Consider the following 72,089-nt stretch of genomic DNA (forward strand, 5'->3'; position numbering starts at 1 on the left):
GTTCCTCGATGAACTCAGACAACTGTGAGTTCATCACTTTTTCTACTACCTTTGCCAGGAATGGAAGGCTGGCTATCGGTCGGTAGTTTTTGAGGTCATCCTTATTGAGATGTGGCTTTTTTAAAAGAGGTTTGAGGAATGTTTTTTTCAGGATATACGGATAAATCCCGGATCTGAACATGTTGTTACAAATTTGAGTAATGGTAGGTAACAAAATATCCATAACTGGAAGGAGAGTTTTGACAGGGCAAGGATCTAGAGCTGAGCCAGATTTGATCGAAGAGATAGTGTGCCGTATTTGATCCTCTGTAATATCTTTAAATTGTGTGAATAAAGGGACAAATGGTGTAGAATAAGTGGTTGTTGAGGGGTTATTGGTGATAGCGGCAAAAGTGGTAGATATCATTAACCTTAGTAAAGAAAAAGGTTCCCAATGCATCACAGAAGGATTAAGAGGGAGAAGGAGTAAGGTCGGGGGAATAACCAGCTAGATACTTAGTGGTTGTAGAGCTGTTTGGTTGAGTTCTTGGCTTGTTCTATCTGTTCGCTAAAATACTTCCGTTTGGCATTGACAATCATAACTTTATATTTACCCAACATAATCTTATAACACGTTTTACTTTCATCGTTATATGATTTCCGCCAATGTCTTTCCCTATTCCTGCAAAGTTGTTTCTGGACCCTGAGGTCCTCAGTAAACCAGGGGAGCAGAGGGGGTGGATCTGTTTCTCATTACTTTTTTTAGGGGAACAAGAGGATCAGTGGCAAGACTCAGCCAGTCCTGAAATTGTTTAATAGCAGTGTTGGGATCGGAAGATAGTGTGGGCTTAGAGTCATTGAGACAAATTTTTAAAATAGCACTGTCTATATCTTTCCAGGCCTTAAAAGGTTTGTACTTGGAAGTGGGTGCATTGGCAGAAGTAGCTTCGTTGGGGGTGATTATGCCTATAATTGCATGATGGTCTGACCATGTCAGTGGGAGGCAATCCGTTATGCGAAAACCCTCAAAGTTGGAGAAGATACCATCCAAAGTATGCCCACCACTTTGCGTAGGCAAATTAACCAATTGAGGGAACCCTAAGGTGCTCTTACCAGATAGGAGGGAAGTAGTCTCCCTATCTTCAAATTTCTCTAAATGGAAGTTGAAGTCCCCTAATACCATTAGAGATTTTTCAATGGCTAAGGGCTCAAGCATGGTGCTAAAATCTGCGAGGAATTCGGCCCGTGCTCCTGGAGGCCTGTAGAGGAGTAATCCTTTAAGATTATCGGAGGGGGAGAATCTGATGGAAAATTGCCTGGCTTCACAAGTAGACGAGGGGATCTGGGAGGTTCTGACCACATAAGTGTCACGGGCGATAATTGCTAGGCCGCCTCCTTTTTTACGTTCCCTGTCTTGTCTATAAACCTTTAAGCCATTGGGGACGGCGACCTCTAAATCTGGGTCGGAAGCACTGTCCATCCATGTCTCAGTCAGGAACAATATATCTATGTTTCTGTCCATTACCAGATCAGCAATGTCTTGCCTGTGTTTTCCAAGAGAGGGTACATTGATGAGTGCAATCAGAGTACTCTTTGGGTGTTTCTTAATCGTAGGAGTAAGAGTTTTATTCATCAAAGGGATGATGGTCTTACAGTGGGGACAAGAATACAGAGGATGTAATGGGGCAAGGTCCGGGTCTAACGGACAGCAGTTGGTAGCAAGTGGTGGGCGCAGTTTGTGCAGCATGAAGTTAGTGTATTGGAGGGTGGGGGCGTTGCTGCAATTAATATCTTGACATGGGGTCATGGCCCTGGGCCCGGTCCCGGCGCGGACGGGCGCAGACGGGATTGCCTTTGGCGCGCCGCCGGCGTGCCCGCTGCACCCGCCCGCTGCGCGGACGGGAAAACATAATCCTTTTATACCAACTGGAGGAGAGTGGGAGGCGTCCAGCAGCTGGACCGCAACCCTTTCCTCCCAGGAAGATGGCGGCCGTATTCGTCAGAGTCACAGCGTCAGCACCTTACTCGTCTGTGCCGTGACAGGGAGATCGAGAGTGAGGAGCGTGTGTGTGATGTAATTCTTGCACACGAGGGTCCAAAATGCCAGGTAAATAAAATAGGCATTTTAAAATATTTACATTGGTTAAAAAGTATTTTACCAGCAAGGAATTGGGTACATACAGGTTATGCAGCAAGAATATGAAGATCCCCCGGCTTCCGCCTCAGGGGAGAAATGCAAAGCTGAAGCAGTCAGTAGATGAGCCCCTTAAGTATCCTGGGAGGGCGGGAGGCGTCCAGCAGCTGGACTGCAACCCTTTCCTCACAGGAAGATGGCGGCCGTATTCGTCAGAGTCACGGCGTCAGCACCTTACTCGGCTGCGCCGTGACAGGGAGATCGAGAGTGAGGAGCCTGTGTGTGATGTAAATCTCGCACACGAGGGTCCAAAATGGCAGGTAAATAAAATAGGCATTTTAAAATATTTACATTGGTTAAAAAGTATTTTACCAGCAAGGAATTGGGTACATACAGGTTATGCAGCAAGAATATGAAGATCCCCCGGCTTCCGCCTCAGGGGAGAAATGCAAAGCTGAAGCAGTCAGTAGATGAGCCCCTTAAGTATCCTGGGAGGGCGGGAGGTGTCCAGCAGCTGGACCGCAACCCTTTCCTCCCAGAAAGATGGCGGCCGTATTCGTCAGAGTCACGGTCCAGCACCTTACACGGCTGCGCCGGGACAGGGAGATCGAGAGTGAGGAGCCTGTGTGTGATGTAATTCTCGCACACTAGGGTCCAAAATGCCAGGTAAATAAAATAGGCGTTTTAAAATATTTACATTGGTTAAAAAGTATTTTACCAGCAAGGCATTGGGTACATACAGGTTATGCAGCAAGAATATGAAGATCCCCCGGCTTCCGCCTCAGGGGAGAAATGCAACGCAAATGCAAATAATAAACACAAATCCGATGGCGAGAGTCAGGGTAAACGGACAGGTATCAGAACCATTTCCAATTACAAGAGGGACGAGACAGGGCTGCCCCCTATGGCCATTACTATTCGCGATAGCCACTGAACCACTGGCAGTCAGATTACGACAACACCATACGCACAGGAGTATAGTCTTTACATCCAGAGGCCTTCTGATATCTTTGTACGCAGACGATATGACAATATACTTAGTGAACCCTAGAGATAATTTTGACGTAGTTATGAGGGAATTGATTTGATATGGTGGGCTTGCGGGAATACAGATCAATTGGGCGAAATCCATGATGTTACCGCTCACGGATAACACTACTAAGTTCGACATGGAATTTCAAATACAGTGGGCTGAGGGTGAAATACGTAATCAAGGTATTTGGGTCAGCAGGTCTGTACAGGAAATTTGGTTAGCCAACTATGGGAGAGTGATTGACTGGTTAGATAGCAAACTACAAAGATGGAAACAGCTGCTGTTATCCCTAACGGGACGTATATAGCAATTACAGAAATGGTGATATTACCCAAACTCCTGTACCTGTTTGTGAACATCCCAATGCCACTGAACAGCCAATTTTACAATAGACTCCATTCTATCATCCTTGAATTAGTCTGTGCAGGTAAATAACCTCGAGTTTCATGGAATTTATTGACACTGCCGTTCGTCCAGGGAGGTTTGGGAGCTCCAGATTTTGATCTCTACGCATACAACGCACAGGCACAATACCTGCACTTCTGGCAGCACCCGACTCCATTTCCGCCCCATGTGGCAATAGAAATTGATCGAGTTGTCTTTTCCCACTTAACATGGCGGTATATGAGCCTTATAAGAGACCTCACCTGGAAATTGACACTGTGGAAACAACACGTTGGGCATGGAGCAGAATTGCAAAAAGGGCGGGTCAAAAGGAATTATATCCTCCATCCATGCCAATAGGGGGAAATTCGCTTCTTGCGCCACTACTTGACAAGGCTACCACAATGAGGGCGAAGGCTCATGACTTGGAGAAAGGCAGTGACTTATACCCAGATGATACTTTCATGACACTTCAGCAGATGTGCAAATCGCATACACCCACAGCATCAGATATGCTACTGTTCTATCAGATTAGGGTGACATGCAGGGCTGGATACGTAGACTTCCCCCAAGCGCCTCCCATATTGCCAGCATTAGAAAATATATTGTCAAATCCATCTCCCTGCAAATTGATAACACGTAGTTATAGCATAACACAGGGCGACTCTTCTATTATCTCCAACACATCTTAAGCGGATTGGCAGAGAGAATCTGATCTATCTATCACAGACAAACAATGGCACTTCTGTTGTTCGCAACTGGAACACCTTTCACCAAATTACAAATTGAGGCTTATCCACTTCAACTTCCTGCACAGAGTGTATCGTACACCACCTCAATTACACCGCATGGGCCTACACCCAGACACACGATGCTGGAGATGTGGAGCTCAAGATGCCACGTTACGCACTTGGCATGGGATTGCAGGACAGTAGCACAATACTGGATGGAAGTATTTTGACATATTAGCCACATCACCAACACTCAATTACCGGTCACACCCTTTGTAGCACTGCTAGGTTTGTCTTAGATGTCCCAAGGGGTTCCCGCAAACTCACGGCAATGTTGCTGTTGTTAGCAAAGCGTCAGGTGGCAATGCACTGGAAGAAACAACATCCTCCTACGATAGCCGAGTGGCTACACGCTGCTAAATACTGCAGGGATCAACTATCCCATTACTGGGAACTAATGCCTAGTAGATCCAGACCTATAGATATCTGGGAACCCTTTGTGCACTGGCTGGAATCGGGTGGGGATGACCTCTGGGGCGATCATACCACATGAAGTGACATGTATGACTGCGGATTAGATGCCACTACCCTTAAAACGGGATATATGAATCATCTGTAATACTGTGGATGGCGGTCTGTTGAGGACAGGGTGGTTGGGATATAGTTGCTGGGTCCTACCTTGAAAACAAGCAAGTTGACATAAGATGTGAAAGACGTTAGTCTGGCGGTTTAGGTGGATGGCGGGAGGGGAGGGGAAGGGGGTGTTTATTTGTTCTAATTGTTGGTTTACAAGATCAAGTACATTAGTTCATAACTGGAGCCATACTCAAACTAAAACACTATGAGTACTAAGTGTTTTTAATCCCTTCTGGCCCTTTGGGATGTCGGCATAAAAGCTGTGTTCTTTCCGCTAATGTGGCTATGATAAGTGCTGCCGGCCCCAGGGTTGTAGACAAATGGCTGTGTACATTGTGTAATTTGCAATAACATTTTTTTTTTTTTTTAAGTATACCACAGAGAACATAATGCTACCAGCAATATGTCTGGATGGGGGATTATCGGAGTACATGTTCTAAAGGAAACGACTGACAAAGATATTAGTAATTAAATAATTGTCCAAAGTGAGTCTTTTGAATAAAATGAGGTACTCAAAAGCCCATCAGCTTTCCTTGTGTATTTAATTAGAGTCCGAAAGTCCATCAACTATCGTTGTGTGATTAATTAGAGTTTAAAAGGATGTTAAGAATAGCCAAACTGGCAAAGTTAGCCGACTGGCGAAATGCCAACAACAGAGTCCCAAACATCATGTAAAAGAGCACAACGAGTGTAATTGTTGCCCCTAACACAATATAAACGCACCTCAATTATGGATTATGAGCACAAAACACGAACCTAGCAAAGCGGTTCCAAAAAGTCACATCGGTCAGGAAGCACATTTGTCCCTGCACAGAAGAGACAAAAGGCTAATGCGCTCATATAAAACAAACGTATATTGAGGCATTAAAGCATTTATGCCCCGCATGGAGATGACAGAAAGTTGGTGCGTTACTTACAAACAATCGTACATTATGTGTTCAAGCACAATGAGCATGTACCCCTGCATCAAGAGATGCCAAGTTGCGCGTGAGACCTCACACCTCAGTGCAAAAAGTCTGACTAAACGTACTTGGAAGTGTTGAAAAATGAGTCATAACTGCCCCAGCATTGAGAAATGCGAAATAGAGCGTTAGCCCCAGCATCACACAGCCATGAGCATTTTTCAGTCTGGCACTTACTGGAAGTATCCGTGAGTTAGTCCTCCAAATGATCTCGTGTATAGCTGAATCCGTCGCTGTACTATTCAAAGAAGATCTCCTAAGTACTAGTCGGCATCCGTGTGGTCGCCAGCGTAACAAGCATGCACACTATTTCCTGTTGGGAATAGGCTAGACCGATAACTCTAATCGCATATCCAGCATGTGCACCACTTCCGGTGCTGGAAATGCTAGAGCGTTCGATTCTACAAAAAAGGTTCTGAGGCATCCCTATCTACAAAAAAAGGTACTGAGGCATTCCTATCATGTTTCATTGTGCACACCATATCCTGTTGCAGATAAACTCGGCCGCTAACTCTAATCGCATACCCAGCATGCCAACACTTCCGGTGCTGGGAATACTAGAGTGTTAGATTTTACAACACAGGTCCTGAGGCATTCCTATTGTGCTCACCAGTAAGGAAAAGGGCAAAGTGCTAAACCCACCCTGGCAGAATGGCTTTGGAAAAACTGCGAAATGTAAAAGGCTTGTATTAACGACCTGTGGGGTGCCTATCCTGTGTACCAGTCATAATAAGTTGATAGTGGGTGAATCCTACTAAGAGGTAGGGAAAAGGCACACCATTTGTCACATGCACTGTGATGAAATATACTTAAAGTGGCGAGCCAAAGAACAAATTTTCTCAACAGAAGTGTAAGTGGTCAGAACCAATCAGAACAAATTAAAAATCTAGTAAAAACCAAAACAGGGGAGCACCACCGAGCAAATAACTGGGATTGGTTAAGGCATACAACGGCTGTACATATTCATATAGGTAAGGTTACCGGAGTCATACTCTATAGTGCAAAGAGATTCAGGGAAGAGAGAAAAGTGAGTCATTTTCGTGGTAGTAAGCATAATGGAGAGAAGTCAATTAATCGTCACAGGAAAAGCAATGTCTCAGAAAACAAACAGAATGTAGGCGTCCATATTCTATCAAATCAACATATCCACAGATGTAAGGAGAAATAAATGTAATCAGCGCTATAAAAACAGTATATTCATTCACCCATAACTGCATCCTATCTAAGATAACATACTGTTTCATGGAATAATGGGGCAACAACCACAGATGTAAGGAGAAAGAAATGTAATAAGAATTATAAAAACAGTACACTGATGCACCCGTAACTGCATCTTGTCTAATGTTAACATAGGGTTTGATAAAATGAATGGGGCAACACCCACTCTCATATGAGGTAACAGTGTACATGATGAGGGCAATACAGTAACAGCATCCTTGCTGGACGATGGAATAACATAGAAACATGCCTCATAAAAATGAGGAAGTAGCAGTCCTGCCAAGTATCACGCATCATGTGTGACACTAACGCATTTCAGTGCGGTGTTCCGCATCACCGCACTGAAATGCGTTGTCACGCATTTTAATGCCACTGCCTTCGGTGCTAGCACGCCGCCCCTCTACTGCTCCCAGCAGTCACTTGCCGTCAGACCGCTGAGCGTTCTCCGGCTCATAAACAGTTAATGATCGCAGCTCGGGCTGGCAGTCAGAGTGCTGCAGTGCTGCTAACTACATTTGTTACAATTTGCGGCTTTAGCCGCGCCTGCCAGGCAGCCTTCATTAATATTCCCGGCCTCGCCCGCGGCTCCGTGCAGAAGGCTGTGAAACTGACTCACAGCTCACACTCACCACGGCGCCTGGTCTTGCCCATTATCCGGATGTGACCTCACGTGGTCCTCCTGCACACACACTGCGGGAAGTGAGGTGGTCGCTCCTCGCCAGAGAAGGCGCGTTCACCTGTAATTACAATTGCCATGGTTCAGGAGCAGCCTGGGACAAGTTCCGGTCGGTGCAGGTTGTGAACAACAAGTAAGAAACCCCCCACCCGGCCCTTCTGACAGTACACAACAGTGTCAGACTCGTGTTAAGTTTGGCAGCGCTACTTGCAGGTGGGGTGGGCGGATGCAGTGCTCACAAGACCTGACCATTGTTTGTGAGCATTCCGTATGTGACATTTGGGAATGTAAAAACAGATAGGGGTGGGGGGCGATAAACGGTCCCTTGTTCAAGGTGCAGCTTGGCAATGGGTGGGGTTCGGCTTTGCAACAAGCAGAATAAATGCATAGTCGGTATAATGCTTGCCAAGTGAGTTTACTAGATACACCAGGGTGTGATGAGCCGTTTCAGGACTAGGGACGCATCACTTACTGATAGGCTTCATTCCAATATTAAGACATTGCCGCTCCCCCGCTGTCTTTGTACTGCATCTACATCACTTGTTCAAAGTCCCTACACGCTATAAGGTCAGCAAAAACTTCAAGAAATAATGTTTACTTCATTTGTGTTTGAAATTGTTTATACCAATGACGTAATTATTTTCGTGATTTCGCACATGGGCGACGATATTCAGTTTGATTTAGCCGCGTTGACGTTGCAGCAGCCAGGTCTGGACCCATTCTCATGGCTTGCGGCCTCGCAACTTAGTGACTGCAGCCATGTGTGTTAATTAAATTAGCTTTTTAGTGGCAGCACGCGATCTGCTGCCTGCATTGCCGGTTGTATAATTAGGTGAAGTTTTTCTGCCCATGGCAGTTTTTACACTCTTGAACTGAGGCAAAACACAAACACATAGCTGCCAAGGTTTCAGATTGCCATGTGTGACATTTTCATAACATCAGTGTAATTATGAGTGACATTTCAAGAACTATGAGTGACACTTTCTCGTGCGCAAAATCAAGTAACGAAGACCAGGGAAATACATAATATATGAAATGTCACCCATTTGAGCAAGGTAGCTCTAAGATCTTGCCCCAAGAATACAATGTCCTACATAGAATATAGAAACCTCAGTGTTATAAGCGTGGTCGGTCTCCTCACTTATGAGTATTGTGTAATCTTTGTAAAATCAGCCAATCTTTATGTACTTCGCTCAGTTACCAACAAAATAGTATTGCATGGAAACGTGTGCGTATTAGATGCTGTCTAAAAAACAAACAGCCACCTTCGCTTAGTCATTATTATTAGTGAAACGGTCATATTCCTGGAACCGCATGAAAAAATTTCAATGGGGCTTTTGTGGGAAACTAGTTTTCTAAGTCTGGCTATTTCACCAGATGCCAAGATGTGTTGGTGAGCTATTTCATGACTGACCTGTGTTTGTGTTTTGCCTCAGTTCAAGAGTGTAAAAACTGCCATGGGCAGAAAAACTTCACCTAATTATACAACCGGCAATGCAGGCAGGAGATCGCGTGCTGCCACTAAAAAGCTAATTTAATTAACACACACGGCTGCACTCACTAAGTTGCGAGGCTGCAAGCCACGAGAATGGGTCCAGACCTGGCTGCTGCAAAGTCAACGCGGCAAAATCAAACTGAATATCGTCGCCCATGTGCGAAATCACGAAAATAATTACGTCATTGGTATAAACAATTTCAAACACAAATGAAGTAAACATTATTTCTTGAAGTTTTTGCTCACCTTATAGCGTGTAGGGACTTTGAACAAGTGATGTAAATGCAGTACAAAGACAGCGGGGGAGCGGCGATGTCTTAATATTGGAATGAAGCCTATCAGTAAGTGATCCGTCCCTAGTCCTGAAACGGCTCATCACACCCTGGTGTATCTAGTAAACTCACTTGGCAAGCATTATACCGACTATGCATTTATTCTGCTTGTTGCACAACCGAAACCCACCCATTGCCAAGCTGCACCTTGAACAAGGGACCGTTTATTGCCCGCCACCCTTATCTGTTTTTACTTTCCCAAATTTCACATACAGAATGCTCACAAACAATGGTCAGGTCTTGTGAGCACTGCATCCGCCCACCCCACCTGCAAGTAGCGCTGCCAAACTTAACACGAGTCTAACACTGTTGTGTACTGTCAGAAGGGCCGGGTGGGGGGTTTCTTACTTGTTGTTCACAACCTGCACCGACCGGAACTTGTCCCAGGCTGCTCCTGAACCATGGCAATTGTAATTACAGGTGAACCCGCCTTCTCTGGCGAGGAGCGACCACCTCACTTCCCGCAGTGTGTGTGCAGGAGGACCACGTGAGGTCACATCCGGATAATGGGCAGGACCAGGCGCCCTGGTGAGTGTGAGCTGTGTGTCAGTTTCACAGCCTTCTGCGTGGAGCCGCAGGCGAGGCCGGGAATATTAATGAAGGCTGCCTGGCAGGCGCGGCTAAAGCCGCAAATTGTAACAAATGTAGTTAGCAGCACTCTGACTGCCAGCCCGAGCTGCGATCATTATCTGTTTATGAGCCGGAGAGCGCTCAGCGGTCTGACGGCAAGTGACTGCTGGGAGCAGTAGAGGGGCGGCGTGCTAGCACCGAAGACAGTGCTATTAAAATGCATGACAAAGCATTTCAGTGCGGTGATGCGGAACACCCCACTGAAATGCGTTAGTGTCACACATGATGCGTGATACTTGGCAGGACTGCAAACAAAGGTCAGTCATGAAATAGCTCACCAACACATCTTGGCATCTGGTGAAATAGCCAGACGTAGAAAACTAGTTTCCCACAAAAGCCCCTTTGAATTTTTTTCATGCGGTTCTAGAAATATGAGCGTTTCACTAATAATAATGACTAAGCGAAGGTGGCTGTTTGTTTTTTAGACAGCATCTAATACGGACACACACACGTCTCCATGCAATACTATTTTGTTGGTAACTGAGCGGAGTACATAAAGATCGGCTGATTTGACAAAGATTACACAATACTCATAAGTGAGGAGACCGACCACGCTTATAACACTGAGGTTTCTATATTCTATGTAGGACATTGTATTCTTGGGGCAAGATCTTAGAGCTACCTTTCTTAAATGGGTGACATTTCATATATTATGTATTTCCCTAGTCTTCGTTACTTGATTTTGCGCACGAGAAAGTGTCACTCATAGTTCTTGAAATGTCACTCATAATTACACTGATGTTATGAAAATGTCACACATGGCAATCTGAAACCTTGGCAGCTATGAAGTAGTAGATGGACCATCCACTGGTATGTGACATCAGAGACATGAAATGCATTAGACACATACAGGAAGGTCTCAAAGAAAGTAATGCATCTCATTGTGAGCACTGAGACCTAGTGTGGTCGTGCGTAGGTTACAAATCCATCTGGCTTCCAGCTGTCTGAATGCCAGCTCCCTCTCACCCCCTCTCTTATTACCTTGAGCAACGTCAATGCCATGGAAGCAGAACGTTGTTCTGTCCACACCACCCTTACATTTATGTGATACCAAGGTTTATGCAGTATCTTCATTCAGGCATGCCATGCGGTGTTCTTAAATGCGTGTCTTAAGCTGGAGGGTTGTGCTGCTGATGTAGATCTTGTCACACCCACAGATCAGTACATAAATCACATTACTTGTTAGGCAATTTATGAAGTGGCGTATTCTGTATTGTTTCCCTGTGTTGTAACTGAAACTCACTGTTTTGTTGCAGCCCAAGTTGCATATGTTGCATGTGCCACAGGCATAGAAGCCCATAGGTTTATGGAGCCAACCTTGTACCCGAGGTGTTTTGCAAAGGGTGTAACTCAGACAGCGCATCCCTGATGTTTCTGCTTCTCTTAAATGCAATGGATGGCTTAGCTGAGATAAGGTTACTGACACCCGGTACACGCTTTAAAAGTGCCCAGTGTCTACCAAGAACCTTGAAGACCTTGTGATTGAGTGCAGAATATGCTGTTATGAATAACAGTCTTTGCTTATCCTCGTCCTTGTCTTTACTTTTCTTATTGACTAGTGGATCCTTTCTATTAGTGTTCCTAGCTCTTTTTTCTGCAGCAAGTAGGATGTGCAGGTTGTGCCCCAACTTTTTCAGTCTATCAGTCGCTAGTTTGGTTTGAGATGCAAAAATGGCCTCCTCGCTGCAATTTCTACGTATGTGTAGTTGTTTCCGATACAGGATGGACTTCTTAGTTGAGGGTGGATGTGCACTAGCGTAGTGTAGAATACTGATCACTACAGTCTCTTTTCTGCGTACTGTGCTCTGAATCCTGTTTTTGCTAACATACAGTTCTAGGTCAAGGAAGTGTATCCTAGTTTGTGACATATTGAGGGTGAATGTGACATTAAGTGTATTATCATTCAGGTAGCAAAAAGTATTCCTGTATTTGTGGTCTGGTCCCTGTCCATATGATAATTATGTCATCCATGTAGCGACACCAGAACTGTATGTGCTTCGTCCAGTCTGTGGCCGCAACTGACCATGAGTATGTGTGTTTGACCCACCCCATGAAGAGGTTTTTCATCTGCCATTGTACTTTCATAATCGATATCAGGTACCCACATTCTCGTCCCAAATCGGACCTCGTAAGGAGTGACACCCCCTAGAGAACTTCTTGGCATGTTATTAAGGGCTTGTTGGACCCCGTATGAGTGATAGACCCAAATGCCACCAGAACCTAATACCCTCGCAGTTAAAGATTGCTTTAAGTCTCGGTATTTCCTCTCCATGACCGAATTAGCCTCATGATGGTACAGAGAGGAGTACCGAAATGCTACACCCAAACTACCCATAGCTTCCTTGTGAGCCGTAGAGCTAAACGCGGGGCCATTGTCAGAATGCAATGTGGCTATTGCATATGTTCCTATAAAGAGTTGCAAATCTTTTAGAACAGTTTGAGTGTCAGCCGAGCACTGAGGCCATACCCATAGGAATCGGGAGCATGAATCCACTGCCACCAAGACGTAATTGTAAGTCCCATCTGATTGTAGTGGGCTGAAGTTGTCCAAATAGACACAATCGAGTGGTCTGTCTGATATTAGTAATAGTGTCTGTGCTAGACATGCCACTGTGGAACCCTTCATCTGCTGTTAGATGTCGCAATTTAGGACAAAATTCTTCACCTGTTTAGTTAAACCTGGCCTCAAATAGCATTGCTTCAGTAATGAAACTATCGCTGTAATCCCTGCATGTGCAGAACCTAGACCTTCATGTGCATCTGGTATTAAGCCTAATCAGCGATCCATGTTTGGTATTACTCTATCCCCCACTCCTGGAATCTGAGCATACAGTATGTTGTTTGCATCTAACTTGTAGGAGTATTTTGGTAAGGCTGTGCTGTTTTTGTGTGAAGCAATGACACCTACCATTATCTGTCCTTCTATTCTCATTTTGTGAATGAGTGACTGCAGCTACAGCAGCAGTACGTATTGCCCCCTTTGCGGCTTCATCGGCCAATGAATTCCCTTCAATGTGAACGCCATCATGTTGATGACTCAGCGTGTGTCATGTGTGCTCTTGGTAGTTCATTTTTCAACTCAGCTACCTGTTCCCATATCATTTTTTATGCTTAATTGGGCCACCTTTTGAGCCTTTAATCCCATTTTGACTCCAGTAGTGAAGATATTCGTTGTATGACTGGACACAATAAAAAGAATCGCTCACAATGAGTGTGAGGAATTCTCCATCAGTATTTATCAGTGCCAGTAATAGGGATTTTAGTTCTGCCAGCTTAGCCATGCAGTCTCCTAGAGACTGTGTCTTTGTATCGCTGGGATGGAACTTGCCATCCCACATCCACCTTTTGCGATCGCACAAGCTGCACTGTGTTGTTGTTTACTTCCTATCCCTGGCTGAGCAGATCATTCAGTGTAAATAATGTATTTGTACTGATCTAGAGGCATAACTTCATTTGGGAGAGGATATTCTTGTTCATATTGCAGGAATGCTTGAGTCTTTAGCTTAGGGCCATATTTGTATTCTACATCCGTTGCAGTAAGAGAATTAGCCCATTGTATCCATCTTAGATGTAGGCTTTAGCATCAGGAACGCTTGCCTTTGTAGCAGCCTCTAAGGCCAGTACTAGAGTTACGACAATTATTTGTTTTCCCTAAGCCAGTGCTCTTTCTCTTACTACAGCGGTCTGTACTGCTGCCAGGATTTTTTCTGTAGAAGCAAAGTGCATTATAACATTTGTGTACTTCTGGGATTTGTATGCTATGGGTACTGTTTCGCCTTCATTGAAGGTTAGGTAAGTGTACCCAGATTGACCCGCTATAACACGGATCACCAGATTGTGGACATTTACGCGCGTCTGCAAGTGTTTTGAAGGTCTCCTATCAGCTTGTAGGGAATGCAGGATATATGTGTGCTCCTGAGTCCAATACCAATCAGGTCTTATTAAATCATAGAAAGATTTTACATTTTTTGCATAATCTAAAATATATGTTCTGCCAAAATGTAAAAATCCCAATATGGATTTCTAAGTTTTTCAGCAACGCTTTTCTAAAAAGTTAGCTGCCTGTCTTTTTCCTTCACTTGATAACTCATAGCCCAAAAAAAGGTCATTGAGGTGGGCTATTTTAGATTTGTTAGAGTTAAATTTGTAGCCCTCAGAGGGGAACCCCAAAATTATGTTGCTCACCCTGGCCAAGTGATCCTTTAATTCATCATCCATCAGATAAATATCATCTACATAGGACAATAACTCTTCATCCAAATTCTGAAGTAACTCTGTTACCCTAGTGGAGAACAACCCAGGGCTATTCTTATAATCTTGGGGGAATCGACAACATTGACGCTGGGAATCTAGCACTGAAAATGCTGTTAAATGCCTGCTTTCAGGTGCTATATTTTGGCAGAAAAATCCATTTGCAATATCTAGTGTTGTTTTTTATTTTTCCCGCACAATTACATGCATTAATGCGGCACTATGTGCATTCTGTACTGTAAATGTTTTTGTGCATGTGTTCAGATGTTTGTAGTCTAAAACTAGATGGTATGAATTATCGGGTTTCATTATGGGAAACAAAGGATTATTCATTTGAGAGGTGCACGTTTCAATTACACCTTGGTATTTAAGTTGATCTAAGATCTCCCTGACCTTTTTCTCCACTTCTTGTTTTATTGGGTAAGACTGTCTCTGTGGAGTTGGGGTTGTTTTTAATGGGATTGTATGGTGAGGTGACTTTGCATCCCAGCAAACATGGTTGCGTTAAAGTGCTGGAGAAGGGCTTCCGACCATTCCTGCGTGAATGTGTGTTTTAAGTAAATTGGAACGAGTTTGGAAACGGACGGTAAAATTACTGTTTCTCCCTTTGGGCAATCCATAATTATTTCAGGCTGCCAATCTTTTTCAGCTCAAAGGATGTCATAGCCATAAGTCAGGTTCTCCCAAAAGAGACTTTTGATTTTTCTCGGTTTATCCCCCTCCATTTGGGGTGTTATCTCATGTAACCGATGTGGGACACTTACCCATGTATCAGGTGTTTCCACCTTGATATGCTCATTCAACGCAGCAGTCACCAGAAATTCCATCAGGTTCTAGCAAGATATTGTTACTTCTGCTGCACTGTCTAGCAGTGTCAGAGCCCATTCCTCATTTAGAAGTTCAGTCCTCGGAATTCAGGGCATGTCTAACTTTAAGACCTGCTACTTTCTTCTTTTTAAATTGAGGTTTTGATTTTGGTTTCTCTTCTTTCTTGGAAGTATAATCTGATGTGCGTGGCATGTCTCTGGACTTTGTACACTCTTCTTGGCAGTGTTCTGTTCATCCTTCTCTCTCTGAGTTTCTTGGTGAACCCTGAAAGGAACAAGAGGAACATGTATTAGTATCCTGATACTTGTCATGTTTTTTAATGTTATCACGGTTCCTAAGATTGTACCTCCTTTCAGAGGACTCCTGCTGAGGCGACCCACCTCTGGATTGTGATCTATTCGATCAAAATTTTTGTTTTTCATTGTTATTATCCCATTTCTTCTTGGAATAATTAGGTGCTCGCTTTGTGCTATCCTTTTCAGGACCACCTATGAGTTGAGTTTTTGTTGCTCTAGCTCCCAAACTATCCCTACCTAATTCAGCATAGGTGTCTTCAATAATTTTAGGTAATTCACGTTCCTGTTGTAAAGAAGTGAAATCCCTCAGACGTTGGCGTATTATCACTGCTGCTTCATCACTTTTAACATTAGATAGTATGATGGCTGTTACCTGGGCAAAATTACCTAATAATTCGACTCCTAAATTCAGAGCAAGTTCTGCTCCATTCTCAATCTGTATCTGTCTTAAAACATCTGGTATTACTGCTAATGACGGGATACCATGAGGTATATTATATATCAGCAAAAAGAGATTGTTAACATTCTGTGTTTTTCTTTAGGGCTTGTGTGTGGAAATACTGCCTCTAGCTGTGTTATTTTCTGAGCTATCCAGAATGGCATTTGCTCACGTTTAGTGTACATTTTACCTATAACTGCATGTAGCATTGGTGGTGTTATTTTAGTTGTAAATCCCTGAATTTGCCCTGTTTGGGTAGCTCTTGTTGGCTGTAATGTGAGTGTTCTCCTCATGAACTGTGTCAGGTTTCTGTAAAGTATTATTATTTCTTTATGAAGTTGATGTAAGTCTGCCACTGGCATTGAGTCAATGTCTGGATATGGTGTGTAAGCTGCTAGGACTGGCCAAGTGGCTCTATCTCTTCAGAGCGGACCAAGTCTTACTTTGTCTTTTGTGTGGAGGAGGGTGCCTTTAAACCAGTTTATGTGCTCCTGGTAGGTGAGTGAAACTTCAATGTCCCCATATGGACCGTAGTCATATGGTGTTTCATCTTCAGTGTAAGAATGAAATGTTTTTGGTTGTGCATCTGCTGGTTGGAATTTAAACCAATAATAGAATACCTCTCATCTATAGGATTTGTGAGACTCAATCACGAATGTGACTGTCCCACCCCTAGCTGAGATTCCGTGGTATGCTAGTTTTAAAATAAAGGTAATACTAACATTTTATGAAATGCTGATTTCCCCTTCTAGTTCTTCCTCAACTATAGCACTTTGTGCTCGCACAGCGGTGTCTTCGTCAGCCATTGTTGAAAAAGGTTTCTCAAGGAAACGTTTCAAGGAAACAGAGATTAGGTTTTATGCACAATAGGAACTGTTTGTTCTTCAAGCTTGATAAACCTACAGCCAATATGCAGGATATGCCAACTCAGCTGTGGCGGATTGTTCCCTTCCCACTCAACACGTCTCTGGGGAAATGCGAGTAGGGATCTCTGAGAATAGCACGACTGAACAACTCAGATTTTACTGTTAAATAAGTACCAAACCAATGTTGGTGGCGCCATGTCGTAAAGTTTCCCTAAATGTCAGATCGTTCTGTCCTCAGGATTGGTTTGTTGCTCAGAAAGGTCCACCTCTTGATATACCCAAGCCTTAATAGCCGTAATGGCACAGGTCAGTGGGAGCATCACGTGAGGGAAGGAAAGGATAGGAACAGCAAGGAAGAAGACAAGAAATAACAACAATAATAAATACAGTCTAAACATCCCCATATACTTCATATATATCAGATCAATGGATTAAAGGTGCAACCTGTAGTTCAAGATACTTCTATAAAGAATGTGACTTCTGTGCTGGTAATACCAATTGCTTCATTATGGCTGCAGAAGGGAAACCTAGTAGAAATAAATTTATGGAACATCCGGCACATGTGCTAATAGAAACAATCACTAGGGAATGCACAACCTAGATAATATGCAAGAGTAATTACTATAGGAACCTACCCTTTTTCAGACTCCACAATACGTCTCAGGGATAGAGTGTAGTCCCATACCACTCCTATTATCCCTCTTAAATAAAGCCAGAACAAATAGCATGTAAATCTTTACTCCAGAAATATTCAATGCTGTATATATTACAGTTCCTTGAGTCACAACCCACAGTTATGGTTAATTCACCAGCATATCCTTTAACACAATGTAAATGCAAACAATAATGGGGGGGTGTGAACAACCACCATGATATTCACAGCGTAAGGAGTTTTGGATGGATACCCAGGAAGTAGGTTTAACACAGTAGAAGCCCAAGTTATTTCACAGCCTGACAGGAGTAATGTCACTGCTGTGAGCAAGGAAGGCTGAATCCTACTGGCAAGAAAGGCTGAACAAGAATAAAGGAACCCAGAGGACCTTCCTCCGCACGAGCTCACCAATGGAGGATGGAAGGAAATCCCACAAGACAGTACTGATCCGGATAAGAGGGAGACGGTGCAGAGCATCCTTACCAGACCTCTTCAGGAACCAGGAGCTGCCGACTTCTAAGGCGTGGACGAAGAATTTCCAATACCTATGCGAGCACCGCAGCTTCCTTTATGGGCGGTTCCTTGCGGCGTCATGCATCTTGTCACAAGGTTGCATGGGCACTGTAATTTCTGGTGTCTACTTCCATATTGTCAACGCTAACACCTAAACGTGAGTCCTTAAAAGATCGTTATCGCTATGCTAGCACACTTGATACAACTGCGCACGTGACACTAAACCTATATAGGATCTGCACGTTTAGACAACATACACTGTAGGATTGGTGTCCCAACTGATTTTAGACACCCCCACCGGGTATGTTAGCCTGTATACCAGCTAGCTCACCGTGCCACTAGGAACTTCCCTTACCAAGGAGAGAATAGTTCTTGGCAACTATCGAACAAGACAACCCTGATCCCTCAGGATCATGGAAACAGTATATTACTTTTCGGTCAGTCACTCGTGCTCACTTCGTCTCAGAGAGATACACAGAATAAACGGTGGGGAGGTTTTTCAATAGGCATTTATTGAACCAGCGTCGTTCTAGTGTAAAATATGTGTGCTGATACAATCATTAGACGGAAACAGATATACATAATTTGAAGCACTAACAGAGTAGAATGCGTTTTCCTACAATGCGACCCTAACTAGATGTACATAAGTGTACCTAGCATTTATGTGAGTGTAAAAAAAAAGAATCCCTCTAGAATAATGCCAACCATATTACCTGAAGTGAGAGACTTGGTCTCGAGATGGGCACCCCGCAAGGGATGTCAGACCACTGCGAGCTGGAGTGTCTACGTGCAGGAACCTCATAGTCTCACGTCAGTGTGTCAGCATGGAAGTCCTTTTCTCCTCTGACTACCTAAGAAAGATATGGTGATTATATACCCAAAGTGGTGCCCTCAGGGGTTCTACCTTGCTGTGTCACGTCGGACCTAGGATGACAGAAGGAATGACCCTTGTACATAGTTATTATGCAGGAGATGGTAGTCCTGCTGAGTTTCCAAGAATCTTCATGCATAATGGAAGAGGCTATTTTTTATGGAAAACCCCATGTCCTGTATTGAGTACCGTAGCTAGGTATAAGGTCAGTCCCAAGAACCATTATGTAGTGTAATGGTAGGGGAAAATATAGGTGAAAGGTTAAGTTGCTACCTGAGCCTATTTCAGGGTACCTATATGAAATATAACAGAGCCTGTCTTGAACCCTCAGTGACCTGTCTTGGTGTGTGGAGCCTCAATTGAACCCAGGACTACCAGAGTGACACCAAGTGCTAGTTTGCTGGCTTACTATTCAGAGCAGGGGAGAAGTGCGACCCATAAAGGTATGGGAGCACTCAGTGTTTGATAAAATACCCCTCACACACCAAAAGGCCCCTTGGTGTCATGCTTCATCATCGGGGTCTTCGCACCCCTCTAACGGGATGCGGCGTGCTGGTCAATGACTATGTGTGGTGTGTGTGGTGTAAGTGATAAGGATAATAATGTGAATGGTGGTGGGTAGTGAAGAGTTAAAAAGTACCTGGCTCGTAGGTGAAAATTTTTTTTTAATCAAGACCTCGGGCTGGCACTAATAAAAACATTGATCTTTAGACATAATGAGCAGCCCAAGTAACTCCACTATGCTGTACTTTTAGAACTCTGCCTGTCAGTAATTGTAGGATGTAGGTCACACAAACTGAAGAAAAAAGATGATAAACCAATTACAAGCTTTTCCCTTGAACTCTAAAAAAGATACTATCGACAACAGAAGCGAAGACAGTTACAAAATCAATTTCACAGAGAATGGAAGGGATCAAATTGTTTTCGAATGTACAATATTTAATTCTGTTTTATTTGTATTAACCACTGTAAACCTGTTTTTCTCACTTTTAGTATTTCTTGTGCATTACACATGAAAGTCTGCCACTGTCTCCAGAACCATGGTAGTGTTTAAAACACTCCACCTATTGGCATGAATAAATTTGAAAGGCGTGCAGGGTACCCTTTGTATATAGACCTGTTTTAATCGTTCTACAGATCTGTTAGGTTGCAGTCACCAGGACTTTTCCTTTGCAGGCCTCCTTTCATCTAGTGAGTATTCTTTGTTCCTTCACAGCAGCAAGAGTCTTCATTTCCTGTAACCTAGGGCCTGCTCATGGCCTAGTGTTTTATATTCTAGTTCAAGCCCTAATGGCCTAGTTCTTTCAATTCCAGTTCAGGGATAACCCGGCCTAGCAGTTTGGGCTGCAGGGGTCCCATTGGAGTATGGTCAAAACTGATATGCATACAGATCGGTCAAAATTTAGGTAGCATGGTGTGCACAATAATGATGAACTGGCATGCGTCCTGAGTAATTACCAATGGCTAAGATTAAGTCAAGCATTCCACACCTTTTTGATAAAGTTCAGAGTGATGCCCTATGTCCGACAGGTATGCCCAGACGTGAATCCCGAGCACACTGTGCAACTGGAACCAAGCTATAGGAGCCGATGAGCCCTCATAGGAGCAAAACTGGCCCTGTGTTGCTTGTGTCCTGGTTTAGGGAGTACCTGGCATAGCAGTTAGGTTTGGACTGTTCCCACTGGAGAAGGGTTAACTATAATTTGCATACAGATGGGTACAACCAGATACAAACCAGTGCTTAATTCGAGCCAGTAATTTCCGGTGCTCCACACCAGCACTTAATTGTCAACATCCTGCTTGTGACCATCAGCCATGAGGTGGCGATGTCTGACTAATTTAGAGGTGACCACAACAAAAGTTCATTATTAATTTAATAATATACATTAAAAATTACTATCGCCTACCGTCCAAGTCGTTCTTATTTCTTTGACAGCCTGAAATATAGCGGCTGCTACTGGACGGGGCTGGTGGGCAGAAATAAAGGACTTACCTGGAACATTGTGATTGGTCTGAGCACTGTGGATTGGCGCTCAGATGGGGACAGGGAGCCTGTGCATGTTCCTCACCAGGCTGTGTAATGCAGCCTGGTAGGGGACATGCAAAGTGCGCATGCATGTTTAGCCGGCCCAAAAGCCATGCGCGCTTAGGGAGTGAAAGCCACTCCTTCCCCACTCTGGCAGGCCCGCCCACCCTCTGACTGCAATATGAAAAAAATGATAATAACGATACATTATTATCATTTTATTTTTCATTTTGAGCAGGTGGGTGATGCTCCCCGCCGCCAATGCTGAAATAGTCTAAATGTTCTCACATATAGGAGTGTGAGAGTTAATAGTTGTGTTGTTAATATCACTGGCAGCATCAATGTGTTGTGCAAGCTACATCGGCCTCTTGCCGAGAGCCCTGACAACTATTTTTTTTTTATACAAATGAAGCACTGGTACAAACAGAAGTGGCACGAAGTTCAAAATAACAATGGCCTAGGAAGTAGCCCAGAAAAATTACCGTTGGATGATACCAATTCAAGCTTTCCCTCCATCACTTTTTTGTATACCTCATGCCCTAGTGTGTGGCAGGGTCAGACAAGGAGCCGCAGCTGTGTTTTAAATCGTTTTACACAATCTAGTGCTGCTTCTCCGATTACCTGGCATTGAGATGGGGAGCATCCTAGTGAACATGCGTGCTGCGGTCATACTACATTGGGCGAAGACCTAGTGAGTCACTGCATTGCTGTCTCTCCTCCGTACCGAGCATGTCCTGCCCTGAACCTCCAGTGTCATTAGAATGTAGGCAGAGTAGCTTGGTGCAAGAGGCATTCAGGCGCACTTTTACAGTTTGCTCCCTGAAATAATTTAAATGCACTTTAAAACAGTCCTGCTCCTACAAACTAATGACTAAAGTAAAACCTGCAAAAGTGCTGGTGCTAACCCCAAAGCCTGGCGTCACAGGCACCTGTTAGACGAGGAAGAGCAGGGCTGAAAACAACACAGAGACTTCTCACGCCGATTACCGTGAAGGGTGCACATTTGCAAAATAAAAATCCATCCCTTCTTATTCTGCAACGTGAGAGTCTACTTATGTACAGTAATATCTGCATATGATATGATTTATTTTACAAAATAATTTCATATATTTAATAACATCACGAACATCATATACATAACCCGTGCTTCCATCGAACATGACTAAATATGACCTTTGCATTGGGATAGAGACTATGCACTACGAAAGTTCAGCAAGTATGTTCTAGTCCGTCGTCTGTGCTTACTTTAAATTAGACCAGCACATACCAAACTAAGAAATATGGCATTCAGACCTACAGAGTCCTGTCAGTCCATTCTCGGGGTGTACAGACTGCACATTTAAAATTACATTAGGCACACTTGCATTTCTCTAAATAAATCAACCGGCAGCTATATTTAGATGTGTTTAAATGAACAGCAAGGTTAACATTTACTTCTGGTATATAGTGAGTAGTTAACTGGCACTTTCTGTATTCACAAGGATGGATGTGAGGTACTAGTCTCACCACAGGAGGAGCATAGATGCTCACATAGCTGTAATCACGTGTGTGGTGACGTTTATGTTTGTGTACGAAAGTTTGTATCTATGTTACTTCTGCATTCACCTTGCAACTTCTCTTGCAACTTCTCTTGCTCTTTTGACTTTAGTTTCTCTCCTTAACATAGTTGTCTACTATTTTAAACTGGTAGCCTCTGTGGTTCTGCTATGCTCAATAGCAGTGATTCTCCAATGCCTCCTGCACTCTGTTGCAATTTCACTCTTGTGTCTTGGCCCTTGTTTGGAAAGTTCCCTTTCTATTTCCACTTCAAGAATAGCGAGCTGGCTTGCACGGTGAAGCGTTTTTAGGAGGTCTATTTTGCCATGCTCATTCTCTGACTGGAATAACCCGACAGGATTCAAAATCTATGAAAACACATTTTAATATTATTTTCTACTTTTGTTGTTAGTTAAGTTTCACCTTGATAGTTTCAAAGTAATAATCAGTCAATTGTCACATTGCTATAGTGGCTTCATGTATGCATGTTGAGGCGATGTGTAAATTACGCAATAAGTGTCAGAGGGAACAGGGCCGGACTGGGAACCAAAACCGCCCCTCCCCCCTGGGGGTTTGTGGGTGCTGCCGAGCTCCTTGCCAGGGCCGGTTTTCGGACGATTTTGTTACAAGGGACGATTTTGCAATTATGCTGCAAAAACGGCCCCCAGGGGCCCAAAACCGGCCCCCACCCGTGCGGCGCACCGGGGGATTGCCCGGTGCCCGCTACGGCCAGTCCGGCTCTGAGAGGGAATGTCAGCGAAATACAATGAAAACGAGGTGCGTGAACAGTCCCAAAGCTGTGAGCATTACCATTTTGCAGTGCTTTTACTTGAGAGTGATCCAGGAGTACGTGCTTCAAAACATGGATAAGAGTCAATCAAATATGCCCCTTCTCACAGGGTGCACACAAGAAGAAAAGTCATTTACAAGTCATGTTTAGGAAGAAAAAGACTTTAAAAATAGTACATCTAATTTTCCAACGATTTCTTAACAGAATCAAAACAGACATTAAATCGACGTTATTTGTACATTATGTTTAATCTACGCTGGGCCTCATGTAGAGAAGGGCGGCCTATTGACATCCTCCAAAAGCGGCCTGATGTCCTGTTCTCCCTCATCAAGGAAGGGGGGTTTTAGAATCTCTAGTTGGCAGAGGTAGGTACCACTGTCCAAATAGGGACCCTTGCTTCTAGTCAGGGTAAGGAGGAAACCCTCTGAGATAACCCCTGCTCACCCCCTTGGTAGCTTGGCACGAGCAGTCAAGGCTTATCAAAGGCAATGTGTCAAGTATTTGTACCAACACTCACAGTAACACAGTTAAAACACCACAAACTGACTCCACAACAGTTTAGAAAAATAAAGGTATTTAATCTAAACTACACAAGACCAAAACGACAAAAATCCTACATACACAGTTCAAGAATATGGTTGCAAAAGAGTTCTTAAGGTTAGCGTTGAAATAATCCACAGTTGCGTAAAAAGTTCACAGTTGCGTCACATTTGGCCACAGTACCTTTGTTAGCGTTAAAAAGTTCCAAGCACAGAAGCTGTGCGGTGGAAAACAAGCGATGCGTTGCTCCTGAGACCCTGGGGAGGCGTTAGCGACAGCCCCACTGCAGCAGCGGATATGTTGCGACAAATCCGGTCTGTATGGGGAGGAAGGCGATGACGTGTACGGTTTCCGGTGCGTAGGTTCCATAGGAAGTTTTCTCCCACAAAGGCATGATTCAATGATTCTCAGGGGCTGCGACGATGCGCAGTCCAGCAAAGATCTTCCTTTCGCAGCTCCTCGATGCGATGGCTCTGCGAGGATTCTCGCAGCGACGTGATGCGTTGATCTCATCCTGCGATGACAGGCTCTGCGACAATGCTCACAGTGATGGTGATCTTCCGGCAAACAAAGGATGCGGCATCTCCGGCAGCGGCAACAGGCGCTGCAACGATCTCGGCCTTCGTAGCGGCGGGAATTTCCTTGCGCTGTCGGGGATGCGTAAGCAAGTGAGTGATGCGATAACTTTTCCATAGCAAAGTTTCTCAAATCTTGGTTTCCAGCTTCCCAGCACAGGTACAACTTCCAGAGGCACCACAACTGGCCCAAGCACTCTAGGAGGGACAGAGCTATCTCAGCAGAGCTCAGAGAAGCTGGGGGTGAAGTCCTTTTGTTCCTGGGACTTCAAAACAGGGAGCCAGCTCACAACAGGCCCTTGGAGATTCCTTCAAGTAAGGGGACAAACCAACAACAAAGTCCTTCCCCTTTCCTAGGCAGCCAAGCAACTGCAGGTCAGTCCAGCATCACACAGCAGGGCAGTCCTTCTTCTTCAGTCTTCCAGCTTTCCCCTTGGCAGAGGTTCCTTCTTGTTTCCAGGATGATCTAATTTTCTGTAGTCAGGGAACCTGTACTTATACCCCTAAAAGTATTTTTTCCCTTTGTGTAGGAGGGCTCTCAGCCGGTCTGAACCAGTTTTGGGTGTTCCTTGAGCACTTTGTTTTCCTGGCCTCTCCTTTCCTTTCAGACAGAGGGGCAGGGTCATCAGCCGCCCAGCAGGAGGTGGAGCCGGCATTGTGGAGGGAAAGCAGAGCCCTGGAGCACTTTGTTGACATGATTCCTTCTACCTTTCACAGTGCAGGGCAGAGACATCAGAAGCACCACAGGGGGTGAGGCCAGCACTGTGGGTGGCGGGCACAGCCCTATTCAGGCCCAGGTGCTATCCCCTCCCACCACTCAAGATGCAGATGCAGTCATTCAGCCTAGGGCTGACTCAGCCAGCCTCCTGGGGGCTCCACCAGCCCCTGTCACTCTCAAATCAGACAGTCAATTCACAAACAGACCAAGGCACTCAGAAAGGTCAGACAAGAGAACAGCAACTTTCTAAAAGTGCTATTCTCAAACACAGGATTTAAAAACCACCTTTCCTAAAAGATGTGTTATTTGCTGAGTTCAGGGATACCAGACTTTTATGTCCTACCTTGCTCCTATGGGAAGATATGCTGGTAGCCACTGTAGCCTGCATTCCCCATGATAGCCTATGGGCAAGGTAGCCGTACAATAGTGAAAAACGAAAATGGCTACCTTTCACTACCATAGCATGTTACCTGCACTAGTACATGCTCTACCTTTCACATTCACTGCACCCTGCCCAAGGGGGTATCTTGGGCCTTCCATAGGGGTGTCCAATGTGTACAGAAAGGGAAGGGTTAGGCCTGGTCAGTGGGGACACTGGCCAGGTTGACATGGCAGTTCACAGACTGCACACTGGCACTGCTGTGGCAGGCCTGAGACACCATTTTAGGGCTACTTGTGTGGGTGGCACAACCCGTGCTGCAGGCCCACTAGTAACATTTGAATCACCTGCCCTGGCACTCTTAGTGCACTTTACAAGGGACTTCCTGGTAACACAAAAATGCCAATTATGGATAACCAATTACACTTACAATTTGCACAGAGAGCATATGCACTTTAGCACTGATCAGCAGAGGTAAAGTGCCCTGAGTCCTATTGCCAACAACCACAGGTCAGGAAAAACAAGGGAGGAAGAAGCAAAAAGTTTGGGGATAACCCTGCAAAAAGGGCCATTTCCAACAGGGGGTTAGGACTAGCCACCACAGACCCTCTGCATGAATGTCATTCAAAGGCTTTCAATATTTAAGACAGACCTTCCTCCGTTTTTAGGTCGAGCTGGAGTGCATCCGATAGGATGCTCCAGTTCGACAACTTTAGTCAGCCGTTTTGGGGGAATGAGGGACAGGAGGGTGTTACGCGCCTCTGTTGCCGATTTGGCTGGATTTGGGTGCGTGAACGCGCACACTTTCGCGTTGGTGAACGCAGGCACACACACGCGCGCACATGCACGCAGGCACACACACATGCGCACATGCACGCAGGCACACATGCGCGCAGGCAGGCACGCACACACACGCAGGCACACAGACACACACATACAGGCAAACTCCCCACCCCCCCCCCACTTACCAGGCTCGCACCACTGTGGCCAGCGTGTCCAGGGCTTCCAGCCGGGACTGCGGCGGCTCCTCTGAAAGCGGCGGAGGCGGCTCCTGCACAGAGGTAGGTGGGCACCAGGCTGACTCCTCTCCTTGCTGTTTGCCAGTGCTGCTCGCCGGGCCGCCCGGTGCTCTAGCCGCCCCAGCCTCCATCGGCAGGGACCCGCCCTCACAGCCGCTGTCCTGGCCACAGAGTCCCCCGTCGGACGCTGCCCCGCAGGCCGGAACACAGCACTAGGAGCCCGGGGCTTCCGCGCCACATTACCTCGGCTCACAGGGAAGGCATGTGGATCTCGCCGGGGGACAGAAGCTCCAAACGGAGACAGCGCACCTACAGCCGGCAGCGGCGCCCAGCTACACACAGAGCGGCGCGGAACACACAGCCCCGCCCACTCAACAACTAGTAGCCAATACCAAACGCCCTAGGTCTCAGTACAGGCTCTATTGGCTGCGGCACGTTCCCACTCCTCCCAGCCCGGACACCACACTCGTGTTTTTTTTTTTCTTCATTCGAGGCCGCCAATGCTTTTTTTTTTTGCTGCCTGTTCCAGTCAGCCCTCTACTGCCGCATACTTTCGGTGCCACCTGAACCTCGGCCTAGTGTACCTGTTACCATCGCCTTCTTTCAAGAGCTCCAGCAATAAACATTGCGCTGGATGCCTGCGCCCTGACTTACCTGTGTATATGTCCGCCCCATCCATGAAATGCCCTACAGTGGAGAAACTCCCAAACCCCTGGGGAACAACTGGCACATTGTGTAACTTAGATCGCACAACTTACAGCTCAGGTTGGGCGGCTGGCATTGTTTACCCTACAGGAAACCCGCGTGGAAAAGCAGCGCTGTAATCACGTGGCGCGTGTGTTGTGTATGTATAGCTGCACGGACTTTGGCTGCTGCAGTGTTACTAGTAAACATTGCATCTGGCTTACAGGGCATGGCGTGGGGTGTGTCTGAAAGTAGCAGGCCTGGAGCCGCCGTGGGGTCGCGCTCAGCGCACCATGCCCGCTTTCACTTTCAAAGCAGGGACAATTGCGGCCAGCCGTGGACTCTGCACCACCCCTCGCACTCGTTCCTATGTAATTCCCCTTCTTCTTTTTGAAACTGCTTTGCCGCCCCGTGCCTTTCACGCCCACAAGATGCCATGCCCGCTTTCAATTTCAAAGCGGCCCTCGTCATGACTCTTTGTTTATAAAAGTGCTTCCCTCATGAAGGTCCTGTGTGGCAGGCTGCTAGTGCATGTGTATTGTGATGCAGATTCTTTCAAATAGTGTTCAGTGTTAGTGAACGTCTATCATTTATGTTGGTAAATGTGAATGAGAGCGAGTATGAAGTTTTATAATGTGTACGTTTGTATGTTGGCGGTAGAGACTGCATCGGTGTGAGTCACTGGGTGTGTGAATCTCCGAGTATTGACGGTCTCCTCACTACTTTGACTGTGACGCCCTCACTGCTCCCAACCTCAGGGGCGCGAGCACAAAATACACCTCAAGAGACCGGTATAGTGAAGACCTCACGAGCATGGAGACACGGGCACGTGAAAATTGCAGTGCCAGTTCATTGAGTTCTTTATCCGCGCACAGCCTGCTCACTGCTTACTCAGTGAGTGAACCTTTTGTTAAAAGCCTGTCCTCTTTGCCAAGCGAATGTAGCGCCCGCGAAGCGCAGTGTCTCCTTGGTGAGTGCAGTGCACGCTCAGAGTAGCATCTGCTCATCCAGTGTAGTGTGTGCTGGGCATGCACACTGCATTCTCAGTGAATAAAACCACGGCGGGTGGATGGCTTGCTCGATGAGTTCAGTGCAGTGCTTGTTCAACAAATGCAGTGCCCGCTCATTTGAGTGCAGTGTTTTCTCAGAGCAACATCTGCTCAGTGAGCACAGTGCCTACTGGGGGAGGGAGGGCAGTACTTGTGCAATGAGCACAGTGCCTGCTCAGCCAGAACAGTATGTACTCACCGAGTTGAACATCTGCACAATTCACACCGAGTGCAGTGTCTGCTCCACGCCTGCACCAAAGGTACAGTGTATGCTTAGTAGGCGCAGTGCAGTGCCTTCTCAGTAAGAACAATGCCTGCCCAGTGAGTGCACTGACTGCTCGGTGCAATGCATGATTATCAACTACAATGCCTGCGTATTGCAGTACCACGGCAGTGAGTGCAGTATCGTGCTAACACAGCACCTGCCCTAAGGGTGCTGTACATGCTTGCGGACAGCAGTACTGGCCCACTAAGTACAGCGCCCGCCTTAGAGGCACAGTGCGTTGTTTCTGCACATTCTACTTTCAATGAAAACACGGAAATTCCCAAGATGTAAGCGGCCGAAGAGATCCTGAGAGGAGGGCTGTAACGGGGAGGGGGCTACGAGAGGGATCGAGATGTTTTTACCCATTACAGCTTTTTAAAACAACTCTGACTTCTTAAATAAAGAAAATAAAAGCCAATGTCTGCTGCATGATCGAGCTCATTGAACCCCCCTCTCCCACAAGCGCCGCCACCTGAAACAACATTTACAGAAGAGCCCCTCTGCAGACACACGATCAGGACCCCAGCCCCAAAGCAAACACCTGCCTTCAATGGGGCACAGATTGAAAGACTTCCTCGGGCTTGGGAGAGGGTCTGCAGCGAGCTCCCCCTCAACCACGAGCTTCTCCTCATTCTCACCCTCAAACTGACCCTACAGCTCTTCATCCCTACACCCTCACCTCCCTTCCCTGCCCCAAGACAAGCAACATACACCCTCAATGGGGCAAATATAGAAATACTTCGGCCTGGGAGAGGGTCTGTACCAAACTCTCCCTCAGTCATGAGGTACTTCATTGTCTCTCACCCCCCAGCCCCACAGTCTGTGTCACTCACCCTACCAGCTCTTCATCCACAGACCTTCCCTCCTCACACTCCCAGTCCCTCCCCACCCCAAACCTAGCACCCGCCATCAATGGGGCACAGGTGGAAAGACTGCCTTGGGCCTGGGAGAGAGTCTGCAGCGAGCTCCCCCTCAGCTACCAACCTTTACGCAGTCTCACCCCAAACTCACCCTACGAGCTCTTCTTCCCCACACTCTCTCTTACAAATGCTTGCTACAAGTGTAAAGTGCAAGTGGTGTGTTTTACCTGAGTGAACAGCTACAAACGTGCGTTGTTTATGAATATGTATGGTTTTCTTTTGTCTTTTTGTAACCAAAAACGTAAATTCTACTTTTATAAAGTACATTAAAGAGGGCGTTTGTGTCTACTGGGGGGAGACACACAGATGTCTCTCAGGGACTCCCGGTGACACAGCTCAATGCCTACTGTGTTTCAGTGCCTGCTGGAGGACAGACACTCCTCTGAGTTGACTGTGTATCTGCGCCTACTGAGGGACACACATAGCTCTGAGCAAGACTGTATTTTTGTGCCTGCTGGAGAGACACTGCTCTCGACAGGATGGGCTCCGGCCTGGTATCTTGTGTGGGGCACACAGAGCACTGGGTAGACTGTGACACACCTAGCCCTGAATAGATAGTGTTTTAGTGCCTTCTGGGGGACACACACTCCTCTGCGTAGATAGACTGTGTATTGCCCTGCAAAAGAATAACGTCTTAAGTCCGATTTCCTAGCCCTGGCCTTTGAATACCTCTAGGACAATGAAAGGATTCATCCTTTTCTTTAACCCTACATTGTTTGCGCCGCGCGCGCTGCAGTGTTTAAGATACAGCAGCTGCACTACAGTGCCTCCGCGTGCACATTCAGGGCGCTCTATGCGTCACGTTGTCCTCATTTCAGACCACTGGGTCTCCCACAGCCCAGTCTCCAGAGAAGATGCCAAAAGGGACTGATGTGTGTCAACAGTTCTTGCGATAGGAAGTCACTCTAACTACATCAACTGTATTTAACCATAAGGAGTGAGTCAAATTCATATCACCCTCTTCAGCTCTGCCAGGGTATCTTTCCTTTTTAATATAACAACTTTTGTTTTGTAGCGCTTAAACCAACGGGTCTGTGTTTTTAAGCGCTGTAAATGCAACACATCTCAATTTCCCAACGCCGAATAGACGAAGACTGTCAGCCTTGCCGGAATCCACAGACCCTCTACAGACCACCTCACTTTCCGGGAACTTGCGTTCAACTCGCTGAGCCATCCTGCCGTCCAGGATGAAAGCATTTCCCCTGAGTGTAGTGGAATGGCGGAGACACATTCTGGGAAGATAACTAACCTGTGGTTTACATAGCGCTTTACCGGCACATCTGACACAGGCAGGCAAGATCACCGTGTCATAAAGGGGGGTTGGGGGGGGGGACAGAAAAACAGACACAAAACAACAATCTGCCTCAGCGCCAGACAGGCACTCACAGTCATAAAAGAGACAGAAAGCTTGAACATCAGACACACTACAACAGTCAGAGGCAGGAAAAATCAGACAGTCATGGACACAAGAACAATGTGACTCCATGACACAGGCGGGCAGGGTCACAATGTCATAGAAGAGGCAGGAAGAAAGTTATGGTTTCTCCAAAAAATCAGTTCAGCCTTTTATGTTTACAGGAGTCAGTAAATTGAGCGCCATTACAGCTAATAAGCATAACTATCACCAGATATTTAATATGCAGAAAAATGCTCCAAAGTGTTGTATTAAAAAAGGCACTATAGTTACTGTTTGTATTCCTCTCAGATCCCACTTCACCCACAACGTATTGATAATTTAGTGCTTAATTTGTAAATAAAAAAAGTGGCAGGGCCCAAGGCATTGCTTACTAGGCCACTGCAGGGGACGCCTTTCCTTTCCGTTGTGCCATATAAGTGTGTTTGTGTTTAGGCTGAGTCTCCAGAAACTGTACTGTAGGAACCTTTGAAGCCTCCTGGGCAGGTTGGGGATATCAAAGGGCCATAGCAATGTGAATGTAATTGTTTTACAACTCGATACAAAAGGGGACAACTCGCCAGAAATCAGACTCCCTTGTGTTGATAGCTTCCAAAATGGCTGGTGTTCGACAATTTGTTGCTGTTTATGCCCTGCTGTAACAAGCATTTGCAACGCAGCAGGTCTCGCATTTACGCGAGTTTGAGCTAATGGCATTGTAAATGACAATGCCTTTTATTTAGGTTTTGGTTTTTGAAACATAAATAAAACGCATTGTTATTTGCAATGTAAGTAGCTCAAACTCGTGTAAATATGAGACCTATTGCATAATGCAATAGGTCTCGCATTTGCGAGAGAGTAAGCTATTGGCATTGTAAATGACAATGCCATTTGTTTATCTGTTTTCAAAACCAACACATAAATAAAAGGTTTGTCATTTACAATGCCAATAGCTCTAAATTTTGCAAACGCGAGACCTATTGCATTGTAAATGCTTGTTTATCCTGCCCCCGCACTGCTATACACAGAAAAGCAATTTTGAGCAAAAATCAAGAATAACCATAATGCAGTGGGTAGGATTCCCTCCCAGCGCACCAGGGGCCATATCACAGAAAGAGCCCTGGGGGCTTAAAGGGTATGTGCACCAGCTTTGTGTGCACCAATGGCACTTTGGCGTGAACATTGAATCACTGCGTCTTTGAAGCAGATGCTTCAAGTTAACTTAAATGTGCTTCCCCCAGGTCAGCAAATGTTTGTGGTTGCACATTCACTGTAAAAAGTTGCACTTTCTCTATTTGCGCACAGTGCACCTTTTCAAAGGTGCGCTATGACTCAAACAGGAAAAGTGTGCTCTATGTGTAATAGGACTCCTGTGGCCTTATTAGCGCAGTGCAGTGGTTGTGTGCACCCGCTGTGTGTGCCCCAAGGTACAATGATTTTACAGAAGGGGCTGCGGATGCTTGTTTGTCCCCTCCTGTTTTACTGATAGAGCTGGTGCACATTTAGTGATTACTCATGACATGGGGGTGTAGCCCCATGTAAATAATTGAATCACTTTGCCTCTGCGCCCAGGCCATATTATTAACGTGAGCGCAGAGGTTAACATGCCATTATCAAGCGCACTGGAAGTGAGCCACAAAAAAGTGGCACTCTTTCAGCGTGCCTCTTTGAGGCAGTCCTCTGGGGTGGAGAACAGGGGTCCCATGGACCCACCAGACATCCCATGCAGGCGTGTGCAGTCCCTTACTGCACCCGCCTGCAAAAGCATCTCTAATCCCACTTTAAAGTGCAGGCGGGTTGCCGCCTCCATGATGAAACACAGACCGGCTATGAAGCTGCTCCATATTTCTCTTGAATGCACTGCCCCCGGTGCAGAACGAGTTAGTAGCTGGCTGAAGAGCAGTGCATTCTTTAATAGCAGGTACTTTCCTTGTTTGCACACTGTGCACAGTGCTGCAGAAAGAAAACGTGCACCCAATGTATAGAATACATGTGCACCCGGTTTGTGCATCCTCGAGGAACAATGGTATTACGGAAGGGATCGCAGACGCTTGTGCTTCTTCTTCTGTAATACTGATAAAACTGATGCACATGTAGCATTAGCTCTGTCATGTCAGAGTGTACCCTCAGTGGCATGTGGGTGTGGCCCCATGCAACTGAAACTGTGCCACAAAAGGTGCTCTTAAAGGCAGCCCTCTGGGTGTAAAGGGGCGTGGCCTCATTACACCTCCCTGCAACGCAGCCCCCTGGCGCATACTGGAGGTTCCTGGTGGGCTAGTTGGCCCTCAAGGACCCCCAGTATTCAAGGGGAATTAGTCCCCCCTCTGCAAATGCTCCAGGGGGCTGCATTGCAGAGAGGTGTAATGAGGCCACAACCCTTTTTACACCTCTCTGCAATGCAGCCCCCTGGCACATACGGGAAGTTCCTGCTGGGCTAGTTGGCCCCCACAAACCCCCAGTATTCAAGGGGAATTAGTTCCCCCTCTGCAAATGCGCCAGGGGGCTGCGTTGCAGAGAGGTGTAATGAGACCATGCTCCTTTTTACACCTCTCTGCAACGCAGCGTCCTGGTGCATACTGGAGGTTCCAGGTGGGCTAGTTGGCCCCCAGGGACCCCCATTATTGAAGGGGAAATAGTTCCGCCTCTGCAAACGTGCCAGGGGGCTGTGTTGCAGAGAGGTGTAATGAGGCCTCACCACTTTTTACATCTCTCTGTAACGCAGCCCCCTGGCACATACTGGAGGTTCCTGGTGGGCTAGTTGGCCCCCAGGGACCCACAGTATTGAAGGGGAATTAGTTCCCCCTCTGCAAACGTGCCAGGGGGCTGCGTTGCAGAGACGGCCATGCCCCTTTTTACACCTCTCTGCAACCCAGCCCCTGGCACATATTGGAGCTTCCTGGTGGGCTAGTTGGCCGCCAGGGACCCCCAGTATTCAAGGGGACTTAATCCCCCATCTTAGAACGCGCCACGGGCGCGTTTGCACAGTGGTTAAGGTAGGGGAAGGAGCTTGAGGTGATGTGTGTGCAAACACGCCCTGTGGCGCGTTTTAAGTAGGGGAATTAATTCCTCTTCAATCCAGAGGTCCCCTACGAGCCAACTAGCCCACCAGGTACCTCCAGTAAGGGCCACGGAGCTGTGTTGCAGAGTGTTGTAAAAGGGGGCGTGGCCTCTGAACACCTCTCTGCAAAGCAGCTCCCTGGCGCATACTGGAGGTACCTGGTGGGCTAGTTGGCACACAGGGGACCTCAGGAATGAAGAGGAATTAATTCCCCACCTTAAAATGCGACAAAGGGCGTGTTTGCACATATGTCACCTCAGGCACCGCCCCCTTCCTTCAGCATTGTGCAAATATTCCTCTAAAATCAGCCTAACTACGAATTAGGATTTACTCACCTGTTATCAGGAGTGATCTCAGTGCTGCAACTTTAAGCCGAGTACTGTTCCTGAAAAGTAATTTTAACCGTACTTACCAGTTATTTGAATTTCCTTCCATAGGAATACATTGTGTGGTTTTCATCAGAAAAGTTTTTAAGTGATTGTGTGGTTTTCACCAGAAAAGTTTCTATGTGTGGAGTTTTGGAAATTAAAAAAAATCCTATAAAATCAACCAAACTACGAATTCTAATTTACTCACCTGTTATCAGGAGAGAAAACAGTGCTGCATCTTTTAGCACAGCATTGACCCTGAAAAGAAATTCTTACCGTACTTACCAGTAACTTGTTTTTCCTTCCATAGGAGTCCATTGTGTGGTTTTCACCAGAAAAGTTTCTAAGTGTGGAGTTTCAGAACTTTAAAATATTCCTATAAAATCAGCAGAACTACGAATACCCATTTACTCATGTGTTATCAGGAGTGACCTCAGTGCTGCAACTTTAAGCCGAGTACTGTTCCTGAAAAGTAATTTTAACCGTACTTACCAGTTATTTGAATTTCCTTCCATAGGAATACATTGTGTGGTTTTTATCAGAAAAGTTTCTAAGTGTGGAGTTCTGGAACTTACAAATATTCTTATCAAATCAGCGGAACTACGAATTCCGATTTACTCACCTGCTATCAGGAGTGACCTCAGTGCTGCTTTTTCTAGCCCAGCACTGACCCATAAAAGTAATTCTAACTGTACTTACCAGTAACTTGTATTTCCTTCCATAGGAGCCCACTGTGTGGTTTTCACCAGAAAAGTTTTTAAGTGTGGAGTTTCAGAACATTAAAATATTCCTATAAAATCAGCAGAACTACGAATTCCAATTTACTCACCTGTTATCAGGAGAGAAACCAGTGCTGCATCTTTTAGCACAGCACTGACCCTGAAAAGAAATTTTAACCGTACTTACCAGTTACCTGAATTTCCTTCCATAGGAATCCACTGTGTGGTTTTGACCAGAAAAGTTTCTAAGTGTGGAGTTTTGGAACTTTAAAATATTCCCATAAAGTCAGCAGAACTACCAATTCCGATTTACTCACCTGTTATCAGGAGTGACCTCAGTGCTGCAACTTTAAGCCAAGTACGGATCCTGAAAAGTAATTTTAACCGTACTTACCAGTTACTTGAATTTTCTTCCATAGGAATCCATTGTGTGGTTTTCACCGGAAAAGTTTGTGTTGATTTTTGAGACGTACAAATATTCCTCTAAAATCAGCCAAACTACAAATTCCGATTTACTCACCTGTTTTCAGGAGTGACCTCAGTGCTGCTTCTTTTAGCCCAGCACTGACCCTGAAAAGGAATTCTAAACATACTTACCAGTAACTTGTTTTTCCTTCCATAGGAATCCATTGTGTGGTTTTCAGCAGAAAAGTTTCTAAGTATTGATTTTTGAAATGTACAAATTTTCCTCTAAAATCAGCCGAACTACGAATTCCGATTTACTCACCTGTTATCAGGAGTGACCTCTGTGCTGCTTCTTTTAACCCAGCACTGACCCTGAAAAGTAATTCTAACCATACTCACCAGTAACTTTAATTTCCTTCCATAGGATTTCATTGCCTGCTATATAAAATATATATAAATTAAAAAAATATATACAATAAAAAAAAATATATTACAATTTAAATATTATTAAACACGTTTTTTTCAATTTATATTAAAAATATGTAATGTAATTTAAATAATAAACTATATAAAAATAAATAGTTTAAAACAATGTAGTAAATCAGTATAAAAAATATAACAATTAATACATTTAAAAATTAGCATTTACAAAACCTTTGAAGTCCACTGAAAAAACCACAAGTTTCAGCCACGTTATAGTTAGGAATTAGCATTTAAAAAACTTTAGAAATTCACTGAAAAAAACATAGGTTTCATACATGTTATAGTTAGCTGGACATTTCACTCATACAAAACCATTGAAATTTTCCCGTTATAGTTAGTTCAGCTAACTCTAACTGGCGCGCCCGCAATGCACTGCTGATGACGTTACATATTACATCACTCATGACATGGTCAGTGACGTCACCGATATCATCACTGATGACATCTCAAATGACATCACTGATGACATCACTGATGACATCATCCTTGTGAATGAGTGGCTGACCTCCTCTCACCGTAATATAACCTTTGATACACACATTCAAAAATAGAAACTAAAATTTCCAAATAAATGGAGATACCAATACCAGTTACAACATCCTATTCAGTAATTCCAACATCTACATACACATTCACTCATTCACCAACAGTTCTATATAGTCAATCATACATGTACTCACTCATCATATGTACTCATACACCTATACATCAAGTTACACACCGACACTCATCCATAGAGTTACTCACACACATACTCACACATGCAAATAAACTATCAAACATCCATTTACTTGCATATACATCTATACACACGCCACTACACTTACTTCTACAGAAACGTACACATACTTACTCTCTTAAACAATCACTTATAGAAACACAAACTTATTTATACAGGAACTCTTCCAATCTCTCACTCTCACATATATACACTTATATACATCAATAATCAAATATATTAGTTTAAAACATATGTAGTTACTCATAAAGATACCATTAAGACAGTCATCCATTCACTTACACACCCATACACACTCTCATCCACCCATACAGTCCTGCACACATGCTGTCTTCAAAACACATACAAACAGTGAGTCACTCATGCATGCATCTATGCGCTAAGTAATACCCCCACCAAACCATACAGACACTCATACTGATACTTAAAAAAACAACTAATAACCGATATAGACACCCATGTAGCTACTCTCCAACCTATGCAGCCATTTATAGAAAAAGTGAGACACTGATACAGATATTTACATATTTAAACATTACCGGCTAATACATGTATTCACTAAGATACACTTAATAAGTCAGTTATGCAAACATTTTTACAAAAAAATCATCCATTTAGATACTTATTTAACCATTTATTCTTCCATTGACCTTTAGATATACATAGATAAAAATGATTTATTTTTCAGAAAGACACATATTCATTGGATGATGTCATCAGTGATGTCATTTGAGATGTCATGAGTGATGTCAATGACCATGTCATGAGTGATGTAATATGTGACATCATCAGCAGGGCATTGCAGGCACGCGAGTTATAGTTAGCTGAACTAACTGTGACGGGGACATTTCAATGGTTTTGTATGAGTGAAATGTCCAGCTAACTATAACATGTGTGAAACCTATGTTTTTTTCTGTGAATTTCCAAGGTTTTTTAAATGCTAATTCCTAACTATAACCTGGCTGAAACCCATGGTTTTTTCAGTGAATTTCTAAAGTTTTTTAAATGTTAATTCCTAACTATTACGTGGCTGACACCTATGGTTTTTTCAGTGAATATATAAATGCATAAGGAAGGTAGTATATGTAGATTAAAGATGCATTTAATAAACTCTGGCTTTCAAGTGTTATTGTATTAACATTTAAGAAAATTGTTTTGTACTAGAATAGGAAAAGCAACTTTAAATAAATAGCTATGATGAAAGCTTTACTCATTTATGCACACTTATATACATGTTAAAAACAGAATAATGTAACAATCAGTAATATGTACATTTATTAAGCAGAACTAAGAAATATCTATATTTTAAAAAAACATAATTATTATACACATTTATACACAGCAATACACATATATAGGTACATATCATAGTGCAAATAAATGCTTATATACAGAGGTATATGCTGTATTTTCATGTGTGCTTATGGTGGTTATGTGGGCACCAGTATATTCTTTGAGTAGTTTTCTGAAGAAAAGGTGGATATTTGTTTGGGGGTAAAGAGTTCCATAGTTTGGCTGCTTGAACAGAGAAGAATGCGCCACTCATGGTTTTGTTCTTGTATGTTGGGATTTTGAGGTGAGGTGGCACTCAGAGCGGAGGTTCCTTTGTTGAATGTGCTTTGTGATTTCATTCCTGATGAAGAGCAATCTCATTCCATGATAAAAAGCAGCTTCAACGTGGATCTTCTGGCAACCGGTAATCAATGAACGGCTTTCAGGGCAGGGGAGATGTGGTCTTGCGGCTTTATATATAAAAGTAGTCTGGCAGCTGAGTTCTGAATCTGTTGTAGTATTTTCATAGTCGTTAAAGATGATCCGAGTTAGAGGCTATTGGCATAGTTGAGTTTGGACTGAACAAAAGAGATGGTAGCTTTGACTTTGTGTGGAAATACCAAATGGGGCAAGAATCGTCTCTGAGTTTTTATACTAACAAAGATTGATCTTGCTAGTGTGTCTACTTAGGCATTCATTGATAGCTTGGAGTCCTTGGTCCCTGCAAGGTTTCTTACACTGTTTGATACTTTAGGCGGTGTTCCCAGATCATCAGTTAAGGTGGCGAGCGGGTCACAATTTTTCCATTCGCCACACATGAGTATTTTCATTTTGAAGCATTCAATTTGAGATGGCTCAACGTCATCCATTAATCCACAGCTCTGAGACAGCTGAAAATAGGTGACTTTCCAAGGTCTTTGGGGTATTCCAGTTAAGAGTATTAACATGGCATCTGCATAGGTATAGCATGTGAGGTAAAACTGATTGCTCAGTGCCAGTACTGACTACATATAGATGTTGAAAAGCATGGGTGAGATGACAGAGCCTTGAGGGACCCCAGCTTTTGTGAAGTACGGTTCAGATAAGAAGGGGGTATGGGTGACATTACTTCTGTTGCAAAGGTAGAATGTGATCCAGTCTTCAGCAGTCCCCTCCAAGCCGGCTTCCTAGATTCTTTGTATCAGAGTTTCATGGACAACCGTGTCAAAGGCAGCGGAAAGGTTCAAGAGAAGTAGTGCAGCAACCCTGTTGCGGTCAACTGCATGCTTCAGGTCATCCCAGATGGCAACAAGGACAGATTTTGTGCCTCTTCCTGGATGGAATCCTGTTTGGAAGTCTGTAAGTGTGGCATTATCTTTAATAAATTGTGACATCTGAGTGAATGCTGCTCTTTCTATCAGGTTGCCCAGGAAAGGTCCATTTGTAATGGGTGTGCAGTTGTCAGGGTTCTTCGGGTCAAAGTTATTTTTTTCAGTAATGGGAGTATGTATGACTTTGAGTTATTCTGGAACTTTTTCGGTAGTTAAGGAATTGTTGATGATTCTTCTTACTAGTGTGGCAGTAGAGGTTGTTAGATGAATTGTCTTGAAGGTTTGCATTGGGGCAGGCCTGCTTGCTTTGATCAGGTCCATAAATTCATCGTGTGAAATGTGTTTGGAAGGAACCGAGAGGCTGGGTTAGAATATTCTTGGATTGTTCTTTACGAAAAGGTGCTGGTGATTTGTCTTTGTTTTAAATATACGTCCAATGTGCCTGCTTTGATCGTATCATGATTTGTGAAATCTTGAGTAACGGGATGGACTCATTCGAGGCAATTTGGTTTATGAAATTCATTTAGAGTTTTATAGAATTCTTTATTTGCACATTTAGCATTTTGAATTCTGTCTGGATAGTACATTTTCTCAGTTTTTTGGATAGCTGACTTGCACAATCTGGTAATTTTCTGTAGGCAAAATGTGTCTTGATTGGTGTTTGTTTTGAGCCAGGCACTTTGCAGCTTTCTAAGTTGTTGTTTTATCTCCTTTATCTCTGTATTTCTCCAAGGCGCTTGTTTTCTTTTGTTCTGTATTGTTGTTTTTAGTGCTATTAGGATATCAAAAGCTTCTTGTAGCCAATCATATAGTTTTTTAACAGAATTTATTGTTTCTAGGTCTGTTTTGATGTTATTTGTGCTTCTAAGTGGTCCAAATTGAGTTTGTTCCATGGTGATAGGAGGATGCACGTAAGGTGGTCTTAGGTGTGTTGCTTAGTGTTATTTTATGTTTGAAAGCAAGACAATGGTGGTCTGACCATGTGACTGGAGACATTGTTTGAAAAGTAATTAGTTCTGTATTTGTAAAAATGACATCTAGGTTGTGTCCAGCAATTTGTGTGGGTTTGTGGATGATCTGATGCAGGTTCAGTGTGTTTAGGCCAGTAATGACTGTTTTCGGATGTAGCATATTGGGTTTGTCAAACCAAACATTGAGGTCACCCAGAACGCATAGGTCCGAGTGTAGTGTTATCAGGATGAAACTGTGTCAAGAAGTATGTCTGGGAATGTAGTATTGTTGGGTGGAGGTCTGTAAAGGAACAAGAAGTTACAGGAGGAAGATGGTGTAGGATTGCATCTGGTGAAAAGGACCTCTCAATCTTGTATGGTGACATTGTTAGATTTAGTAATATGGAATGTTTGCCTGAACACAACAGGTAGGCCACTTCCTCTTTTGCCTGCAAGATTTCGGGTGATCGTTAGGTAACCTAGAGGAACAGCTTCATGCAGGACTGGAGGTATATCTTCTCCCACCCATGATTCAGTTATGACTAGTATGTCAGGTTTTGCGTCACTGAGAAGGTAGTAGATGTGATATTTCTTTTTAGAGAGTGATCAAGCATTTATTAGTAGACAGTTTGGAGAACGTGCTTTGCCGATAGTATGACTTTGTTTTGTAAAAGAGTCAGCGGTTTTGTGGGCTTGTAGCAGGGGTGACTTTTGTGTTGTTATTAGCTGCATTAGGATAACAATTGTGTAGGTGTTGGGTATCATGTTCCTCTCTCAGCATGCTAAGAAGACATTTTGATGGATCTGTATGTGTAGGTGGTGGAGACAGTGTTTGAGAGTGAGTTGGTGTGTTGTGTTTGTAGTGTAACCTTGTTGTGCAGTAGGCACAGAGAAGCAAAGTGAGGTGTGGCATGTAGCTTATTTTGTTTGCATTTGTTTAGCGCGGAAGGGTGCAGAATAAGAATAACGATGTAAAAATATCGACTTGCACAAATATCGAGGTAAATATATTGTGGTCAGAAATATTGTCACACAAAATGCCATGGTCAAGAATATCGATTTTGGGTATGTGATATCAATGTGAAAAATAAAAAAATGTGTTTCATGTCATTTGTAAAACTGTAGTTGTTAAAGTTTTCAATTTTTTATTAATGTTTGTATAAGAATTGTTTGTATTTGTATTATGTGTTAACATTTTAGTAGTTATAAAAAACAATTTAATTGAATTTAGCGTTTTTAATTCCGTAGCGGGTTGTGGGTTTATAGGGGAATAGGGTGGGAAGTAATGTAATCATATAAAATGTATTGATTATTCATAGTAGTTTTTAAAAAAAAAAAATTATTTGCCTTTTTAGTTCCATAGTGGGTTGTGGGTTTATAGGGGAATACGGTGGGAAGTAATTTAATTATATAACATGTATTGAATAATCTTTATTTATTAATATTTGTTTAATGTATTAATAATTAGTTAATAATTAGTTGTGAACTAATTTAAATTAATTAATTAGTAATTAATTATGGTAATTGTGTAATTAATGTTAGGTGTGGGTTGTGGTGTTTCTAGGTGTAAATGGTGTGAAGGGTGGGAACTCATTTCTTTTTTATTGATGAATTATGAATTATTTGTTAATTTAAATTAATTAATTATGGTAATTATATAATTAATTTTAGTTGTGAGTTGTGGTGTTTATAGGTGTAAATGGTGTACAAGGTGGGAAGTAATTTATTTTTTATTGATTAATTATTTGTTATTTGTAAATTAATTTAAATTAATTAATTCATAATTAACTATGGTAATTGTGTATTTAATTTTAGGTGTGTGTTGTGGATATTATAGTGTCAAAGAATGTGCACATGATTAATGTTTATTATCTTTTTATTAATAATATATTTTATATACAGTATTAATTATGTTAATTATGGAAATAATTTTAAATAAAAACGTTGATGTCTTTTTTTATTGGTGTGATGTTATAGAGTAGTAGGTAAAATAAATACATTTATATTTTAAATAATTTGTGAATAAATGCTTCATTTAAATAAATATTGTTTATCAATGTATTTATTAACCTTTTTTAATAAAATGTGTAACTTTTAGTTATATGTAATTAACATTGTAACATGCATTATTTGTATATGTTTAATATATTTAATTGTATATTTTCAAAATCATGGTTATTTTTTTATTTTTTTTATTGTTTAAATGTTAATTGTAATTTTTGTTTCTCTGCTATCCAATACTTTCCCTACTGTTGCACTTATTGGAGTGGCAATAGTTAATTGTACCCCTCCGCTATCCGAAATGTTCCCTACTGTTGCACTCATTGGAGCAGGAATAGTAATTTGTACCTCTCCGCTATCCAATACTTTCCCTACTGTTGCACTCACTGGAGAGGGACTAGTAATGTTTACCCTTTCGCTATCCAGCACTTTCCTTACTGTTGCACTCACTGGAGTGGGATTAGTAATTTTTACCCTTTAGCTATCCAGTACTTTCCCTACTGTTGCCCTCACTGGAGTGGGAATAGTAATTTTTACTCCCCCGCTATCCAATACTTTCCCTACTGTTGTACTCACTGGATTGGAAATAGTACATTTTACCCCTCTGCTATCCAACACTTTCCCTACTGTTGCACTCTTTGGAGTGGGACTAGTAAATTTTACCCCTCCACGATCCAACAATGTCCCTACTGTTGCACTCATTGCAGTTGGAATAGTAAATTTTATTATTTCGCTAACCAACATTTTCCATACTGTTGTAGTTATTGTATTTTGAAATGTACATTTTTAATGAATTATAGAATATTCTTTTCATTTTAAATTATTGATATATGTATATATATTTTATTTTGATATAATTTAAACGTTTAAAAATTAAATGAAGTTAATAGTTAATAAATTATTTTAAAGTACATTTATGTATATGTATATGCATTATTATGTTTGCTTGTTTATATTTTTCCAAATTAAGTTAAATTTTTATATTTAGTTGAAATGTATATTAAATGTAATTCACTTTTTAAGGATAATATTAATATTTTATATATTTACTATGTATTACTGTATTTTATTTATATTTTTTAATCAATATTTTTTACATCAATATTTTTGATTCAATATTATTGTACTTACCTGTTTGAGTATAGGGCGTCAATATTTTTACTATTTATATATTTTTTTCGATATTTTTACTATCAATGTTTTTACCATTGATATTCTATCAGTGAACCGTGTGGAAGTTTATAAGTTAGAGGTGGTGGTGCAGCATGTGGGTCATGTAGTAAGGTTCTAAAATGTACAATGGATGAGAAGAGTTACAAGAGAGTGTGTTGCTGTATATGTGTTAGGTGTGGTGAAACAGAGAAAGCTTGGCATAGGAGTTTGATTATTTGTGTAGACTGAAAGGCGGTGTATGTTTCTAGTTTGTGATGGAAGGTATTATGAGGGGTTGCGCTTGCGAGATTTTGTTGAGCTGGTGTGCGTGTCATGTTTTGTTTTTGAGGAGTTGTGAAATGAGGTGCTGATTTATTTGTTTTATGAGATGTACTTGTTTGTATAGTATTGTTTGTGAGTGGATGTTGTAAGGGGTGGTGATGTGTTTGTGAGTAGAGTGCATGTTGTGTGTAAGTGGGGATGAACAACTTTGCCTTAAAAACATGCTCCCCCTGGGCAGACCCAGACTCTCAAGTATTTGATGGGCAGATGATCTCACAGCCCTGAGAACTGTGAGGTCATCAGCTCGGTAAAGACATAGCCTTGAGGACCAGTCTTCACCCCTAGCTGACGTGAGAGTATAATTAGCCCCGGGCGGCTTGGACAGAAGCTTGATAGTGCTGAGGTTTCACATCAATCAGGGAGGTGAAAGCATGGTCACTCCACCTTTTCTCAACTCGTCACATTGTCCCTGCAGCGAGTTGGGAAGGGGTGGCTTAGAGGCTGCAGGCAGGCAGAAAGCAAACTAATTGAGTCGGTGCAGTCTGTCATCAACACTTTTGAAGACACACTGTGCAGATTTGAAGTGTCTGATTCCCATGTTACAGTTATGCAGGACATCATTTCCATCTGTAGTCAGACTCAGGGTTTGGGGAGAAGCGGCACACTGCTGATGGAGTGTGCAGTCCAAAGGTCAAAAGGAGGAGTCACCTAGCTAAAAGGCTTGATGCTTTCCCCAGTCCAGATGATGTCCCACAGCTACAGCGAGCATGTATGAAATAAACTTAGCAGCTTCCTCGGACACGACTGGTAGGAGCAGTGACTTTTTAGCGTGAACTTATTTACTGTTGCTCCAACCCTACAAGACGGACTTTAAAATTAATAACACCTGTTCTTTCTTCCATTGGAGATAGCAACTAATATATTTACCCTTTATGTTTTTACATAACTCTCTCAGTCTCCCAAATGCATATTTTCGTTCATTTCCCAGAACTCCTCGTTTTCCTTACAGACGCTTGTGTCAAGTCAAAAGAGTTGTGTCCTTTGCAGATGGAGGCCTTTGCAGTGCTTTTGCAGATGATGGCATCTGCAGTGCTCAGTATTCAATGCAGGCCCTAATTCTCATGCAATATTGTTGCAGATACTGTCGTATCGTCATTGCCTGACCTCTGTCCAGGGACAGGGCAGGCAAGGCAGGAAGGGGCGTGGGCAGAGGGCGGAAGGAAAGGGTACAAGTTAGTTACGAGTATGGCATGGTAGAATAAAGACGTGCCTGCAACCTACTCTTGGTTCCTGTGTTTTATTGGGGCCAAAGGCGACACTGGTGACGAGGGTGGGATTTCTGAACACCCATTCCATGCTGTGACAGCCCCAGCCCTCCGTGTACGACCCAACAACAGAGAGCCTGCAGCCTGCTACCGGCGACGTGAAAGAGCGCAAAAAGTGAAAGACGCTCTACACATCGCGTCGGATGCTGCCTGGGAGCGCGACGGCTCCGAAACTGTGGATTTGCCTGCATGCAGCGTCAGTGACGCACCAAGACTGCCCGACCCAACAAACCACAAAGTCTGGCGCCCGAGTCGGAAACGGCGCGAAAATGCGGGAGGTACCAGCGAGTGTTCCTGACCCTGCCAACTGGGAGCGGAGGGCGTGAGGGTGAGTCCCGAGCGCTGGAATAACCGGCAAAACCCGAATCTTTCAAATAAAAGGGCATGAAAGCAAGAAAAGAAACGGTGGTTTAAAGGCAATACAGTGTGTCCCGAGTGGCGGCCATTTTGAAGTCAGGCACCGGCCATGGACTCCCCTTGACTTTCAGAGGTCGGCCATCTTGGAGTCAGACAATACCGAATTTAATACACTCAAACTACTAAGCAAGCACTGTTGAAGCCAAGCAATATTAAATTAAACGACAGCCAGCTGAGTGCACTCATCAAGTGGAAATGTCTGTTACTTGCTCGACAGGTGCTTCAGGGTACCCGGAGCAGCAGCTCCAGGTACTCCGCCACCGCTGGCACCATCCCCCCAGGTACTTATGGTGGTACCATATCTGCGGCCACCTGATCCTCTAGAGTTGACGTCCGGCAATAGTATGGGACCTAAGTGGAAGAGCTGGGCTGAAGACTTTGAGGACTATATGACCGGGTCACAGGTACAAGACCCCAAGCAAAAATTAATAGCCCTGCGAAATTTGGTGGGGAAAGACATCGTGCAGATCATCAAAGAACTGCCTAATGCGACTACTGCCTCCTATGATGACGTAAAGGGAGCTCTTGACCAGAGGTTTCTACACAAACGCAACCTAGATCACGAACGCTACACGTTCAATCTAGCCGCCCAAGAAAAAGACGAACACATGTGCGACTTCATTATGCGCATCAGGCGATTAGCTCGACACTGCGAGTTCGACGCTTTCACCACTGAAGACGCGTTGCGACTACGCATAATTGAAGGTTGCCAATCCGAATCATTGCGCCGGCGACTGTTGAAGAAGCACTACACTCTCGAAGAAATCGAAGAATTGACACGAATCAACGACCAAGCAGAAGATCACGCAAGGAAAATGGAGACCAACAAGACTGAAAAAAAGGAACAAGCATTCAGAATGCATGCACACAAGGAAAAGAAACACCGGACAGACCATCATAAGCCAAGCAAGCCGACATGCTTCGCACCTTCCCGGAGGACGTCATCACGGCAGGAGTCGCAACACACCAAGTCCAGCAAAACGGCACCAGCGTGCTACAGGTGCGGCCAGAACTATCCCCATTCAGGACAGTGTCCGGTTATCGGTCAGCAATGTCATCGCTGCGGCAGGGAGAATTACTTCCAAGTGGTCTGTCAAACTCAATGATCGGGGCGAAGATCATCCACGCCTCGGTCATTCACGCAACATCACGCTCGTGCAGTGAAAGGAAGAGAAGAACGCTCCTCCAGTTCATCCCGGTCGAGTGTACGTTCTGCAAGCTCATATCGATCACGGACATCAACATCCAGTGAGTCATCACCCACGCCTGTGTCACAAGACAGTGACGAATATATCTGTATGATGTCAAAAGAAATACCCAAAACTAGACATCCGAATAGGTTTGTCCTAGACTCGGGAGCCTCTCTAAATTACATCTGTGCGCTTGAATACTAAAGTATGAATCCACGGCCTAAATTAGAACCTGCAGCTGTCCGAATACTTACCTGGATGTCCAGAAAGCCACTGCCATGCCTAGGCCGTTTCAGCACGACTTTATCATACAAGGATCAACAAATTCCAGCTTATATTCATGTCGTCGAAGGCCCGGACCTGGCTGACTGCCTGCTCAGTCTGCCAACAGCTGAAAGATTGAAGCTCGTGGAACTCCTTTACATGACCGAGAATGCCCCACACATTGTCGCTAAGTTTCCTAACTTCTTCAAAGGGCTAGGAAAGCTCAATCAATTCAAGGTAAAACTACACATCGATAAGCGTGTGACTCCAGTGGCGCAACACCACAGGAAAGTGCCTTTCCACCTACAGCAAGCTGTAGATGATGAACTCCAAGATCTACTAAAGACAGACATCATTGAGCGCACATCGGGGCCAACCCCCTGGGTGTAAGAAAGGGCAAGACAACAAAGTGCGTCTGTGTGTGGACATGCGCGCGCCCAACATGGCTATCGAGCGAGAACGCCACCCAGGACCAAACATTAGCGATATGATCGCCCGTCTTAACGGAGCCACTGTATTCTCGAAACTCGATCTTAATAAGGGATACCACCAGCAGGAACTACATGACAAGTCACATTACATCACGACCTTCAAAACCCACCAACGACTCTTCCGCTACAAGCGATTGAACTTTGGCATCTCTTCGGCTGCCGAGATTTTCCAAGAAGCTATTCGGCGAGTAATCCAAGGGATCCCCAATGCTTTCAATTACAGCGATGATCTCCTAGTGTTCGGGAAAGACCAGACCGAACATGACACCACTCTAGACAGAGTATGCCACGCACTACTGAATGGCAACCTAACTCTGAACGCAGACAAATGCGAGTTCCACAGGACGACCCTGAAATTTTATGGTCACATCTTCTCCAAAGATGGTATGAAACCAGACCCAGAGAAAGTGTCTGACTTTGCAGACACTCCAACACCACGAGACATCAGTGACCTCCGTTCATTTCTTAGAATGGCAAGCCATTGTGCACGCTACATTCGGGATTACGCTACCATCAGCTATCCCCTCAGGGAGCTCACCCGACAAGGCCAGCCATTTGCATGGACAGCTGCCTGTGAACACTCCTTCAACAAAATCAAACACACTGTCAGTTCTGCCATCAACCTAGCATACTTAGACACTAAGAAAAGAACCAAAATTACTGTTGACGCCAGCCCGGTGGGCCTGGGCGCCATTCTGGTGCAGTATCAGGAGGACTCAGAACAACGCCACATCATCGCCTATGCCAGTCGCAGTCTCACCGACACCGAGAAGGCGTACTCCCAACCGGAGAAAGAGAGTCTGGCAGTGGTGTGGGCCTGCGAGCACTTCCATCTCTTCGTGTACGGCAAACACTTCACCATCATTATGGACCACCAAGCTCTTGTCACCATCTTTGGTAATCCCAAAGCCAAGATGCCTCCACGCATTGAACGATGGGGACTCCGTATCCAGGACTATGTATACACCATCATCCACAAACCGGGGAAGTCAGAAAATCCGGCAGACTACATGTCCCGACACCCTCAGACACTCACCAGCGAAAAGTGCTCGCTGGCAGAAGAGTATATTCACTTTGTCATCGACACTGCCCGTCTGCCTACAGTTCCCCTAGAGGCGATCCGGGAAGCGTCCCTCCAAGATCCTGTCCTACAAGACGTCATAGATCGTATACGCAGCAACTCATGGCAACATGTGAAAGACAACCCCCTGAACTCTGGTCAGTGTGTCCAAGAACTGGTAGCGTTCAAGCACATCCAAGAAGAGCTGTCTATCAGTGAAGATGGTTTGCTCCGGAGAGGGGGGAGGATTGTGATTCCACAAAGACTACGGCAAGGAGTGATCAACCTTGCTCATGAAGGTCACAGAGGGATAAGTGCCACCAAAAAGGCCCTACGGGAGCGTGTCTGGTTCCCGTCACTTGATCAGATGGTGGAGGCCACTCTCAAGGACTGTGTCTCATGCCAATTAGTGAGCCGTGACGAACCACCAGCCCCTCTACAAATGTCAGAGCTACCAGAAGGAGTATGGCAGCAGGTCGCCATCGACTTCTTCGGCCCCCTAAAATCAGGCCAGTACATTGTCGTCATCATGGACGAATACTCCCGATTTCCGTTTGCGCACCTAGTGTCATCCACCAAGGCGACCACAGTGATCCCAGTTCTCGATGAAACCTTTGCGGCATGGGGTATTCCGCTGCGAGTCAAGTCTGACAATGGGCCGCCGTTCAATGGCCACGAATTAGCATAGTTCGCAAAACACCTTAACTTTAAGCACCAGAAGATCACACCTCTATGGCCTCAAGCTAACGGCATGGTGGAACGCTTTATGGGAACTCTGAAGAAAGCAATTCAACAAGCGGAACTGGCTCTTCGAGACATCCAACAAGCTCTGAATGAAGTGCTGCGGGCGTACCGCACCATGCCCCACAACACTACCAACCAATGCCCAGCCACTTTGATGCTAGGAAGAATCCCTCGCACCCGACTGCCCACAGTGGACAGTGCTCTCCAACCACAAAAAACTGTGAACGTCGACCACGACACGCTGGTCAAAATAGATCATGACAAGAAACTACGAATGAAGACCTATGCTGACCGGTGGAGACATGCGAAACACACCGACATCCAAGAAAGAGATTGGGTGATGGTTCGGCGTGACCGAAGAACGAACGCGGGCAGTGGCTATCTCGCTCATCCTCTGAAAGTTAGTAGTCGAAAAGGGACCATGATCACAGCAGAGGCTGATCACAAACGGATAACTCAAAATATCTCACACTTCAAGAAATGTAACTCTAACAGCCACGATGAGAGTCAGCCACGTGAGCTCTCCACTGACTCAGTAAGTCAAAGTGAAAACAGTGACAGAGATCATCTTAGCCCAGCAAGACATGAAGACTTCATGAGCCACCGACACAGGACATCGGAACAACTCAGTCACCCCAGACGACAGGCCAAACGACCAGCGCGCCTCATTGAAGAAATCTGAGAGACAGTAAGACTTTGTACAAAAGGGGGAGGTGTTGTATCGTCGTTGCCTGACCTCTGTCCAGGGACAGGGCAGGCAAGGCAGGAAGGGGCGTGGGCAGAGGGCGGAAGGAAAGGGTACAAGTTAGTTACGAGTATGGCATGGTAGAATAAAGACGTGCCTGAAACCTACTCTTGGCTCCTGTGTTTTATTGGGGCCAAAGGCGACAGATACCACAGGGTCTGCTAATTTCTGGGTTCCGTAATACTTTAGAATTCCAGATTTCCTCCTCTGTCATAGTGATGTAGTGGGGCAATTAATATTTCTGGCACTGACATTAATCGAAGTTAAAATTTACTGTATTCCTAAACATGTATTTTCTCTCTGGATCGTCACACCAGTGACCTAGTAAATACATTAGATATGAGTTGTCTCTCAATGTTTAACGGCCTTCTGTTCAAAAACCCAAGTGGGTTGGATCTTCAATACTCTGTAAAATCTGACTTCCTGGCAAATAGACTACAGCTGCCTCCCTTTTTTTCGGTGCTGCTCTTTCCCTGTGGAATCACAAGGTGGGATTCAGATAAGCGCTTTGTTTACGGATCTTGCGGTTACATTTTACAGCAGAATCTCTTTCCTAAACCAAAATGCCAACAACCTGTGAGTAAATTGACATGGTAACTTAACTATTGCTACTTTTAGGGAGCAACACACTTCTGAAGATCAAAGATTTCTGTCACTCCTAAAGCCTTTTGAATCTGATAGCTATAATTGATCCTGAGATCAGCATTCCTGGTCTGATTGGCAGCATGTACCTTCTAGCATGTTGATAGCAAGGCAGTTGATTAAGCAAACTCTCATTAGAGCTCAGTGCACCTATTTCAACAGATGGAATAAGTGGCCTCTCCGAACAATTTGGTATTTCTGTTTGTGCGTGTTCATTAATAATATTAACAGCCTCCATTGCACATGTTTATTGCTATTAATTTGCCCAGAGTTGAAGAGTTAGCTGTGTGTATAGGTTGGGTGTGTGGCTGTCAGTAAGCTGTGGAAGACACTCTATAAAGTTGTCCCTTAACTGCATACTTGATTAGCATAGACTGTGCAAGATGCTCACTAAGGGCAAATTCACAAAAGTAATCTGAGACAAAAATCCTAACTTTACGACTTTTGGTATTCACAAAGGGCTTTTAGGAGTAGTAAAGTTAGGAATTCCAACTTTACTACTCCGAAATGCCTTTTGTGAATACCGAAAGTCGTACAGTTAGGCTTTTTCTCAGTTTAGGAGTAGTGAAGTACGGAATCCTAACTGTACTACCCCTAAATGACTTTGTGAATACCGAAATACGTAAAGTTAGGATTTTGTCTCAGATTACTTTTGTGAATCGGGCCCTAAGCTTTCACTTATGCTGATATTAGATCTGTTGTTGGAATGTAAACTGCCTTATTTTTGCTGTACTGTGCCTTTAAGAGTAACATATTTCTTCCACTTGCCATCCACAACAACAGCTCCTATATTGCAGTTATAAGGCACAACCTGCCCATTGATTGTAGGTTAGGTCTGGCTGGAGGGAGGTAACTTTTTTGAAAACCTGTTTACTGTTAATTTTTCATAGGACATATCCAGCTATTACTTCCAAACTGATTTGGGAGGAGGAGTCTCAAAACCTGGCTGTTTACAGCCACATAGACTTTAACCATAATGTACCTCCTTACCCACACATCACAGCACCAAGACGCCTCGGCAATCGTGCGATATATAAGCACGTAAACATAAACATAAACATTTGGGGTTATAGATGAACTCGAACAGGCCACACTCAAAGAATTAGCTTTACAGAGTCTCCTCTTTTTGCCAAAAACCTGTTTTGTTTGATTTCACCTTTGATTACACATGAAAATAATGTACACACCCTCTGTTGAAGTTATTACCCATGTTGCATACAGTGCCGAGCGTGCATGATAGTTTTCTTTTGTACATGCAATACGTTCTCAGCAGTATCGCATCTGGCTGTTTGAACTTCTACCTAATTAAACATTTTCTCTCAAATCCTTTTACTTCAACGGAGATTTATTTGCTTCTGTTCATCATCACTATTGTTGTGCTCAATTCATTGCCGAATTCCTTTTCCAATTTTACTCTGCAGTACAAACATGTGACATGTTAATGGCTTTCATTAAGCTTGGAACAACTAAGATAAAAACAGCTATTTAATATTTAAAAAAAAGTAAATTGTATGGGGAAGTGTGACTGGCTTCCCAAAACAATGCCATGCCCCCTAACGTAACCCCCCCCCCACCCAACTCCAGCCCACCACTCTCAAACCTCACCAGCTGCTGCTGTGAATAGACCTGTGCCATATATAAGATGACAGTTCCAGCACATGCTTAAGACAAAACAGTATCTGGGGAATCGCTGATTCACTATTGCAGGCTCTATAGGTCATTGATTCATAGTTATCTGTTATTTAATTGTAAACTAAGCATTGCCAATATGAATGTGTCCAAGGTGTAGTGGGTTAGCAAGAGCAAATATTAAATAGAACTAGTCTTGTAAGATTCTTGAACCATTCAATGTCTATCCTGTTTTGTCAATCAAAAAAGGGACATCATAAACCATTGGGCAAATGTGAATTTGTTGAAGAAATGCATACTGGTAAGATTAAGAGATGCATAGTAGTAGAAAAATACAGCGTGGTAGGTAAATCTTTATTGTTTGATCAATAAAAAATACTTACAATCGTAAGGACGAAAAAAACATGTGCATTAATTCATAAAATAAGTTAAAGAAGAAAATGTAAGAGGAAAGCCAATAAATGCATCATTAAAATAGCATTCCTGTTGTCAGTGATCACCATAGGTTCCGTGGACATATAGATGGACATTAACATACCTCCGTGCTTATTATTACATTTTTCAATAAGGTGCTTCCGTGCGTACAGATCTTTACTCCTCTCCATATCCGCTAATGGGAGTGTTAAGTCTAGGTCAATCAAGTGCCTCCGTGCTTAATTCACCATGCTGAACTACATTATTAAAATCACATTTCATAAAAATAAAACTATAAACATTGTAATACGGATAAGCAGGTAAAAGTTCAATAATATCTTCTATTGTAACAAAAAAATACACTTTACGGTTTGTCTCCACTTTCCTATATAATACTACATCTCATGCCTTTTCTGTTTCCCGCAGGTGTGTTCAAGATTTGTCGTATCACAATTTTACATCGCCTACCAGAAAGCAGGCACGTTTTTCCTTTCGTGCGTTCACTTTCAGAGACATTCATTCAAGAGTCTACCTTCAGTGTAAAATAGCTGTCTGCAGTATAAACGATGGCTCCTCCCGCTGCAGCCAGGGCTGCATCCAGAGACAAAGAGCAGCGCCGAGCTCATCACAAGATGGGCCGAAACTCATCGTGGGGCAATAGAGCTCCAGATGAACAGGATACCAGATGGAAATGTCTCTGCCTCAGTTTCAAGCCAAATAACTTAGAGTGCACTATAACATTTCACGTGTATTCAATGATATTAAGCACCATAAAGGAAGAGCGTAAAGATTGATGTTTATCAAAATGCAAATATTTTAGAAACAATTTTGCTATAATTATAGAAGTTAAAAGGGTTGGCATTAAGTGCACAACTAAATATTTTGATTGAATACTCGATTTCTGTTTTATCATGAAGTGGCTCAAGAATATTTTTGAGTTCTGAAATTGTTTGTCAATGATTTTGCCATCATGGAATTTGTATCTTCATGTGGATCAATCAGAATAAATGTTTTGCTTTTCCACTGCTAGTTGTTGGTCTACTGTTCTGTACATTTCTCTCATTGTTGCCATCAGTGGTCCCATTTACAAGGGCCCTTGTAAACAATTCATTTTCTTACTGGTATGTTTTTTCCTGGCCATTCGTATAGATAACCCTTTCCCAGTATAAGTTGGTTATGTTGTCTTATCACTGCTAAGAACATGTGCTCCAGCAACTCACCTTTATGGCACCTGTCAGTCACTCTTCGCCTTCCTTAACATTATAATCTGTCAATCTTTAGGTTTTCCATCTCATCTAATCCTATGCCACAGATTTCTCTGTCTGCTCTTCAGTTTCCTCTCATCACTCTGTATTCTGCTTGTCTCTCTCCAATCTAAATGCATTTCCATTTGATCATCATTAACTTTCCAGCAGTCCTTTCACCTGCTCTATTCTCACTCACTTGCCAGTTTCCTTTCAGTCCCCAATCACCTATCACTTTATAGTTCCTCTGATCCATCTCTATTTGTTTTACACTTTTCCTTATCTGATCCCATAATATCATCATTAGCCCCCAAACTGTTCATCCAGCTGTCATTATTTCCACATAACATTTCTAATTCACTTTCAACCTCTCCCCTACCATTGTCATTGTTTTTCACCCACTCCCTCCTTGTTTCTGGACTCCCTGATTACTAACCAGACCCATCTCAAGGTATTTTGGTGCCACAGAAGAGAACGATATTTGGTCCTTGTTGAAAATGGCCATATTTTGTGTGGGGTACTCATGATTATTATCTATGAGTCCCTGGCAAATGGCCAAGCACCTGTAATTCAAATGTCACAAGTGAATTGCAGCACCCATTGTGCCATCCACTACAGTGACTTTGTAATGTCTGTAGGTACAGGAGTGTTCTGATGAATGCCTCATTGGTCCAATATCTATACTTGGTGCAAGCGTTTAAGTGGTGTGTGGGGGGAATAACTATGCTACCTACAACGCAGGTTGTGGAAAGTTCTTCCCATGCTCTTGTCAAGGTTCCAAGATATCTGGGCAGTGATGTCACAATAGCCCCCAAAGCCCCTGTAGTACGGGGGGGCAACATCCAGGGGCCCCCACACCACTGAGAATGGGAGGCAGCTGAGAGCTCCTGACTGGCTCCAGAGTGTGGGAAACCCCATCCATTTACTCTGCAGGGGGCCCCCTCAAGTTCCGTTACACCAATGAGTCAGGAGTGACAAAATACAGGGCAGGTTTGGTGTCAGGTCCCTTTTCGTGTGCGGAGGCAAAGACCTTTGAAATGTAAGTGGGTCTGAGGACAGATCCTCCTAGTTATCAAGCCAGGATGGCCCATCCTTTCCAAACCTAGAAAGAGGAATACACAAACCCCAAAAGAAAGCAATAACAGACATGTGACACAGGTTGCTGATAGAAGGCACAAACAGTTAGGAGAAGAAAATATCAACCTACCAAAAGTGGCATTTTCAGAATTGTGATTTGAATTCAGACTTTACCATTAAAGATGATTTCTAATTCCAATTAATTTGAGTGTAAACAGCATATGTCTATATGATCCCAATCCAGAGTTAAACCAAAGGTGGTGATGGACGGAGCGTTGACAATACAAACACTCACCCCCAGTCAGCTGATCTGGGTTTAATCCATCACCGTTCTTTAGCTCACTCCGCCACCCCAGTTCAGACATGGCCATATGCAAATCAGTCTGACCCGGTGCCTCATGGGAACAGTCCAGCCCGAACTGCCAAGCCATGTCTTCTCTGGACCGGAATCAAGCTTCCCAGGACCGGTTTCTGGCATTACAGCCGTCTTCAGCCAGGCTTGCTTGACTCCAGTGGCAAAGTGAGCAAGGGACTCACGTCTGAGCATACCCTGCCAACCTAGGGCGAACAAAGAAAAACCAAAGGTGGTGATGGACGGAGCGTTGACAATACAAACACTCACCCCCAGTCAACTGATCTGGGTTTAATCCATCACCGTTCTTTAGCTCACTCCGCCACCCCAGTTCAGACATGGCCATATGCAAATCAGTCTGACCCTGTGCCTCATGGGAACAGTCCAGCCCGAACTGCCAAGCCATGTCTTCTCTGGACCGGAATCAAGGTTCCCAGGACCGGTTTCTGGCATTACAGCCGTCTTCAGCCAGGCTTGCTTGACTCCAGTGGCAAAGTGAGCAAGGGACTCACGTCTGAGCATACCCTGCCAACTTAGGGCGAACAAAGAAAAACCAAAGGTGGTGATGGACGGAGCGTTGACAATACAAACACTCACCCCCAGTCAACTGATCTGGGTTTAATCCATCACCGTTCTTTAGCTCACTCCGCCACCCCAGTTCAGACATGGCCATATGCAAATCAGTCTGACCCTGTGCCTCATGGGAACAGTCCAGCCCGCACTGCCAAGCCATGTCTTCTCTGGACCGGAATCAAGCTTCCCAGGACCGGTTTCTGGCATTACAGCCGTCTTCAGCCAGGCTTGCTTGACTCCAGTGGCAAAGTGAGCAAGGGACTCACGTCTGAGCATACCCTGCCAACTTAGGGCGAACAAAGAAAAACCAAAGGTGGTGATGGACGGAGCGTTGACAATACAAACACTCACCCCCAGTCAACTGATCTGGGTTTAATCCATCACCGTTCTTTAGCTCACTCCGCCACCCCAGTGCAGACATGGCCATATGCAAATCAGTCTGACCCTGTGCCTCATGGGAACAGTCCAGATCGAACTGCCAAGCCATGTCTTCTCTGGACCGAAATCAAGCTTCCCAGGACCGGTTTCTGGCATTACAGCCGTCTTCAGCCAGGCTTGCTTGACTCCAGTGGCAAAGTGAGCAAGGGACTCACGTCTGAGCATACCCTGCCAACTTAGGGCGAACAAAGAAAAACCAAAGGTGGTGATGGACGGAGCGTTGACAATACAAACACTCACCCCCAGTCAACTGATCTGGGTTTAATCCATCACCGTTATTTAGCTCACTCCACCACCCCAGTTCAGACATGGCCATATGCAAATCAGTCTGACCCTGTGCCTCATGGGAACAGTCCAGCCCGAACTGCCAAGCCATGTCTTCTCTGGACCGGAATCAAGCTTCCCAGGACCGGTTTCTGGCATTACAGCCGTCTTCAGCCAGGCTTGCTTGACTCTAGTGGCAAAGTGAGCAAGGGACTCACGTCTGAGCATACCCTGCCAACTTAGGGCGAACAAAGAAAAACCAAAGGTGGTGATGGACGGAGCGTTGACAATACAAACACTCACCCCCAGTCAACTGATCTGGGTTTAATCCATCACCGTTCTTTAGCTCACTCCGCCACCCCAGTTCAGACATGGCCATATGCAAATCAGTCTGACCCTGTGCCTCATGGGAACAGTCCAGCCCGAACTGCCAAGCCATGTCTTCTCTGGACCGGAATCAAGCTTCCCAGGACCGGTTTCTGGCATTACAGCCGTCTTCAGCCAGGCTTGCTTGACTCCAGTGGCAAAGTGAGCAAGGGACTCACGTCTGAGCATACCCTGCCAACTTAGGGCGAACAAAGAAAAACCAAAGGTGGTGATGGACGGAGCGTTGACAATACAAACACTCACCCCCAGTCAACTGATCTGGGTTTAATCCATCACCGTTCTTTAGCTCACTCCGCCACCCCAGTTCAGACATGGCCATATGCAAATCAGTCTGACCCTGTGCCTCATGGGAACAGTCCAGCCCGAACTGCCAAGCCATGTCTTCTCTGGACCGGAATCAAGCTTCCCAGGACCGGTTTCTGGCATTACAGCCGTCTTCAGCCAGGCTTGCTTGACTCCAGTGGCAAAGTGAGCAAGGGACTCACGTCTGAGCATACCCTGCCAACTTAGGGCGAACAAAGAAAAACCAAAGGTGGTGATGGACGGAGCGTTGACAATACAAACACTCACCCCCAGTCAACTGATCTTGGTTTAATCCATCACCGTTCTTTAGCTCACTCCGCCACCCCAGTTCAGACATGGCCATATGCAAATCAGTCTGACCCTGTGCCTCATGGGAACAGTCCAGCCCGAACTGCCAAGCCATGTCTTCTCTGGACCGGAATCAAGCTTCCCAGGACCGGTTTCTGGCATTACAGCCGTCTTCAGCCAGGCTTGCTTGACTCCAGTGGCAAAGTGAGCAAGGGACTCACGTCTGAGCATACCCTGCCAACTTAGGGCGAACAAAGAAAAACCAAAGGTGGTGATGGACTGAGCGTTGACAATACAAACACTTACCCGCAGTCAATTGATCTGGGTTTAATCCATCACCGTTCTTTAGCTCACTCCGCCAACCCTGTTCAGACATGGCCATATGCAAATCAGTCTGACCCTGTGCCTCATGGGAACAGTCCAGCCCGAACTGCCAAGCCATGTCTTCTCTGGACCGGAATCAAGCTTCCCAGGACCGGTTTCTGGCATTACAGCCGTCTTCAGCCAGGCTTGCTTGACTCCAGTGGCAAAGTGAGCAAGGGACTCACGTCTGAGCATACCCTGCCAACTTAGGGCGAACAAAGAAAAACCAAAGGTGGTGATGGACGGAGCGTTGACAATACAAACACTCACCCCCAGTCAACTGATCTGGGTTTAATCCATCACCGTTCTTTAGCTCACTCCGCCACCCCAGTTCAGACATGGCCATATGCAAATCAGTCTGACCCTGTGCCTCATGGGAACAGTCCAGCCCGAACTGCCAAGCCATGTCTTCTCTGGACCGGAATCAAGCTTCCCAGGACCGGTTTCTGGCATTAAAGCCGTCTTCAGCCAGGCTTGCTTGACTCCAGTGGCAAAGGGAGCAAGGGACTCACGTCTGAGCATACCCTGCCAACTTAGGGCGAACAAAGAAAAACCAAAGGTGGTGATGGACGGAGCGTTGACAATACAAACACTCACCCCCAGTCAACTGATCTGGGTTTAATCCATCACCGTTCTTTAGCTCACTCCGCCACCCCAGTTCAGACATGGCCATATGCAAATCAGTCTGACCCTGTGCCTCATGGGAACAGTCCAGCCCGAACTGCCAAGCCATGTCTTCTCTGGACCGGAATCAAGCTTCCCAGGACCGGTTTCTGGCATTACAGCCGTCTTCAGCCAGGCTTGCTTGACTCCAGTGGCAAAGTGAGCAAGGGACTCACGTCTGAGCATACCCTGCCAACTTAGGGCGAACAAAGAAAAACCAAAGGTGGTGATGGACGGAGCGTTGACAATACAAACACTTACCCGCAGTCAATTGATCTGGGTTTAATCCATCACCGTTCTTTAGCTCACTCCGCCACCCCTGTTCAGACATGGCCATATGCAAATCAGTCTGACCCTGTGCCTCATGGGAACAGTCCAGCCCGAACTGCCAAGCCATGTCTTCTCTGGACCGGAATCAAGCTTCCCAGGACCGGTTTCTGGCATTACAGCCGTCTTCAGCCAGGCTTGCTTGACTCCAGTGGCAAAGTGAGCAAGGGACTCACGTCTGAGCATACCCTGCCAACTTAGGGCGAACAAAGAAAAACCAAAGGTGGTGATGGACGGAGCGTTGACAATACAAACACTCACCCCCAGTCAACTGATCTGGGTTTAATCCATCACCGTTCTTTAGCTCACTCCGCCACCCCAGTTCAGACATGGCCATATGCAAATCAGTCTGACCCTGTGCCTCATGGGAACAGTCCAGCCCGAACTGCCAAGCCATGTCTTCTCTGGACCGGAATCAAGCTTCCCAGGACCGGTTTCTGGCATTAAAGCCGTCTTCAGCCAGGCTTGCTTGACTCCAGTGGCAAAGTGAGCAAGGGACTCACGTCTGAGCATACCCTGCCAACTTAGGGCGAACAAAGAAAAACCAAAGGTGGTGATGGACGGAGCGTTGACAATACAAACACTCACCCCCAGTCAACTGATCTGGGTTTAATCCATCACCGTTCTTTAGCTCACTCCGCCACCCCAGTTCAGACATGGCCATATGCAAATCAGTCTGACCCTGTGCCTCATGGGAACAGTCCAGCCCGAACTGCCAAGCCATGTCTTCTCTGGACCGGAATCAAGCTTCCCAGGACCGGTTTCTGGCATTACAGCCGTCTTCAGCCAGGCTTGCTTGACTCCAGTGGCAAAGTGAGCAAGGGACTCACGTCTGAGCATACCCTGCCAACTTAGGGCGAACAAAGAAAAACCAAAGGTGGTGATGGACGGAGCGTTGACATTACAAACACTCACCCCCAGTCAACTGATCTGGGATTAATCCATCACCGTTCTTTAGCTCACTCCGCCACCCCAGTTCAGACATGGCCATATGCAAATCAGTCTGACCCTGTGCCTCATGGGAACAGTCCAGCCCGAACTGCCAAGCCATGTCTTCTCTGGACCGGAATCAAGCTTCCCAGGACCGGTTTCTGGCATTACAGCCGTCTTCAGCCAGGCTTGCTTGACTCCAGTGGCAAAGTGAGCAAGGGACTCACGTCTGAGCATACCCTGCCAACTTAGGGCGAACAAAGAAAAACCAAAGGTGCTGATGGACGGAGCGTTGACAATACAAACACTCACCCCCAGTCAACTGATCTGGGTTTAATCCATCACCGTTCTTTAGCTCACTCCGCCACCCCAGTTCAGACATGGCCATATGCAAATCAGTCTGACCCTGTGCCTCATGGGAACAGTCCAGCCCGAACTGCCAAGCCATGTCTTCTCTGGACCGGAATCAAGCTTCCCAGGACCGGTTTCTGGCATTACAGCCGTCTTCAGCCAGGCTTGCTTGACTCCAGTGGCAAAGTGAGCAAGGGACTCACGTCTGAGCATACCCTGCCAACTTAGGGCGAACAAAGAAAAACCAAAGGTGGTGATGGACGGAGCGTTGACAATACAAACACTCACCCCCAGTCAACTGACCTGGGTTTAATCCATCACCGTTCTTTAGCTCACTCCGCCACCCCAGTTCAGACATGGCCATATGCAAATCAGTCTGACCTGTGCCTCATGGGAACAGTCCAGCCCCAACTGCCAAGCCATGTCTTCTCTGGACCGGAATCAAGCTTCCCAGGACCGGTTTCTGGCATTACAGCCGTGTTCAGCCAGGCTTGCTTGACTCCAGTGGCAAAGTGAGCAAGGGACTCACGTCTGAGCATACCCTGCCAACTTAGGGCGAACAAAGAAAAACCAAAGGTGGTGATGGACGAAGCGTTGACAATACAAACACTCACCCCCAGTCAACTGATCTGGGTTTAATCCATCACCGTTCTTTAGCTCACTCCGCCACCCCAGTTCAGACATGGCCATATGCAAATCAGTCTGACCCTGTGCCTCATGGGAACAGTCCAGCCCGAACTGCCAAGCCATGTCTTCTCTGGACCGGAATCAAGCTTCCCGAAACCCCGAAACCGGTCCTTGGATGCTTGTTTCCAGTCCAGGGAGGACCTGGCTTAGCAGTTTGGGCTGGACTGTTCCCATGGGGCACAGGGTCAAGACTGATTTGCATATAGCTGGGTTCAAACTGGAAAGGCATGGTGAGCAAAAAAACGATGGATTTAGGCCCAGATCTCTGTACTGGGGTGAATGTATGACATTGTTCTGCATTCTGTCCATCACCTGTTGTTTTGCCTTTGTCACCCCGAGTGGGACAGGTATGCTCAGACGTGAGTCCCGTGCTCTCCATGCCACTGGAATCAAGCTATCCAGGCTGAAGAGGGCTGAAAGCCCGAAACCGGTCCTTGGATGCTTGTTTCCAGTCCAGGGAGGACCTGGCTTAGCAGTTCGGGCTGGACTGTTCCCATGGGGCACAGGGTCAAGACTGATTTGCATATAGCTGGGTTCAAACTGGAAAGGCATGGTGAGCAAAAAAACAATGGATTTAGGCCCAGATCTCTGTACTGGGGTGAATGTATGACATTGTTCTGCATTCTGTCCATCACCTGTTGTTTTGCCTTTGTCACCCCGAGTGGGACGGGTATGCTCAGACGTGAGTCCCGTGCTCTCCATGCCACTGGAATCAAGCTATCCAGGCTGAAGAGGGCTGAAAGCCCGAAACCGGTCCTTGGATACTTGTTTCCAGTCCAGGGAGGACCTGGCTTAGCAGTTCGGGCTGGACTGTTCCCATGGGGCACAGGGTCAAGACTGATTTGCATATAGCTGGGTTCAAACTGGAAAGGCATGGTGAGCAAAAAAACGATGGATTTAGGCCCAGATCTCTGTACTGGGGTGAATGTATGACATTGTTCTGCATTCTGTCCATCACCTGTTGTTTTGCCTTTGTCACCCCGAGTGGGACGGGTATGCTCAGACGTGAGTCCCGTGCTCTCCATGCCACTGGAATCAAGATATCCAGGCTGAAGAGGGCTGAAAGCCCGAAACCGGTCCTTGGATGCTTGTTTCCAGTCCAGAGAGGACCTGGCTTAGCAGTTCGGGCTGGACTGTTCCCATGGGGCACAGGGTCAAGACTGATCTGCATATAGCTGGGTTCAAACTGGAAAGGCATGGTGAGCAAAAAAACGATGGATTTAGGCCCAGATCTCTGTACTGGGGTGAATGTATGACATTGTTCTGCATTCTGTCCATCACCTGTTGTTTTGCCTTTGTCACCCCGAGTGGGACGGGTATGCTCAGACGTGAGTCCCGTGCTCTCCATGCCACTGGAATCAAGCTATCCAGGCTGAAGAGGGCTGAAAGCCCGAAACCGGTCCTTGGATGCTTGTTTCCAGTCCAGGAAGGACCTGGCTTAGCAGTTCGGGCTGGACTGTTCCCATGGGGCACAGGGTCAAGACTGATTTGCATATAGCTGGGTTCAAACTGGAAAGGCATGGTGGGCAAAAAAACGATGGATTTAGGCCCAGATCTCTGTACTGGGGTGAATGTATGACATTGTTCTGCATTCTGTCCATCACCTGTTGTTTTGCCTTTGTCACCCCGAGTGGGACGGGTATGCTCAGACGTGAGTCCCGTGCTCTCCATGCCACTGGAATCAAGCTATCCAGGCTGAAGAGGGCTGAAAGCCCGAAACCGGTCCTTGGATGCCTGTTTCCAGTCCAGGGAGGACCTGGCTTAGCAGTTCGGGCTGGACTGTTCCCATAGGGGACAGGGTCAAGACTGATTTGCATATAGCTGGGTTCAAACTGGAAAGGCATGGTGAGCAAAAAAACGATGGATTTAGGCCTAGATCTCTGTACTGGGGTGAATGTATGACATTGTTCTGCATTCTTTCCATCACCTGTTGTTTTGCCTTTGTCACCCCGAGTGGGACGGGTATGCTCAGACGTGAGTCCCGTGCTCTCCATGCCACTGGAATCAAGCTATCCAGGCTGAAGAGGGCTGAAAGCCCGAAACCGGTCCTTGGATGCTGGTTTCCAGTCCAGGGAGGACCTGGCTTAGCAGTTCGGGCTGGACTGTTTCCATGGGGCACAGGGTCAAGACTGATTTGCATATAGCTGGGTTCAAACTGGAAAGGCATGTTGAGCAAAAAAACAATGGATTTAGGCCCAGATCTCTGTACTGGGGTGAATGTATGACATTGTTCTGCATTCTGTCCATCACCTGTTGTTTTGCCTTTGTCACCCCGAGTGGGACGGGTATGCTCAGACGTGAGTCCCGTGCTCTCCATGCCACTGGAATCAAGATATCCAGGCTGAAGAGGGCTGAAAGCCCGAAACCGGTCCTTGGATGCTTGTTTCCAGTCCAGGGAGGACCTGGCTTAGCAGTTCGGGCTGGACTGTTCCCATGGGGCACAGGGTCAAGACTGATTTGCATATAGCTGGGTTCAAACTGGAAAGGCATGGTGAGCAAAAAAACGATGGATTTAGGCCCAGATCTCTGTACTGGGGTGAATGTATGACATTGTTCTGCATTCTGTCCATCACCTGTTGTTTTGCCTTTGTCACCCCGAGTGGGACGGGTATGCTCAGACGTGAGTCCCGTGCTCTCCATGCCACTGGAATCAAGCTATCCAGGCTGACGAGGGCTGAAAGCCCGAAACTGGTCCTTGGATGCTTGTTTCCAGTCCAGGGAGGACATGGCTTAGCAGTTCGGGCTTGACTGTTCCCATGGGGCACAGGGTCAAGACTGATTTGCATATAGCTGGGTTCAAACTGGAAAGGCATGGTGAGCAAAAAAACGATGGATTTAGGCCCAGATCTCTGTACTGGGGTGAATGTATGACATTGTTCTGCATTCTGTCCATCACCTGTTGTTTTGCCTTTGTCACCCCGAGTGGGACGGGTATGCTCAGACGTGAGTCCCGTGCTCTCCATGCCACTGTAATCAAGCTATCCAGGCTGAAGAGGGCTGAAAGCCCGAAACCGGTCCTTGGATGCTTGTTTCCAGTCCAGGGAGGACCTGGCTTAGCAGTTCGGGCTGGACTGTTCCCATGGGGCACAGGGTCAAGACTGATTTGCATATAGCTGGGTTCAAACTGGAAAGGCATGGTGAGCAAAAAAACGATGGTTTAGGCCCAGATCTCTGTACTGGGGTGAATGTATGACATTGTTCTGCATTCTGTCCATCACCTGTTGTTTTGCCTTTGTCACCCCCAGTGGGACGGGTATGCTCAGACGTGAGTACCGTGCTCTTCATGCCACTGGAATCAAGCTATCCAGGCTGAAGAGGGCTGAAAGCCCGAAACCGGTCCTTGGATGCTTGTTTCCAGTCCAGGGAGGACCTGGCTTAGCAGTTCGGGCTGGACTGTTCCCATGGGGCACAGGGTCAAGACTGATTTGCATATAGCTGGGTTCAAACTGGAAAGGCATGGTGAGCAAAAAAACGATGGATTTAGGCCCAGATCTCTGTACTGGGGTGAATGTATGACATTGTTCTGCATTCTGTCCATCACCTGTTGTTTTGCCTTTGTCACCCCGAGTGGGACGGGTATGCTCAGACGTGAGTCTCGTGCTCTCCATGCCACTGGAATCAAGCTATCCAGGCTGAAGAGGGCTGAAAGCCCGAAACCGGTCCTTGGATGCTTGTTTCCAGTCCAGGGAGGACCTGGCTTAGCAGTTTGGGCTGGACTGTTCCCATGGGGCACAGGGTCAAGACTGATTTGCATATAGCTGGGTTCAAACTGGAAAGGCATGGTGAGCAAAAAAACGATGGATTTAGGCCCAGATCTCTGTACTGGGGTGAATGTATGACATTGTTCTGCATTCTGTCCATCACCTGTTGTTTTGCCTTTGTCACCCCGAGTGGGACAGGTATGCTCAGACGTGAGTCCCGTGCTCTCCATGCCACTGGAATCAAGCTATCCAGGCTGAAGAGGGCTGAAAGCCCGAAACCGGTCCTTGGATGCTTGTTTCCAGTCCAGGGAGGACCTGGCTTAGCAGTTCGGGCTGGACTGTTCCCATGGGGCACAGGGTCAAGACTGATTTGCATATAGCTGGGTTCAAACTGGAAAGGCATGGTGAGCAAAAAAACGATGGATTTAGGCCCAGATCTCTGTACTGGGGTGAATGTATGACATTGTTCTGCATTCTGTCCATCACCTGTTGTTTTGCCCCAATCCAGAGTTACCACTTATTAAATGTAATTGGGTAACCCAGTGTTAGTCAATGGGAGCACTAGACCTCACAATGGTGAAAACCAACATTAAGTGGACATGTAAAGCTTAAGCACACATGCCCTACTTTTTAAGTACAGTGCAGTATGTCCTATGAAGCTTGAGGGGCTACCTTAGGGGTGACATATGTATTAATCAGAATGGGTTAATCCTTGCATAATGTTTATTTTATTAGGTTGAAATTACAGTTTTAAACTGCAGTACAGGCTCCAGCTGTAGGTCTGAAACATGGTTTAAAAGGCTACTTTAGGGGTTGGCACAATGACTGATGCAGGCTCACTAGTAGCAGTTAAATTACATGCGCTGTGTACATGTAGTACAATTTACTAGGGGCATACATAACATTAAATGTGCCAATTAGGTTTAAGTCAATTATACCATGCTTGAAGGACAGAGCTCAAGCACTTTAGTACTGGTTAGCAATGGTAGAGTATGCAGAGTCCTAATGCAATCAAAAACAAGTCCAGCAAAACAGGAAGAGGGAAAGCAAAAGGATTTTGGGAATCCCACACCAAGGATGTCAGGTGTAACACCAGGGGTGCCTTTATACAGCACAGGACTCCTAGCACACTCTCTGAGGTTGTGAGCTTTCGCTCTCTAGGAACACACAGACCTCTCTTCAACCACGATCCGTGCAGGTAACAGTGGTGGGGCTGGGTAAGGGGGGGATTTCGAGGGACGATGCCAAGGGGAAACAGTCTCTAGATCGCTTGCTTTACAGCGCATACCATTACAACACGGTTGTTATAACTATCGCCTTGTTACAACGCAAACCATGACAGCGCAAGTTACAACGACTTGCTGTAGGGGGCAGATGGTATTGGATTTACAATCCAACTCTTTCCCTGCTTTTGCACAAACTTGAGTAGGAATATCAAATTATACTATTATTAAGTCCAGCGTGCCCCCTACAGCAAGTCGTTGAAACGACTTGAGATGTAATGGTTCGCATTGTAAAGCATACGTACAAAATGTATATATTCATACCATGGGAACATTAATTATTTATTTAATTTTCCCTTTGCATCGTCCCTCAAAATCCCCCCTACCTCGCCCCACCACCCCACCGCTGTTACCTACATGGACTGTGCTGCTTCTCTTCCTGAACTGCTTGTGTGGAGGGAGGAAAGAGCTAGTGCTGCCGGATCGCTCCTTGGTGGGTGGACATTTTACCAAGGGCGACGGTCTAGTGTCCCCGCACCTCCTAATCTTTATGAGCCTCCATCCCTAGCGCAGCGGTGACGCGCAGCGGGAGCGCCACAGACGCGCCGAAGAGGCGCCAAAGAGAAGCCAGTCTGCGCCAGTCCGCGTCAGACGCTTCAGGCTTCGTGGCCAGCCACTATGGTAGGTCCGCGCATTTCTTACAGCGCTTCTTCGTTGTACGCTCTACGACCCAGTTCTATTCACTGTTGCAGGCATTTAGTTACTCCTTACCCCACTAAAATAGGCTGCAAATCCTGTAATTGGAGCCTACCTTCTCCGACAATAGGCAAACAAGCTAGTAAACACCAGTCTTCACATACCATAAAAATGTTGCTTCTTAATTGTCGCTCACTCCCTAAACACCATATAGAACTGGCACTATTGATTGAGGAATACAATCCAGATGCCCTATTCTTAACTGAGACTTGGCTGCAGCTCCAAAACGATCCTACTGTAGTTTGGGCCATTCCCCAAGGCTATACAATTAAACGCCTTGATCGCCAGTTAGGCAGGGGTGGGGGACTGGCTATTATTTATAAGGACATTTACAGCTGTCGTGTTACCTCCTCAAACTCTTTAACATGTGAAAGTTTATACTTTTCTTTATATTTTTCCCCCACAAGTACCTTCTCAGGAATCTTGGCCTATCGACCACCGGGCTCTCCCGGCGACTTCATCTCCGATATTACGGACTTGGTCGCTAATTCTGTGCTTACCTCAGCTAACTTCACTTTGTTAGGTGACCTAAATTTGCATTTAGATGATCCTCTTGATGCCGCTGCTAACAACCTCCGCTTAAACCTTGAGGCTATTGACCTGACTCAAAAGGGGTTTCAGGCGACACACAATAAGGGTCATCTCTTGGATCATATTTTTAGCAACCTAGATAAGCTTTCAGTGGAAACGCCGGTGCCACTGCCTTGGTCAGACCATTTTTTAGTCCCCCTCACATGGTCTATTAACACTCCTATTATTGGTCAAATTCACGACAGACATTGGGGTAGGAAATGGAATGCTCTTCCGCTTCCTACATGGGAACAGGCACTCTCCGAACAGCCGCCACAGAAAACGTCGAATCCTGATCTAGCAGTCCTCAACTTCCACAACTGGATTTCTACTACACTTGATTTAGTCCTCCCGAAGTGTTCCTTGCAAACAATAAAAAGATCCAAAGTCGCTCCATGGTACTCTCCCGCCCTTAGGCTGTTAAAACAAGCCTGCCGGAAAGCAGAGAGAGCATGGAGGAAAGACCGCTCTCAACTCAAGAGTTCAGAGTATAGATCAGCAATTAGGCACTATAAGTGCCAGATAAAACTTGCCCAAGCTGAGTTTTATGAAACCAAAATCAGTTTGGCAGCTAACTCCCCGAGGGAAATTTTTAAAATTGCAAAATCTTTGATATCCCCCCCTCTGAAAGACCACCATCAGAGGGTTTACAGGCCCGCTGTGAGGATCTTGCCACCTTCTTCTCTCAGAAGATTCAGGCCATCTACTCCCAACTTGCGATAAATGGCGATGGCATATTCTCCCCTTCTGTTTCAGACTCAGACTCGCATGTACCATGCTCTCTGGTCATGTTTCCACTCCTGGATACTAATGCTTTAGATACTTTGGTCCAGAAGGTCACCTCAGGATCTCCTAATGATCCAGCCCCGCCCCGGACCCTGGTAAAAGCAATGGACGCCATTCGCCCGTCTATGCTGGAGGTTCTGAACACCTCCATTACCTCCAACTCTGTCCCTTGTACGTGGAAGTATGCGCTCGTTAGGGCTTTGCTGAAAAAGCCGAACTTGGATTCTAACAACCTATCCAATTTCCGCCCTATCTCGCTGCTTCCATGGATGAGTAAGTTGTTGGAGAGACATATCAACAAAATTTTAGGGGACTACTTGGAGTCCAATAAACTTCTACAGGTCTCCCAAACAGGGTTCCGTCCTCAGCACGGCACGGAGACCGCCCTCCTGGCGGTCACAGAGGCCGCCAGAGCAATAACGGACCAAGGTGGAAAAACTGCTATCATACTGTTGGACCTCAGTGCCGCGTTCGACACAGTTAACCATGCCACACTACTACATCGTTTGAAGGGCATGGGGGTGTCGGGCGCGGCCCTGAAGTGGCTGACCTCTTTTTTAGAGGAACGCTTTTTCCAGGTATTTGAAGGCGAGGTGGTATCATCTAAGCCTCCGCTCAGCTGTGGGGTTCCTCAGGGCTTCTCCCTGAGCCCCACATTATTTAACGTTTATATGCAGCCTCTAGAGAAGATAGTCCTCCCTTTCGGTGTGCGGATTGTCACCTACGCTGACGATACCCAACTTGTGGTCTCTTTGGACCACAAGGAGGGTTCGTCTAACACCCTGGCCCCTTGTCTGGAGGCTGTTGCTGAGTGGATGCAACTCTCCCATCTCAAACTCAACGGGGAGAAGACCAAGATCCTGTTACTAGGTAACCCCTCTCCCACCTCCCTGCCGTTGAACTGGCCTTCGTGTCTCGGTACTCCTCCTCCCCCAAAGGACCAGATAAAGAGCTTAGGAATCTGGCTGGACAGAGCACTGGATTTCTCGGTTCAAGCCACTAAAACTGCCTCTGTATGCGTGGGGCTAATGAAAATGCTCAGGAAAGTGCTCCCCTTACTTCCATTCCAGGCGAGAAGGATCATGGTACAGGCCCTGATACTCTCTCGCCTGGATTATGGAAACGTTTTATATCTAGGGGCTCCGGCAACAGTGACAAAAAAACTCCAAGTCACCCAAAACTGTGCCGCGCGCTTACTGTTTAACATCCCTCGCTGGCAGTCAGCGAGAACTGCCCTAAAAGAGCTTCATTGGCTCCCAGTGGCTGCCAGAACACTGTTCAAAGCCATGTGCATTCTGCACAAATCTTTTCATCAAACTGGCCCGGCAGTGCTGTACCCCCTAGTACTGCCTTATGTGCCGCCTAGAACCCTTCGTTCGGCCTCTCTGCATCTGGCAACTACGGCAAAAATCAAGAAAGCCCGTTGGGGTGGCCGTTCATTCACTTGTTCAGCGGCGAAGGCATGGAATTCCTTGCCTCTATCCCTCAGACAAAATGACAATCTGATGTCATTTAGGAGAAACTTAAAAACCTACCTGTTCTCAAAAGCGTACTAACTCTGCCCCGCAGCCAGACACAGTAATCAGTCTCCAGCGCTGCGAGGCCTCCGGGTAGTTATGCGCTATATAAGTGGAATTTTTCATTTCATTTCATTTCAACAGTCTCTCCTCCTGTTGAGCCATACACACTCCTTCCCTCTTTCAGCAGGGAAGCAGGCCTCCAACTCCTCCAGCAGAACCTGCGGACTTCAGGTAATGTACACTTACCTCAGGAGACTGGCTGTCAGAGAAAAATTATCCATGGTTACACAGCAGCTCTTCAAGTACTCTGCAGAGTACTTCTTCTTTGTTCTAGAAGAACGTGGGACTGAAACAATTTGGGGTGATTTGGATCCTACTATTTTTGTACACATTTTGGGACAGGGAATATGGTACCCCAGTCTCAAGTTGCAAGCCGGAGTTTTGACAGGAATATGACCAGCCTGCTATTTTGGCAGTTGGCAGCAGGAAGCTATAGTGAGAACCTAGTTTTAATCGGAAACAACATTTCTGCTAAGAACTTTAGCACCATTTGACTACTCAAAGTGACCACAATGAACAAGTTAAGTGAGTGAACCTTGTGTTTAATCACCGTTAGTCTCCACAGCTCCCAGGGAAATGACCAACATCCCCTGGCAGTTTGAACATAAACATTCTATCACCATGGAGCTAGGGTAACACACTGATGAGCCAGTAAATACATTACTACAACACTCGAAAGCGTCACAGATTCCCTGGTTAAAACATATCCATAACCTATGTATGGTACTGGGGTTTCCTGATCTTTGGTCCGATCCTGTGGATGCCTCACTAAATATCTCACGCAGAAGTTTGGTTGATGCCTATTACGCTTATAAACTGTCCTTGGTCATAGAAAATCAGCGAGAGGGATCACTGACCTCTGTGTTTACGTTAGGTAAAGATATATACAGGATGGAAAGGGTGTTGGACGCCATGTCCCCGGTGTTGGCCAGGAAGCTGTTTCTGCAATGGAGATACGGCACCTTGCCCCTGCGGGCTTTCACCAGCTCCTGGACAAACCCGCCCTCCTCCAAGCAGTGTCCAACATGCTCTTACGCTGAGGAAAGTGATCTCCATGTGGCTTTGTGCTGCCCCACGTACTCGAAAGCGAGGAAATACTGGCTTCTCCCACTTATTAGAAATCTTGGTGGTAGAGAGTATCTCCCAATGTACAGAATTTTAAAAACTGATCTTTCGAGTCCAATTGTGTTTGCATTAGCTAAATTTCTCACTAATGTCTGGCATATGCGTACTAGTTTGCTGAAGTCACGGTCCCTGAGTTAGCCCCAAGTTTTTTTAAATGTAACCCTGATAGTTTTTACTCACAGATATGAACGATTTTATAATGTACAAATATGTATTATTGCTATTGATGATGTTTTATGGTGTATATGTTTTATGTTGTTGTGTATCTTTGATGGCCGTATGGCCGAAATAAAGATTAAGATTGAAAAAAAAAACTACAACATCTCCCTTCTTTACCACACAAGAAAAGGAAAAGGGAAACTATAACTCTGGAAGAAAAGAAACAAAGGAACACCAACAAAGGAGGAAGAAAGATACAAAGAGCAAGAAGATGCAAGAAAATATTTAGATAAATGAAAGTAGCATTTCATATCAAGAAAGAACTAAAAGTACAATAAAATTAAGCAAAAAAAATTAGAAAGAAACATGAAGAATGTTAACAGATCTATGCGTTTTGGTGGAATAGAACTCCTAAAGACGCTGGAATCAGAAACATATTGAACGTACTTTCCTGAAGAGTGTTATAGTCTGCTTCCCAGTCCCATTTTACAAACAACCAGATTCTCAAAATCCTTGAAAGATTTCACCATCTCTTTCCATTGATTCTTACTGCATAGCGAGAAGTAGCATCCACTCGAACAGGAGGGCCAAACTTGGACATACCCTTAGGAACACTATGAGAAGTTTGATTTTCACCCAGTCTCCCACTTGAACCTTAGAGCACTGTTCCTTCTTATCCTTGTTACTCTTGGAGGAACATTCAACAGGACGCTTGCTAAGTCCACCACCACCCGCCACACCTGACAAAGGAGTGGTAACCTTAGAACACAAACCCCATCTCCTCATCCAAGAAGGAAACATACCAAAAGTGGCCACTCTCCCTCACAACAATTCAAAAGGACTCTCCCCAACAGTCACACAAGAGGTAGAGCGATGAGTCCACAACATGCTCTCCACGGCTTCTCTAACCTCCAATCTGTTGGAAACAGCCCACTGAACACACTCAACCAAAATGTGATTCATGCGTTCTGTGGTAAATAAATAAATAATACCCTATTTTTGACTAGGCATATATCATAACAGATAGCTCAATAAATAAGAGTCAAGATTCGAGGTAGTAGGAGTTTCTGCAGGTTTATTACAGCATAATGACAGGGACAGGACAACCTGCATAGGAACAGAATGGCAGGGCTAGAGTGGCCCGGCAGCTGCCGGGGCTGGGTCTGGGATGAGCGCGCTAACATTCAATAACAAAACACAGGCATATATACATAGCGCGAACACATAGCCTTACATTGCAGTAGGCGTAGCAGTGGGTGGAGCAGAAGGCGTGACGCGTAACAGTCGCGAAAGATAACAGTAAAAGTAGGTGTAACTGGGAGTATACATAGACATGTGATGCAAACGTAACAGAATATGTCATGAATGGGGCGGAAACATAGGAGGGGGCTACCTAAGGAGCCGGGACCTCTAACCTAATGGTGCGCGAAAACTGGCAATGACGTATTACTAGGAGAAGCTG

Source organism: Lissotriton helveticus, chromosome 5_1 (assembly GCF_964261635.1).
Source record: "Lissotriton helveticus chromosome 5_1, aLisHel1.1, whole genome shotgun sequence".
Classification (NCBI taxonomy): Eukaryota; Metazoa; Chordata; class Amphibia; order Caudata; family Salamandridae; genus Lissotriton; species Lissotriton helveticus.